General features: G+C 41.7%; 3 protein-coding genes across 4 annotated transcripts in view; 1 reads left to right on the top strand and 2 right to left on the bottom strand.

Moving 5' to 3' along the window:
• Window positions 1–1,797: 1,797 nt before the first annotated feature.
• On the top strand, window positions 1,798–17,169 carry slc25a55a (solute carrier family 25 member 55a). The gene is made up of 10 exons (XM_021609255.2): window positions 1,798–1,921; window positions 5,394–5,538; window positions 5,707–5,832; window positions 7,830–7,885; window positions 9,011–9,101; window positions 9,249–9,367; window positions 9,454–9,643; window positions 15,512–15,666; window positions 15,777–15,852; window positions 16,007–17,169. Exons 2-10 carry the CDS (start codon window positions 5,519–5,521, stop codon window positions 16,152–16,154), a joined length of 981 nt encoding a protein of 326 aa, XP_021464930.1. The 5' UTR covers window positions 1,798–1,921; window positions 5,394–5,518; the 3' UTR covers window positions 16,155–17,169.
• Window positions 17,170–17,476: 307 nt separating this feature from the next.
• tspan2a (tetraspanin 2a) lies at window positions 17,477–35,134 on the bottom strand. The gene is made up of 8 exons (XM_021609256.2): window positions 34,898–35,134; window positions 26,848–26,950; window positions 22,523–22,620; window positions 21,340–21,414; window positions 21,117–21,212; window positions 20,931–20,993; window positions 19,190–19,273; window positions 17,477–19,049 (listed from the first exon to the last, which is right to left on the bottom strand). Exons 1-8 carry the CDS (start codon window positions 34,964–34,966, stop codon window positions 18,984–18,986), a joined length of 654 nt encoding a protein of 217 aa, XP_021464931.2. The 5' UTR covers window positions 34,967–35,134; the 3' UTR covers window positions 17,477–18,983.
• Window positions 35,135–43,211: 8,077 nt separating this feature from the next.
• ngfb (nerve growth factor b (beta polypeptide)) overlaps window positions 43,212–53,515 on the bottom strand; it is a 24,844-nt gene continuing 14,540 nt past the window's right edge. Inside the window, exons 1-3 of one of the 2 annotated variants that reach the window (XM_036983249.1) lie at window positions 50,490–52,022; window positions 50,212–50,355; window positions 43,212–47,014 (exon numbers count right to left, since the gene is read on the bottom strand). In XM_036983249.1, coding sequence (XP_036839144.1) covers window positions 46,388–47,002 — 615 coding nt within the window. In that variant the 5' untranslated portion in view covers window positions 47,003–47,014; window positions 50,212–50,355; window positions 50,490–52,022 and the 3' untranslated portion in view covers window positions 43,212–46,387. Of the gene's footprint in view, window positions 47,015–50,211; window positions 50,356–50,489; window positions 52,023–53,515 lie in introns of those variants that run through there. The other variant, XM_021608267.2, reaches the window with a different exon arrangement.

The following is a 53,515-nucleotide window of genomic DNA, read 5'->3' as shown; positions in this document are numbered from 1 at the left end:
TTTGAAGGTTTTATAGAACTACTTTTTATTTAATCCCACATTGAAATGAAAGCCAGTGAGACAGCTCAAATTGGTCGGTATATTACAACTGTATTTAGTACTAGATAGAAATGTCCTAACAGGGTAATTGTGCTGCCTGACAAGTTGAACAATGCTAGCCTTGATGAGGCCCTTACTTCTCTTGGGGTTGTTGTATGCAGAGTGATTTCCTTAGGGTCAAGCAACCTGGCTTCAAGCGTACCTCAGGTTAATACCCCCTTCTACCATTTACTGCTCTGATGAGAAGAAGTAAAAAAGTGTATGAGGATCAAAGGCTCGTCCTGTTAAGGCATGAGGGATTTGTGATAAAGAAGCACATGTTGTGTTTTCTGAACCGAGGGAGTAGTGTTAAGAACCTAGCCTTGATAAATCGCTCTTGGCATCTCCCTTGGCATTCCTTTAGGGCAGGGTTTCCCAAACCTCTCCTTGGGCCCATCCAGAAGTTTCACATGTTTGATTTAACCCTTAACTGGCACACTTGGTTCAATTAGTCAACTATTCATCAATCCTTTTGATGAATTAAATCCGGTTTGGCCATTTAGGGTTAAAACAAAATGTGAAACTTCTGGGAGGGCAGGTGGAGAAACGCTGTGTTAGGGTCAGATGCCCCAGGGTAAAGCTCTATTTAGGGAAATACTCCCCCACCATTAGCTGCAATATGGTCACCTGTTCCGGTGAGGTCTATGTCTTCTGCTGTGTCTTCTGATGACAATCATATACAATTAACATGAGACAGCCAGGACTGGCATATGCTCTCTATTTAGAAACAAAACGAAATAGGTACATAACATTTACCATGTCTTGAGGCATTCTTAAACCTTTTTTTGTCCAGGTCTTTGGTGAATTATGTTGCTGCGTCTGTCCTACTCCATCCATTGGACAGGGGCAAGGCTAACGGAAGGAGCAAGTCACTCGCTTTGCAGCTCGCTCCTTCTGATCCTAAACTATTTATTAAAATCAAACATAGAATGGGAATCTGTCTGTGGTTCAAATTTCAACAGTGTGGTATGTACCCAGAATTCAACTGCATTAAAAATATAGAGGGGAATTGGGAAGAAATTGCACTTATAGCTAGCTACGTGCATCCCGTTATTTGCTCAAGCTTTTTTTCTCTATAACATTGACATAAGCATTATTGTATGTTGACATAGAAAAGCAAGTACTAAAATGTGTGATCATATACTGTGAGACAGTCAAATATATAGTAGATTCACATGTCAGAAGTAAATTGGTATACATTGTGGATGGTTGATTTTCATTCTCGTGGGAACTGCCTTAAATTGTGCAAAAACGAAAGGCAAAGCCTCCACAGTTAACATGTTTTTGTTATTTATCTCCATTAACTCAACTTTATTAACTAGATTTGCATATTGACATTTACACAATTTGTATACAGACAGCAAAATGAGAATTACAGTTTAGTTTAAAATGTGCAGACACCCGTGTAGATATGTAATCATATTTCTATGGGACACACAGACCATAAATAAACTAGCTACGCCATCAAATATCTAATTAAAAGGCTTTTTATTCAGTTTATTGGTTGCAACCCAGCCTCTCATTAACTATGTACAAATAAGCACAATGTTTTGGGGTACTAATTAATTAGATACTGGGTTGGACTTGACCATATTCTAATGTAGCGCGCATGCTACCGCCCACCACACGCTCTTCTACAACTAAAAGGACCAATGAACCGTCAATATGTAAATCTACAAACCACGATTGGATGGATTGGAACTCCAGGTTTGACGATTTGGCCCCTCCTTCACATGAATGAATGGAATTTTCCATTGTCTCGCGTTCGGTAAATTACAAGACTACGAGGCTGACGATACTTTCAAGTACAAGAACGAAAGATCTCATCTCACATTTATTTTAGGTGAGTATCATTATCGAACGTTGGCAAATATCAATATTAATGTATCACCATTGTATTTACAATTGCTATGTCATCGTGGCTCTTTTTCCTAGCAATGCATTATTGGAAGAGGAAATGCAGCGGCTAGTTAGAAGTTAGCCAACGAGCTTGCCCGTCATCAAATAGCTCACGCTAGTGCTATTAAATGACATGTCAGAGATTTGAGTACGAGTTGTTGCTATAGATACACTTGATCAGTAATGTTTCAGCAACGTTAGCTATAGCTAGCGAAGTTATTGAATTGGCCATTTCCAGATAAATACAAGCTAACTAACGGTTGCTAGCAAGCGATAAGTTAGTCATCATACGTTATCCTGGCCTTGGTAATGTTAACATTGCCTCATTTACTGATTTAGCTAATGTTAATAACGCATATGAATGTTATTGAATAAGGTTGCTTATAGAAAATATAATGGATGAATACACAAGTTAGACAGGAGCTGAATCTTGTTCACATACTGACACGGACTGTGTCTTAGCTAACTAAACAACTGAGCTGGTGCCTCGGGGCCAAGAACACTTTCAATTCATGCAAACGGATGCCTTTGGGGGTAGCTACATCCAAAGGACACTGATTAGCACTAACCTTTTAACGTTACTAGCTACATGCCCATTTTACTCAAGAGTAGCAAGCAGGTTGTAATATTGCGTTCGTAATAAGTGGGAAACTCGGACATTACTACTTGAACTGGGAGCAACGAGGCGTGCTCTTTATTTATTTAATTTTTATTTAACAGGGCAAGTCAGTTAACAAATTCGTATTTACAATGACGGCCTACTGGGGAACAGTGGGTTCACTGCCTTGTTCAGGGGCAGAACGACAGATTTTTACCATGTCAACTCGGGGATTCGATCTAGCAAATTTCAATAACTGGCCTAACGCTCTAACCCAGGGGTGGGGAACCTTCTTGCCATCAAGGGCCATTTGGATATTTAGAAATTCATTTGGGGGCCATATTATTACAATTGGCAATCTTCTGTTTTATTCATGTGTTAATGTGACTTTAATCACGGACATTGGTTACATAGTTTTAAATATGACTTATGTTTCTTGTGTCCTTGAGTATTTAGAAAAGTGATAGTCCTATTTAAATAGATATTAGTATTGTACATAATGTTATTATGATTGCTTGTTCAAACTCGCCTCTAATGCGATGGCTGAAACAGCTTATCTTTGACAAGGCATTTGATGTCAGCTGGCAGTGAAGATGATGCTACTGGCAGCTGGTTTTCCAGGTTTGTGTCAGTCAGTCAGTCTTGAGCAGAATCAAGTCTTTGTCAGATTGGAAAATAACTGCTCACAGCAGTAGGTCGTCCCGAAGACCGATGCGAATTTAAGTGCATGTCTCCTCAGAACAGAAAAATGCTCTGCACTAATGTACATTTTGTAGGAGAGGGAGATTGTACCTGATCCGCTGGTTCGACGTTAAACGGGGTTGGAAATATGTTCAACTCCAGTTGTTTACTTTTTACATCCTTAAACTGCTCACAAAATGCCTTTGCGAGCTTTCCACACTCACCGGCATATTCCCAAGTAATCTCAGGCTCTTGTCCTTGCGGAGTAGGAAAATGCACTGTGTTACCCCTTTCTAGTTGGACTTGCCACAGCTTTAATTTCGTACGATTTCACGTTTGACAGCAGATCGCTGAGAAGCTGGTTCAGCCCTTTTGAGCTTGACGTTCAAGTCAGACAGATACTTGGTTATGTCCACCATGAAGGCCAAATCACACATCCACTTGTTCCGCGACAGGTTTCCCCTTCATCTCTATTAATTGTTTACTTCATCCTTCAGTCTGTAAAACCGCGCGAGCATATTTCCACGGCTCAACCATCACACCGGCAAACCAGATCACCATACTCCGATTCAAGATCACTCAATAGCTCCTTAAATTGGCGGTTATTCAGCCCTTTGCTTTTGATACAATTGATGGTCGACACAACAGATGCCGTTACATTGTTCGGCTTCGGGGACTGTGCGCACAGACTTTCTTGATGTATGATGCTGTTGCATACAATTAAATCACTTAGATTAAGACTGAGACAACTCATACATTTTTTTCACTAATGTGGTTAACCTCTTTTTTGAGCCAACCATGGCTGGCCCTCCATCTATAGTAAGGCCACTTAATTTTTCAAACTGTAGCTCAAATTTGCTCATAGCCAAGACAAGTTTCTCAAACAAGCCCTCAGGTGGTGCCATGCATGGCTTCCAAAGACAGTGATTCCTCCCTTGTGTCAAACTCAGCGGTAATCCCACACACACAAATGGCAAATTGGGCAGTATTTGTTACGCCAGCCGTTTCATCACATGCCAAAGAGAAACTCGACATTTGGATTTAGAAAAAAAAAAACGTTTTTGGGGGGGGGGGGAACGACATCTACCTCCTCCCTGTAGGCTGTCTCGTTGTTGTTGACCATGCACCCTTCTGGCTCCTGTGTTGAGGATCAGTGAAGTGGAGGTGTTGTTTCCTACCTTCACCACCTGGGGATGGCCCGTCAGGATGTCCAGGATCCAGTTGCACAGGGCGGGGTTCAGACCCAGGGCCCCGAGCTGAATGATGAGAATAGAGGGTACTATGGTGTTGAATGCTGAGCTATAGTCAATGAACTGCATTCTTACATAGGTATTCCTCTTGTCCAGATGGGAAAGGGTGATTGCATCCTCTGTGGCTCTATTGGGACATTTTGCCTGTTTGATTGCCTTACGGAGGGAATAACTACACTATTTGTATTCGGCCATATTCTCAATCATGGTTAAATGCAGTTGTTCGCGGTTTCTGTTTTGTGTGAATGCTGCCATCTATCCACGGTTTCTGGTTTGAGTACATTTTAATAGTCACAGTGGGTACAACATCTCCTATACACTTCCTGATGAACTCAGTCACCGTATCTGTGTATTTGTCAATATTATTGAGGCTACCCAGAACATATCCCAGTTCATGTGATCAAAACAATTTTGAAGCATGGATTCCGATTGGTCAGACCAGCATTGAATAGACTTTAGCATGGGTACTTCCTGTTTGATTTTCTGCCTATAGGAAGGGAGGAGCAAAATGGAGTCGTGGTCAGATTTGCCAAATGGAGGGCAGGGGAGGGCCTTGTAGGCATTTCGAAAAGTTGAGTAGCAGTGGTCCAATGTTTTACCAGCACGAGTACAACAGTCAATGTGTTGGTAGAACTTTGGTAGTGTTTTCCTAAAATGTGCTTTAAAACCCCCAGTTACTATAAATGCGGCCTCAGGATATGTGGTTTCCAGTTTGCATCAACTCCAGTGTAGTTCTTTGAGGGCCGTCGTGGTATCATCTTGAGGGGGAATATACACGACTGTGACTATAACCGAAGAGAATTCTCTTGGGAGGTAATGTTGCGTTTGTGTACCTCGTCCTCTAGACTAAAAGTCTAAATATAATCTCCCTGCCTCTTCCCCTCCAGAACTCTACTCAGCTGCTCATCAGCACTTGATCTACTGACCACTACAATCTACTTACAACTAGCTAAGATCTCACAGCTCTGTTCTACATCTGCGTTCTACATCTGCTACCTATCTCAAATATACCATGACCAAGCAGCAGATCAGGTACTGTCACTGTAGGCTTCTCTATCTCATACTGTATGTGCAATAGATGTCTAGATGTTACAGTACAGTTTTCATAAGGGCATGCATCCATTATATTTTATCTATTTCAAGTGCTTTGAAGTTCTGTGATATGCCAATCTGAACATAATCTTAAACTGTTTTTTCCAGCCTTCCCGCTAAACTGATTAATGGTGGTATTGCTGGCATTGTGGGGGTTACCTGTGTGTTTCCCATTGACCTGGTAAAGACCAGGCTACAGAACCAGAGGCAAGGCCAACAGATCTACAAAAACATGTGAGTCCTTCACTCTGTCCTCCCTTCTCATGTCATGCCGTGTGACTGCATAGCTAAATCTAGATTGTTTATTGGATGATGATGATGATGATAATAATACTAATAATAATTTTAAAAAAAATAAACTCAAAGGCGTGGAAGGATGACACTAACAGACCTGCCAACCTGCACAATTACAGTTCAAAGTAGCTGGTACTCAACCGTCTCAAGTTGGAGATGAGCCAATCAAACGACTTGGGCGAGTTGGAAAAATCTGTAGCGCTCGGTCCCGTGGTCGTAGTACTATTGTCCTTCTGCCAACTGGATGGCAGCTCCCCACTTTGTCCATTGATACCACTTATGTGTGAGGGGAAAAATAGAGTGCGATCTGTTAACCAAATATATAACATTTGTTCAGATGGCGGCAGGTAGCTTAGCGTTGGGCCAGTAACCAAAGGGTTGCTGGTTCCAATCCCCAAGCCCACTAGGTGAAAAATCTGTCTGTACTTGAGCAAGACAGTTAACCCTAAATTGCGCCTCCTGTAAGTCGCGCTGGATAAGAGTGTCTGCTAAATGATTCTAATGTAAATGTTGGTGTTAGTCAAACACAACCACTATTTTGTAGTTGGCTCCTTAGTTAACGCGTCATTACGATGAAGGTAGTTAGCTACAGAGTTTAGTTAACTAAGTGAGAATACTTTCTTGCCCGCGCATGCTTTGATCTCCGCAACGGTAGTGGGTGTGAGGGCATTGACGAGCAAGGAAACGTGCAGGGTTGCGGTAGTTTAGTGCGCGTCGCTGCATGGATGGAAACAGACATGGTAGAGAGAGCTGTTTCCGCTAATACTGTCCTTCAAGGAAGTTGTTAGGTCCACTAATCTAAACAGTATGTTCATTAATCAGTACTTGATCTGTCTTCTTGATATGGCTGTATGTCAACAGTAGGCTGCTAATGATGTGACAATAGTCAGTTCACCAATGACAACAGGGCATGCTGAATGAATGGGAGCCTAGTAGTCGGACCTAACTTGATGGATGAGGTCAGGGATAAAGATCTGCAACAAGCTCATATAGGCCTAGTTCAGTTGTTTCATATTCCAAATAGCCTACAGTAAACTAGAGTACGACATTGCATCCAGTAGTTTAATTATTCCGAATTTTTTCTCCGAAATAAAATTAAGAAGCCAGTTTACATTTTCACTAGACTATCCACATCGTCACCTATTATTTAGAATAATCACTACCCCAACATTTTACCTAGAAAAATTGTCATTGGGACTACAATTTTTATTTAGGATCATACACAAGACTTGGATACAATGTTTGATATAGTTTCAGACTCAAGGTTTCAGGAAATGACAGTTGGAGTTTTTCCTTCCTGACCTTGGGCCTACATTTGCACCACTTTGTCAGAAGATCCCAGGGAGAACCCTGATTGGACATTTAAACATATTTCTTGTTCGCTACTGAAGAGCAGGCAATTACCAACTACCCATAAGTCTATAGCCCACCATTCTTATTGAGGCAGTCTTTTTTGCCAACATCATTATTAGGCTTAAAAGGTGCTCAACTGGTAAATTCTTCAAGGTTAGCAGGTCTGCACTAAATATATCGAATGGGATATCTTGGTCAGTACTTCAAAGAATCCGGTTGCCATTGTGAAAGCATAGACTAATGCCAGGTTTTGAATCCGGTGTCTGTAACGACTGACTCCCGCCATTGTCCTATTCTTTCCCGTTGAGTAATCCTGAGGAATGTGCGAGGGGAGATGACATTTCCCTCTGCTCTGTGCACCCATTCAGCTGTCTTCTCCACTCCCAGCCTTAAGCCCCTTGATGTTCCTTAGTTCAGTTTTACCTACATGGGTAGAAATGTCTATACTTTGTATTTCATGTTATTTGTTGGATGATGTCTCCTTTTAAACTTTTTGTCACAAATGCTACTATTTGTGAAATAATTCATAGTAATTAGTTGTTGTGAGAAACTTCCCTCGTTCTGACATGTCTTTTCTCTCTCAGGATGGACTGCCTTGTCAAAACCGTTAGATCAGAAGGATACTTTGGCATGTATAGAGGTAAGAGTAATTTCATTTTTAGTCTTAGTTTTATAGTAGTGGTTCTATACCTAGTCAACAGGGGGGTTATTAGTAAAATTGCAACAAACGGATGAGAATTGAATTATATATTCACTTAAAGTATAAGCTGTCAAGTTGCTGTTCACAATTAATGCAGTAGTTGCTCATTACTGATAGACAAAAAGCAATATTCACATGTGATCTTAAAAATTGATAGATTGTCACCACAATGTAGTGATGTTTATATGCATCCTTCGTTATGCAAATTGTTTGTTACTTCATGCTCATTTGAATTTTAATTGAATGACAAATGGTATTCTCCGTCAATCCTTATAAAAGGAAATTGCCACATTTTCAATTGATCACATGATCAGTGTTCAGTGAAATGCATTACTATAGCCTTACTGAAACTGAATATTGTATGTAACACATTTATGAGTGGCAACAGTGTCTATTGTGGAGAGGAGGCTGGAGCCCGTTTTATGGGGCTCCATTTGTGTGAGGAATGCTTGTTTTTTTTGCATCTGTGTTTTTCATATTACAGACGTGGATCCCCCTGGGATATTGAGAGGCTAGCCGATATGGCGCAGCCACGCTGGAGGCAAATCATTTAATGGTTCTTACTACACTGCTCTATTTCAACTAGGCAAACATTGTTTTTTTAATGTGCTATTTGTGAAATATTTTGCTCCTTCATGTCTTTATACAACTTATTCTCACCTCTCCTGTTGACTCCTTTGACTTTCTCTGTTCATTCACCAACACTTGTGATCATTGACATTCAGTGTTCTTGGGGAAAATGTATATTGTAGTAGTGGCTAAGGCTACCTTCATTCTCGTCTGTCCATCCCCCACTGGCACGTAGACTAGCCTACACCTTAATCTAAAGTCTTCTTCCCACATAGTTTTCTAAAGAAATGTTGGTCTTTCTTACATTAGACGAGCCTAACTTTTCACATTCTCAATTTTCATTTCCCATTCTCTCTCTGCATGCCCTTTTCTGGTCTCTTCTTTTATTCATGTTCTGCTTTCTTCATGTTTCTCATGTTTTAATGTAGCTTATTGTGTTGACTTGCTCTTGATGATTTTTAAGGTTTGACTAATGGTCAATTGTTTTGTCTTCAGGTGCTGCTGTGAATCTGACCCTGGTCACTCCTGAGAAGGCCATCAAACTAGCCGCAAATGACTTCTTCCGGCAGCATCTTAGCAAAAATGAGTAAGTGACCGTTTACATTTCTGCCATTTAAAGACAGTAGATTGAGAGGAAGACTGATGTAGTGTAATAGATGTATACTAATGTGTCCAACTAGTCATTGACGAGACCAATCCCATGCATGCTTTCTAATCTGATTCTTTGTTGCAGGAAGGGTTTGACAGTGTTTAAGGAGATGTTGGCAGGTTGTGGTGCGGGCATGTGCCAGGTTGTCATTACTACTCCTATGGAAATGCTCAAGATTCAACTTCAGGATGCAGGAAGGCTAGGTAAGCGGGGTCACAGTATTTTCCTGATTTGATTGATGTTGGAAGTTTATGCAAATATATTCATGTATTTTTGTTCTTCATCCCAGCGGCTCAGCAGAGAAAGCCAGCCTCGATGTCACCCACTAAGCTGGCTGCCACCAGGGTGCTGAGCAGGTCTTACAACGCGGGGCCCAGCACAGCAACCAGTGCACTGTCTGCTACCCAAATCGCCCGGGAACTTCTCCGCACTCAAGGCATCCCGGGCCTCTACAAAGGCCTCTGGGCCACCCTCATGAGGTAAGGGAACACCCCCCTGAAATGGACAAAAATGAATGGGAAGTCATTGGCACTGGACAAACCATATACACGGTGTCCAATACCACTCAATTCGGCGTCGTTTCGTTCAAAGTTGATTGCAAATGCCATATGGCAAATGCCAGGTGTAACACTTTGAAAATCCAACAGGTGGCGAGCGAGCTCCACCGTGGTTTTTCATATTGCAAATGCAACACAAGTCAACATCCAAAAGCAACATTTTGAAAAAGTGAACATTTTTTCAAAAACCTAGAAATCCTTTAAAAAATTGTTTTCTGTACAGTTTTTTCGAAATTCTTTCGTTTTTTTTTTTTTTCAATTACACGTGTAAGAACTGTACCAACATACTTTAGTCATATTTTATTTATTTTTTTACTTGTGCATAAGGCATTTGTTTTCTTCATTTGCAATAAGATTTCATAGGAAGTCAAAAGTCAAAGTCAAAATTCACTCTTTTTGGGGCCAAATGCACGTGTATTTGAAATATGTTTCAATGGGCATGTACCATCACAAATTTGTCATGCTCAAAAATCCTGCAGAAATGCTAAATTGACTGGCCCGATGAACTCGGGATGGCTGGGCAGTGATTCTGGTTCCTCTCAATCGCTCGTTAGGGTTGATTTCAGAATGTCACTTTGGTGATGGTACCTCACTGTTTAAACATTGCAAATGGACAAGAGTCACCAGCAAGTCACCGTCCATCAGTCAATTAGATATCATTCTGACACCAAACTGATACAAACTGACACCAAACCCACTTTTTCCAACTCGTTTAGTAGCCAACTATCACATACTTCAGAGCTGGCCCAAAATTCACAACACCTTCTGTTCAAACCATAATAAAAACGTAAAACACGTAGTTACGTTCTAGCTGCGGGTCCAGTTCTGATGTTATGTGTAGGCCTAGCTGAGGCGACCCCTAATCCCAAGTTTCGGCTTGATAGGTAATTTGGTGCCCGAGCAAGACCCTAATTGGTGCTGAAAATCCACTTATTTCCATGCCTTGCTACGGGGTCCTTGAATGAGCTATCGGACAGAAATGTTGGGGTCCGTCTATATGGGCCGAGGCGGTCGCAATGCACCTAGTCTTGCGACTCTGGGACATTTCTAAATGTCGTAATTTTCGTGATGCAAAAATGAATTGAAGTTATTGCAAATGTACGAGGCTGTTTCTCGGTCCGAGAACCTTCTAGAGCCACGTAACTCACCACACACTATCGACCTGAGGTCTAGAACAGGTTTCTAAAGTTTCAGAACTCTAGGTCTGACGGTTCTTTTTTAGCTCGAACAAAGATAACTATTGCAGGCACTGTATGTCTCTACGCACCCCAATGGGTCCCTCCTGCCAAGCTGTGTGTGTGTGTGATTTAGTTTTTCTTTGAAATTATATGGGAATCATGACTGATTTACAGTTCATGGGGGTTGCCTAATCACACATATGAAGCTTTGAAAAGGTCTGACCATTTTAACCCTTCAAAACAGCCACTATGACACCATTTAAGGCACTTCCGGTTGGCACAGGAAGCTATAAATAAACTCATCCTGATTGGGGTATGCCTTTACATAATCCTAAGTCTTTATGTTAAGAACTGAGTTATTTACGGAGGGTTTAGTGAGTGTGTGTTATTTCAGAAAATCATAGAAAATCACAGAAATCTCGCAGAGCTCCGCAGCACACTTTAAAAAGATTTGTATGAACACCCTGCAGCTGGATCTGTAACTGTTTAAAAAAAAATATATATTTTTCAACATCACCAATTTGACATTGTACGATTTCTCTTAAATGACGATAGATAAATGGCTGGTTCTTTTTTTATTGACACCGGAGGCTCCTTGACTTTGACGTGAAGTGGAAAAATTATTGCTCTATTTTCATTTTGGACCTTTTTTCCCAGAAAAATGGCCATAACTCAAAAACCGTTGAGGCCTAGAAGCCATCTTGTTCGGGGCCAACTGCCCATTATGCCAAACCTATGCTCACCAAGTTTTGGCTTCAAAATATTTTCCGTTTAGGAGATAAGGCCACGTTGTGATTTGTAATGTTTTGTACATTTGCAATATGATTGCTTATGCCCTCTTGTGGGATTTACCGGGACAGCGGAAAAATGACCAAAATGTGCTTATTTTCTAAAACCGAATTTTACAAACGTATTTGGACGTCTAGTAAGGGACCGTACATTTGCAGTATGGACTTTCTCACTAACCATATGGTGAATGTCAAAATGTTCCCTTAAGGTATGTAAGGGATTGTTACACATGAATGTGACTCATGTGAGTTCTTTTTTTTTATGGGGCGCTGGGCTTGAAAACAAACAGGAATATAACTTTTATATATGTGTGTGTGTTTAAGAACACCTACTCATTTAAGGGTTTTTCTTTATTTTTACTATTTTCTACATTGTAGAATAATAGTGAAGACCTCAACTATGAAATAACACATGGTATCATGTAGTAACCAAAATAGTGTTAAACAAATCAAAATAGATTTGAGATTCTTCAAATAGCCACCCTTTGCCTTGTTGACAGCTTTGCACGTTCTTGGCATTCTCTCAACTAGCTTCATGAGGTAGTCACCTGGAATGTATTTCAATTAGCAGGTGTGCCTTGTTAACTTCTCTAGGGTATGCACCTGGCCAACATCCAGTGAGATTGCAGAGCACCAAATTCAAATACAGAAATACTCATTATAACAATTCAGAAAAGATACAACTATTAGGTTTAAAGATTAACTTCTTGTGAATCCAACCACTGTGTCAGATTTAAAAAATGCTTTACCGCAAAAGCATACCTTACAATTATTTGAGATCATAGCCCAGCAGACAAATCATCACAAACTGTAACCAGCCAAGTAGAAGAGTTACACAAGTCAGAAATAGAGAAAATTAATCCCGTACCTTTGATCTTCATATGTTTGCACTCTGAAGACATTCATTTATTCACTCAATTTTCCTTTTGTTCGATAGTCTCTCTTTATATCCAAAAACCTCCCTCATTTTTCAGAATACAAGCCTGAAAAAGTTTAAAGACTGGTAAACAGAAGATAGCCCTATTTGGTAAAAGACCAAGTCCATGTTATGGCAAGAACCACTCAAATAAGCAAAGAGAAACAACAGTCCATCATTACTTTAAGACATGAAGGTCAGTCAATCCAGAAAATTTCAAGAACTTTGAAAGTTTCTTCAAATGCAATAGCAAAAACCTTTCAAGCGGTATGATGAAACTGGCTCTCATGAGGGCTGCCAAAGGAATGGAAGACCCAGAGTTACCTCTGCTGCAGAGGATAAATTCGTTAGAGTTACCAGCCTCGGAAATTGCAGCCCAAATAAATGCTTTGGGTGTTTAAGTAACAGACACATCTCAACATCAACTGTTCAGAGGAGACTGTGAGTCAGGCCTTCATGGTTGAATTGCTGCAAAGAAACCACTACGAAAGGTCACCAATAAGAAGAGACTTGCTTGGGCCAAGAAACGAGCAATGGACATTAGGCCGTTGGAAATGTCAAATTAGTCCAAATTAGCGGTTTTTGGTTCCAACCGCTGTGTCTTTGTGAGACGCGGTGTGGGTGAAGGGATGATCTCCGCATGTGTATTGGGGGGGATGCTTTGCTGGTGACACTGATTGGGATTTATTTAGAATTCAAGGCACACTTAACCAGCATAGCCTTCACAGCATTCTGCAGTGATACGACATCCCATCTGGTTTGCGCTTTGTGGGACTATCATTTGTTTTTCAACAGGACAATTACCAAGCACACCTCCAGGCAAGTGTAAGGGCTATTTTATTAAGAAGAAGAGTGATGGAGTGCTGCATCAGATGGCCTGGCCTCCACAATCCTCCAACCTCAACCAAATTGAGATGGTTTGGAATGAGTCGGACCGCGGAGTGAAGGAAAGCCAACGAGTGCTCAGCATATGTGGGAACTCCTTCAAGACCTTTGGAAAAGCATTCCAGGTGAAGCTGGTTGAACGAATGCCAAGAGTGTGCAAAAATGTCAGAGCCAAATATTTTTTGATTTGTTTTAACACTTTTTTTTGTTACTATATGATTCCATGTGTTATTTCACAGTTTTGAGGTCTTCACTCTTATTCTACAATGTAGAAAATGGTCAAATAAAGAACCCCTTGAATGAGTTAGTTCTAAAACTTTTGACCGGTATTATGTAATGTGTGTGTGTGTTTGTAAGCAAGCAAGCAAGCACGGGCGTATACGTACGTGTTGGTCTAATCCTGGATGCCATTTGGTTAAAAACGCATTCCGGCAAGTGTCTATTCCAACAAGTTACCACCTGTTAAATCTTTGACTTTGAAATGCCTATTTACTCTTTTCCACCTGACTGCGCAATCCACTGTCTCATCAGCCCAGGCAGACAATTTATAAACTTGATAAACTTCTGGCTGCACTGCTTGCTTGACCTGACCGTAAGTTAGCTGTAGTTGGCTAGCTAGCAAGCAAGGGATAAGAACGTTGTCAGCCAGTCTCGGGGCTTCGCCTCAGGCCTAACAACAACTGTGCCAATTTATACTCCAAACACCGGCTTCTCTGGCATTATCACTTAAATCTATAACTCAACTCAGCAAAATAAGAAACGTCCCTTTTTCAGAACCCTGTCTTTCAAAGATAATTTCTAAAAATCCAAATAACTTCACAGATCTTCATTGTAAAGGATTTAAACACTGGTTTCCATCCTTGTTCAATGAACCATAAACAATTTGCACCTGTGGAATGGTCGTTAAGACACTAACAGCTTACAGACGGTAGGCAATTAAGGTCACAGTTATGAAAACTTAGGACACTAAAGAGGCCTTTCTACTGACTCTGAAAACCACCAAAAGAAAGATGCCCAGGGTCCCTGGTAATCTGCGTGAACGTGCCTTAGGCATGCTCCTTGCATGCGCAAGGAGGCATGAGGACTGCAGATGTGGTTAGGGCAATAAATTGCAATGTCTGTACTGTGAGACACCTAAGACGGGAAGACAGGTGTGGACAGCTGATCGTCCTCACAGTGGCAGACCTCGTGTAATAACTGCATGGGATCGGTACATCCGAACATCACACCTGCGGGACAGGTACAGGATGGCAACTGCCCTAGTTACACCAGGAACGCACAATCCCTCCATCAGTGCTCAGACTGTCCGCAATAGGCTGAGAGAGGCTGGACTGAGAGCTTGCAGGCTTGTTTTAAGGCAGGTCCTTACCAGACATCACCGGCAACAACGTTGCCTATGGGCACAAACCCACCATCACTGGACTGGAAAAAAGTGCTCTTCACTGACGAGTCACGGTTTTCTCTCACCAGGGGTGATGGTCGGATTTGTGTTTATCGTTGAAGGAATGAGCATTACACCGAGGCCTGTACTCTGGAGCAGGATCGATGTGGAGGGTCCGTCATGGTCTGGGGCGGTTTGTCACAGCATCATCGAACTGAGCTTGTTGTCATTGCAGGCGAACTCAACACTGTGTATTACAGTGAAGACATCCCCTCCCTCATGTGGTACCCTTCCTGCAGGCTCATCCCGACATGACCCTCCAGCATTCTGTGTGTGATTTCCTGCAAGACAGGAATGTCAGTGTTCTGCCATGGCCATCGATGAGCCCAGATCTCAATCCCATTGAGCAAGTCTGGGACTTGTTGGATCGGAGGGTGAGGGCAAGGGCCATTCCCCCCAGAAATGTCTGGGAACTTGCAGGTGTCTTGGTGGAAGAGTGGGGTAACATCTCACAGCAAGAACTGGCAAATCTGGTGCAGTCCATGAGGAGGAGATGCACTGCAGTACTTAATGCAGCTGCAGATACCGACTGCTACTTTTGATTTTGACCCCCACCAGTAAAATACTTGTTTTATGTTTCAGAGATGTCCCCTTCTCCATGGTCTACTTCCCACTATTTGCCCACCTCAACCAGCTGGGCCAGCCCTCTCAAGATGAATCAGCACCCTTCTACTGGGCTTTCTTCTCTGGCTGTCTGGCTGGCTCTACCGCAGCTGTGGCAGTCAATCCTTGTGATGGTGAGTTCGTAATCTCTCTGTTTGTGACACACTTTTATTAAGCTAGTGGAATGTGTGTTTGATTTACTGCTGTAGTACCTGCTATAACAAGTTCTCGCACTTTATTCCAGTTGTGAAAACGAGATTGCAATCTCTAAACAAAGGTGCCAGTGAGGAGAGCTACAACGGTGTGGTTGACTGTGTCAGGTACAGTCAGTCTTTTATCACTATTTTAATACTTGTATTTTCCTGCCTTTTAGATCTTTTTGCAACTTCACAACCAGTGAGTTCTATAATAATTGATTTACACACATTCCTGAAGTTCAAGCAATGATGATTTATTTACTCTGTCTCATGGCAGTAAGATCATGCGTAAGGAGGGTCCCTCTGCCTTCCTGAAGGGAGCAGGCTGCAGGGCGCTGGTCATCGCTCCTCTCTTCGGCATCGCACAGGTCATGTACTTTATTGGCATCGGAGAGTTCATCCTGGACCTGTCCCCTTTCAACTAACTACCCGTCTGCATGAGATGAGCAACCCTGGCTGGCTGTGCATGGGACTCTCACACGTCAGATGAAAAGTATCTCAGCAAAAGACTTGCAGCTATACACCATCAGTATATATTACAGAAAATAAACCCACGTAAGGACTGTTGAGGTGTCAGAGCTTTGGAGCCTGGAAAAGACAGGAAAACCTCCTGTATGGTCTAATGGCTGTACTGCACTTCCTCCAAATGTTTTCCTGGCTTATTTAATGGGCTGTGACCAATGTTTTCGCCAGTTTGCTGAACTGGGGACCGAGAACTGCAGCAGGGGCTCTGGCTGGGGAGTCCCTCTGGTTCCTCTTTCTCTGTGAGGGACAGGAGGTGGGGACCACTTCAACACAACCAATGACTGAAGGCCATTTCAAACTTTGATTTTTATTTTTTTTGTCATTCATTGTTTGTCTGCAATTTTTGGGGGGATAATTTAAGATTCCACATCTGTGCTGTTGCTTGAATGCAATACTGTGGAGTAAAGAGATTTTGTGTGGGTATTTCAAAGCAAGTACTGTATTTGCAATCATGTGACTTCAAGCCTTCGATTAATCTGATTTACATGTCTGAATTGTTAAATTCACTGAGGCCAAACATCTCTCGAAATATTCTAGAAGTAGCTTTAACATTTTTTTAAAGAAGCACATTTTTAACTGGCACCATTTCACCAAGGTTTAGTTTGAGATCGATGGACCAAGCACTTAATGGCTATTCCACATCAACACCTCAAGGTTTGTTGCCAGACAGATGACCCCATCATGGTTTAATGAATTGTCAGCACTGTTAATCTTTTTTTGTATTTTTTTTATTCTGAATACTTGTGAGATTAATTCATATAATGTAGTATATACATTAGAGTTGTGGAGTGTTCTGTTATTGTCCATGTTACATCAGGGAGATATCTATATATATATATATATGTCAAGACTTAGATTAGTTAATGGTCATTATTTTTTATTTTTTTTGTATTAATAACATGCCCCTAAATTTCATGCAAATAGTTTTGTATTTTCCTTATGAGTGGATTGTTATTTCTACACACTGTAAGGAAGCAATACTTTATCCAGACTGACTGAGCCTGCCAAATGGCATCACTAATACTATCTGCACCCAGGTAATCTAACACAGGAATTAACTGTTACATTGGTTTGTATGATGTATTTCTAGTTTTGTTTTAGTATATGTTTATCAAATAAACATCTAACAGCCGTCTGCTCTTAACCGGGTTGAATAGTCTCTTATATTTAGTTGCGCTTTCTCTCGGGGTATCCCAAACATTTTAAAAGAATAGAAACTTGCTCCCATTTACTGTTTTATTTTACAGGCAATTAAACGGCTACTAAATGGACATGCATTATTAGCATAAACTGGATTCTACAACACAGCCGGTGTGCGCACACAATCTTAACATCCACAAGAATTCACACACAATGTACACTAACTCACTAACAGTTCACACATTGCATGCTCTAATAGAGATCACTCGGGACAATGCTAAATTACATGTATCATCTAGACTTCAGAAGGTTAGACATTTTACAGAATGACAGTACTTCATAAAATGTAGCTGCTTCCCCGACCCAGAACACTGACAATTGTTATTTCAGAATGTCAGTCAAGTTGAAACAGGCTCTTTTTGGATTGTAGGCCCACACTCCCAGCTCATAAAAATGCAGGGGATACTTCTTAGCAGAGCACCACTTTGCTAATGGAGGTAAGTGAGGGCAAAAACCATACAGGTTGTTCAAGTGAAATATGCAGTTGTGTGAGGATTGGTCACTTGGGCTTGTCTGTACAAAGATGCGAAATGTATGCTGCAAGTCCCAACAACAGTTATGTAAAACTACCAAGACTGGAGTTGTTACTGACCGACATACAAGCAGATGATGGGTGACTACAGTAGCCCTGTACACACAATTAACCCTTAAAATGGGAAACCTGCATTTGCTACATCCATTCTTGGACTTAAGTTAATATGTACGCATTGATACTTGAAGAATATGCCGTATTAACGCCTCATGGGTTTAGTTCAACTCTTGTACCCCGCCAGAACCCCCATAAATGCTTGTTTTACTCCAATGTTTGTAAATGTAAACAAACATATGGCCTCAAGACATGGTTAAAACTCATTTTTATATAATGAATGGTCAGTCCTTGCATCCATAGCTCTGTCTATTCATTTGAGAGTGGTTACAGCCCCATCCCTCAGCTTTTTACCAAAATGGGTTGGTAACACACTTTGTTTCAACTGCTGATTGCCCTTTTAAGCTGAGGTTACCAAAGACATTGGATCAATACGTTTTTTTTTAAAAGCACACACAAAAAAGGGGAGTCTGTATTTACAGCAATGCTCCTCCGCCAATCACATTTCTTTCGTCAAAAAAGGAAGACATTACACGTACATGGAATGCTAGCAGTGTTAGAGGGGAAAAATGGGGAGTGTCTCAGTGTACTGCCAAATCCTGAGCCATGTTGCGCTTGGAGAGAAGCGCAGAGAGGGACCAGATATTTAGTTTACAGAGATGCCAGAGGAAAGAGAGATGGCCTGGTCCCATTGGCTCCACACAGTGCTGGCCACTGTCTAGGGGATGGGGAAATCCTGGTGATATGTCGGGTGTGATATCACACCCACACCACCAAATTGACCCCATGGACTTGTATGGTTTGTGTTAAAAAAAAAAAAGATTCAAAAAAGGCGCCCCTTGTCATCCAGCCCAGATGTGATGTCACCTCCTCATTCAGGCATGGCGATTACAAAAGGGCTGGTGGGTCTGCAGGGTGGGAGGGGTAGAGATACGGGGTCAGTCTATATCACCTCCCTGTTGTTCCGAATTGCACAGCAGAGGACCATACTGAAGATCATACCAATGACCTGAGGAGAGAGCAAAAAAAACATCTATATTAGTAGGCTATAAGCTTGTACAGTTTTTTTGCAGATTAATGTGTAACATATTGTAAATAATCATATGTAACATAATGTAATTTGTGCCCGAGTGTCAGTAAGATCCTTACCATTACTCCTGCTACACCAATCCCCACATATCCGATAATGTAGAGCTTTTCATTGAAAAATACCATTATTGCATTCAGACAGTCCTGGAAACATATAGATATAGGATCATGTCACTTACAATACCTTTATTTACCATTTCTTACAAAACAATAAGATCACATTAAGGGTATATTAACCATATGCTCTAAGCACAGTTAACGGCACCAGTGTACTTTAACTAGCTTATAAAACTAGATTTTTTTAGTTTGTAATGTGAGAAACACAACTGTAGGTCTACAGTAATGGCGCTCAGTAGGGGAAAAGCAGTAGGCCTATGGTAAAACAATTTTTGTTTCAACATAAGAGGATTCATCTTTGCATCTTATAGCGTGAAAGTGTGGGAAGGGTGCCTCTTCTGTCCCCAGGAAATGCGGTGTCTTTACTGTCCCTAGGAAATATCACTTCTTATTTAGTGTGGATGTGGATTCCAAAAGGCTTTAAATATAAAGGTCAGGTGTCCTTTACTTTAAATACACGAAAATATGGATCTTGAAAGGGAATTGAATAACTTTTTAATACTTTTATTCAATGGATGTAGGAGTTTTTGCCATGTCCCCGGTTGTTATTCAGCAACTTCCACGAGAAATATAAGCCATAAATAAATAAATGTAAAATCCTTCTTTATTATTTTATAGTTCTAGTTAAATTCTCTCTTATCAATAACGTTTTTTTTCATGATTGTGTTTATTATTTTATTTAAGATTTTCTTTGTGTTCCTGATATCACTTTCTATCCTGTTAATTTGTTGAAATTCTCAGTTTAAGAAAACAACCTCTTCCTACAATGACACCACATTCAGGAAGTGTCATAATTTCTTTGGTGGTAAAACAATGGTGAAAAGCTCAATTAAATATAAACACTATGTTTCATACATTTTTCCATGTTGTTAGTCTGTATGTCCCACTCATACATTTCCACCCTATTAGGCTATATTTTTGAGAAAATTTACCAAATTTCTATGTTGTTCAAACACTATGTTTGATAGAGAAATTACAATTATTTTCAAGTGCTCAGCAGGTAGCCTAGTGGTTAGAGCGTTGGGCCAGTAACCAAAAGGTTGCTTGACTGAATCCCCGAGCTGGCAAGGTAAAAATCTGTCGTTCTGCCCCTGAGCAAGGCAGTTAACCCACTGTTCCCCAGGCGCCGAAGACGTGGATGTCGATTAAGGCAGGCCCCCCGTAACCTCTCTGATTTAGAGGTTCGGTTAAATGCGGAAGACACATTTCAGTCGAAGGCAGTCAGTTGTACAATTGACTAGGTATTTCCATTATGCTAGCTCAATCTTGCTCACTGACAGAGCTTTGGCTAATTTAGGCTCCAAATGTATGCACCAAAATAAAAATGAAGTGCCTGAGATTGACCAATATGTTTTTCTGAAAGTCAAACATGTCCCTTTTCTGATAGAATAATTTTGAAAAGTCCCCTAAAGTTATGAGGTCCAAAAGTCACTGCATAGTATAAATGACTAGGCAACACCATTGAGGCAACCTCCACTTTGATGTAGTCAGTTTTCTTCACGATTGGCTGATCCCTCCTGATGACCCGGTCGGACACGACTCCAACAGGGTCACCAGGAGGGATTAGCCAATGAAGTTGGAAGTCCAACCCAGTTGACTAAATTAATAATGGTGGAAGCCGTCAATGTCGCTGCCCATATTAATATGGCCTTTTGGCCACTAGAGGCCTCTATCAGAGTTGTACCTTTGTGTCTTCATCAGCATCAGGACACAAAGAAGAAGGCATGGAGACACCGCAGCAATTCAGCTACGGCAACAAAAAAAACATAGGATGTCAAAAATAAATATTGTATATCAAAGCATAGAAATGGACAACACTGACACATGATCATGAACATATGAGAGCAAAAAAAAATGTAGTTTAACTCACAACATTGTGGTACATTTCAGCTACAGCAGTGCCGTTGGAATTTTCAGAATTCTCTGAAATAGATTCACTATAGAATTGTTGAACGTCTTCGATGATCTAAAACATAGATTAAGGATGAATCAGTAATTCAAATATGTAAGAGATCGAGATTGCAGTATAAACAAGTGGTTGTCTTTACTTCACGTTTAATTAAATATCGGAACATTGATTAAAGTGGATATACCTGGTCTTTGCTCATGAATCCAAACACACCTGCGGAAACCTCTGCACCAAAGATTACAAGAAGGCAGGCAAAGAACTGCAAAACAGAGAGGACAGTGGTATGTTAATTCACAGAGTATCCTGTACATTTGGCCAGGAGATTTCCCTGGTCAGGACATATGGTCAGCTAAAGGTCAGGGCCTACAGTATGCTAATACAGTCACTAATGAAAGTCTACACACCCCTAGCATAATCTTCACATTTTGTTGCCTTAAATTTAAATATAAAAAAAATATATATATATATATATTTTTTTTAAACTGATCTCCACAACCGACTCCAAATTTTCAAAGTGAATTCAAAATGAAAGTATTGTGGTGGCAGCATCATGTTATCGGCAGGAACTGGGTAAAAGCCCAGTTAAAAGTTACAAAAAAAACAACCTAACTCTGGATAAAGTTGTATTTTTCACCAGAACAATTACACAAATGTGAAGGCCAAAGAGATACCAGAACCGCTTTCCAATAGGTGTTGATTGTTCTTGAGTGGTCTGGTCTCAGTTCGGACTCAAATTTGCTTAAAAATCAAAGCCAAGTTTTGAATATTGCTGTCCTACAATGATTCCCAATCAAAGTACTGATCTTGAGCAATTTTGACAAAACCAATGGATACTGTTGCTCTAAGAGTTGTGCAACGTTGGTAGAATCTTATTCAAAATAATTCACAGCTGTGATGGCTGCCAAAGGTGCTTTCACCAAGTATTACCTCTGGGGTGTGAAGACATATCAAGACATTTCCATAAAAATAAAAAAAATGTTCTATAGTTGTCATTCACTTTTTTTTTAAAGTAAGTTGGTTGTGTAGATCGGTAGGATAAAAAAAAATTGTAACACCTTTTTAGATTTCATTTTAAGGCAACAAAAAAAATGTGATGACTATGCAAGGCATGTGTAAACTTTCACTCAGCGCTGTATAAGAGAAGTCTTGATGTTTTGGCACAATGTTTTGGCACGCCATTAAGATGTTTTGGCACGCCATTAAAATTCCATTCCACTTAACAGTGAACTTCAAAAAGCATACTACGTAATTACAAATCATGATGATGGCACAACAGGTGGAACAGATTATTATCTAACATGTACAGTACATGAATGACCTTAGGCTAAAGACACAACCTAAGGCTAAATCTCCCACCAATTACCCACCGACGCAAGGAGACACTGTGACTCCTTCACAGCTCCACAGCAACCAAAGAATCCCACCAGCATCATGACCCCGCCTGCACCAATCAGGATGTACACGGCTGAGAGAGAGAGAGACAGAGAGCGAGAGAGAGCAGTGAATCAACAGAGGGTGGAAGCATTAGGCAAGAGTGTTAGACATGGATTCTACCATGCAGCAACACAATCTAACTACAAAGTAAAGTGTTGGGAGTATCCAGTATGTAATACTATCTTCATGCTGACTTTATGAACTGTAAGTTCAAATGAGTCACAGAGGGAAAAGTGGTGAAAAGTCTCATCATTAAAACAAAGTACTTTCCCACTTCAAAGTGCTCATTGCACATTATTCAAAGTTACTCTCGGTTGATTTGAATATATTTTGCACACTCTGGATAGCAACGTGTTGCTAAGGTAACCCAATGTTCCACGTTGATGAATTTGCAGCAGTACGGTATATGTCTCTGTAATCTGTCTCATCAACACAACGCTCATATTTTCAGAGGCCTGTGGATGTCCTCATTAGCTGCTCCACCCCTGCCTGAGCAACAATAACCCTCTCAATACAAGGAGCAGGAAGAGAGACCATCATCGCAGGGCACGCCTAACAAAGACTCTGCTGGGGTAGCATCTGCTCTGAGACTAGTGTCACGGTCACCATAGCACTGCGGCTGGGATGGTGTCATCTCATCTCCCCTGTGATGCTCCCCCATGCCCCCTCAGCCCAGCCTTCACGACCAGCCCTTCCCTGAGACAGTGAAACAGTGCGACACTTAGACGATGATAAGGTAGAGTAATGGTACACCTGGGAAGTCCCCATGCTCAGTGTTTGGCTTAAAATTGACGACACAGGCAGGAACTGCTACGGCTCCCTAATTAAACCACATGGGGGCCCGTGGTGCGCTGAGGTTGTTTTCGTTGTTTAAGAACAATAGATAGGAGGTGAGGCGAAGCGGTCCACTGTGGCTGCACTCTGGCTGGGAGAGGAAACTGGAAAGAAGAGGGCTTGGCTAAGCTCATAACTGATCTCCTGCTTTACACGATGGAAAACATCATGAGACAAGACAGGCGCCTTGCTTTACACAAGCAAAGCCGGCGATGTTGAGAAGAGAGCCCTCCAATCCAAACACATGTACAGCTCCTTTTCAGTGTCTGCGATATCTAAGCATTTGCATTTCTGTGCTGCCCCAACATTGGTGGAGGTTATCAATGGGCAATGCAAATCTTTGATCGTTCAGTGTGCAAATTGACGAGCACTGTAAGTACACTGCTCCCCATAGGCTTGGCTCAGCTTACACAGACACAGAGGCACAGAGGTGACAGAATGGAAAGTGAATCACCCGTAGGGAATGCTGCCTCCTTGTCCCTCTATGATATCCCTGTCTAATTAGTCTTGTCTTCAGTGCAACTGCAAAAAGGTAACCTTTCCCCCCCACACATTGTTCTTATGCTGCCCAATATAATATTTATATTGTATCCAAGGCTCCCTTGGACTATGACAAAACATGATCAATCTTAGTGCTATGTTTTTGCCCAGACATTTGTAACGTCTCCACGTTAAAATGTGAACTCAAAATGGATCCGAATACGAGGCTATGCGTGTATTGTTGGCCACAACAAATACAGAAAGCCTTATTGGATATGATTTTTGAGTTCGGTTTATGATTCCTGTTGCTGCTGTTCTATTGCTACCATTTCATTACTAATCGAAGCTGTCATCTGATGCTTTATGGGGCTTTGCTTTTTTTACTGTGAGCCGGTCGCATACTTACTATCTGCAGACTGCTTGCTTTTCCACAGAAAAGTCTAGGGGTCCAAGTTATATGTAACACGATTCCCAAGCCTTGTTTTATATAGCACATCTGTTCAGGACAGGTGATTGTTATACATTGCCTGGACATGACCAAACTCAGACATCCCTATGTTGGTGGTAGCTCTCTTTGTACCACATGGTTTGGATGCCCAGGCAAAAGCTGGTATGGTATTTGCATTGAAAGCCAAAATGAACTTATGGTGTCATCATAGCCAGCTACATTGCATACATCATCCCATCAGTGATGACACACCAACCCAAAAGGCTTGGGCATGTACCCAGCTCTTCTTTTTTACTCTTCTTTTACTGCATTTAACTAGGATTTAATAGAAAACGCTGGCATCAGATGTCGGTATCACAATGTGCAATGAATTATGCAGTTTTTGATGATATCATGACTCTCTGGCTGATGGGAGTGGCGGTCGCTAGGAGACAGTCGCCTCAGAGGCCACCCAATGAGCTACAGCACCCTGAGGGCAGCAGCCAACTGGGTGAAGGCATGGTGAAGAGTTGGTAAAGTGAGTCACCATTTTAGGTTACACTCTAAATTTGAAGTAACAAGAATAGGCTGCATTCTACTCATGTCCATGTAGGAGACCAATTGAGAGAGAGGATATTATACGGCACACCGATACTTAATACTGAACGTTGAGAGGTCACTTGAAACACAAGACAGAGTCTTTGAATACATACAGTATACAATGGCTAATATAGATTGTGCCACGACATGGGGCAGGCAATGTGTGAATAAAATGTTATTTCAAGTGTAGTTTGCATTTAACCGGACGCTCAGGAAAATGCCCCTTCATGCACTTTCTCTTCAACAAGCTTTTGTGGAGAATATGTGTCTGTTGTTGCAGAAATCAACCTATTATTATGTCCTACAAGGGTATGACCGCAGGCGATTTAGTGAAACTTTAATTTTAGAATAATCCATTAAAAAAAATGCAAGGTTCCTTTAATAGCGTATACGTTCCTATGAGACAGAAACAAGGTTAGATTGAGGGGAAATGCTCCAACAAACACAAAGATACTAGAGGTCGACCAATTATGATTTTTCAACGCCGATGCCGATAGCAATTATTGGAGGACAAAAAAAGCCGATACCGATTAATCGGCCGGTTTTTAAAATGTATTTGTAATAATGACAATTACAACAATACTGAATGAACACTTATTTTAACTTAATATAATACATCAATAAAATCAATTTAGCCTCAAATAAATAATGAAACATGTTCAATTTGGTTTAAATAATGCAAAACCAAAGTGTTGGAGAAGAAAGTAAAAGTGCAATATGTGCCATGTAAGAAAGCTAACGTTTAAGTTCCTTGCTCAGAACATGAGAACATATGAAAGCTGGTGGTTCCTTTTAACATGAGTCCTCAATATTCCCAGGTAAGAAGTTTTAGGTTGTAGTTATTATAGGACTATTTCTCTCTATACCATTTGTATTTCATATACCTTTGACTATAGGATGTTCTTATAGGCACTTTAGTATTGCCAGTGTAACAGTATAGCTTCCGTACCTCTCCTCGCTCCTACCTGGGCTCGAACCAGGAACACAACGACAACAGCCACCCTCGAAGCAGCGTTACCCATGCAGAGCAAGGGGATCAACTACTCCAAGTCTCAGAGCGTGTGACGTTTGAAACGCTATTAGCGCTAACCCCGCTAACTAGCTAGCCATTTTACATCACATCGTTACACCAGCCTAAGCTCGGGAGTTGATAGACTTGAAGTCATAAACAGCAGAGCTGCTGGCGAAATGCACGAAAGTGCTATTTGAATGAATGCTTACGAGCCTGCTAATGGAGCCTGTACACGTTGGAGCAGCGACAGTCCTTTTTCGCGAATGCGCACTGTATCGATTATATGCAACGCAGGACACGCTAGATAAACTAGTAATATCATCAACCATGTGTAGTTATAACTAGTGATTATGATTGATTAAGTTTAATGCTAGCTAGCAACTTACCTTGGCTTCTTACTGCATTCAAGATTGAATCCCTGAGCTGAAAAGGTAAAAATCTGTCGTTCTGCCCCTGAACAAGGCAGTTAACCCACCCTTCCTAGGCCGTCATTGAAAATAAGAATGTGTTCTTAACTGACTTGCCTAGTAAAATAAATATTAAATAAAGGTGTAAAAAAAATAATAATAAAAAAATCCAAAATTACCGATCGTTATGAAACCTTGAAATTGGCCCCAATTAAATTGGCCATTCCGATTAAATCGGTCAACCTCTAAAAGATACCCACCCATTAAATACTGTACATCAAATGTATTCCTACCTAAGTAAACGTTGTAGGTGGCTGGGCCATGTTCAGTACTAGGATATGTGCAAAACATTTTTGAAACAGAGGGAAATGTAACACTTTGCCCTGGCTACGTTGTGCAATACTGACCATGGTAACTAAGTACAGTACAATAATTCCAACAGAACCAATGGGGAAGGTGTTCAGCCGGTCTAGGGTCCTGGTCTAACAGTGGACTCACCTATGAAGAAGGTCTCGGGGGCTCCCTCTTCATTCAGGAGCTGGTCTGTCTTTGGGTCAAACATCAACCATAACCCCACTGCCAACACCAACGAGCCACACAGCTGGGGAGCAGAAAAGTTAAAGCATGCACATACATGAAATAAATAAATCCTCAACATTCAGGGAACATTCATTGAACAACAACGCAACACAGTAATCAATCAACACATCTTGCACACTATTGTTTAGTCTACACAAATGTGTATTTTGTCATCACAAACCTTAACCTTTTTTTAAAGCTTCATGTTGCATACTACAGATGTGAGATACTGTAGAGACCGTCTAGTGTCTATGAACGTTGTCTAGTCTTGACCTGACCTTGAGAACAGATCAGGACACTGCACAGCATTGGTCCCCATGAGAGCTTAAATAGAATAACCCATTGATTGAAACCCAGTAACACAAGGTGGTGTCACCCATGACTCCATGTGACTTTGTCACATGTACCATCTGGCTTTTTGTAGAGGCCTGGGCAGATATTCTTGGGCAGATACTGTTCAGTAAAATGTTTTAGTCTGAAAACCACAATGACTGTCAAAAAGGCTGTTTCAATGAACATTCAGTATCAAATTATTGACTTCACAGCTAACTAGCCCTTGTGTCCGAGGTGTCGATGTTGGCGCCACTGCTGAAATCGAATTAGCATAATAAAAACATCCCCATCAAAATCCGTCAGTTTAAGCTAGAGATATCAGTTTTTTTTGAATGGGCTGCGTCTCAATCCACCGCTTCCGCCAATGGCGGCCTTCCGCATCTGCAGTGGAAGGTGGCCAAGCTACACTGGTGTTTGTCAGACCATGAGACATCCCGAAAATCTGCCTGTAGCAATCCAAACTAACTAATATGACACCTATAGGGAAAGATGAGACTCTCACGAGGGTGTTCTCTGTTATGCTCTATGACCCCCACAAGCGGCACGGGACCGCCGATCTGCCAACTTCTGTCTGTAGCATCCAAACAGTTTGGGCTACACACTAATATGACCCCTCTATGTTTTGCTCTAAGACACCCACAAGCCTCAACAAGATTTGTCTGAAGATAGCTCGGTACCAGCTAAAATAAACGAAATACTTTTTTGCCCCACTGTATATCCACAGTAAAACGAGTCCTATATCGACATAACCTGAAAGGCCGTTCAGCAAGTAAGAAGCCACTGCACCAAAACCATGATAAAAAAAGCCAGACTACAGTTTGCAACTGCACATGGGGACAAAGATCGTACTTTTTGCAGAAATGTCCTCTGGTCTGATGAAACAAAAATAGAACTGTTTGGCCATAATGACCATCTTATGTTTGGAGGAAAAAGGGGGATGCTTGCAAGCTGAAGAACACCATCCCAACCTTGAAGCATGGGTGTGGCAGCATCATGTTGTGGCGGTGCTTTGCTGCAGGAGGAACTGGTGCACTTCACAAAATAGATGGCATCATGAGGGAGTAAATTTACGTGGATATATTGAAGCAACATCTCAAGACATCAGTCAGGAAGTTAAATCTTGGTCGAAAATGGTCTTCCAAATGGACAATGACCCCAAGCATACTTCCAAAGTTGTGGCAAAATGGCTTAGGGACAACAAAGTAAAGGTATTGGAGTGGCCATCACAAAGCCCTGACCTCAATCATATAGACAATTTGTGGGCAGGACTGAAAAAGTGTGTGCGAGCAAACCTGACTCAGTTACACCAGCTGTCAGGAGGAGTGGGACAAAATTCACCCAACTTATTGTGGGAAGCTTGTGGAAGGCTACCCGAAACATTTGCCCCATGTTAAACAATTTAAAGGCAATGCTACCAAATATGAATTGAGTGTATGTAAACTTCTGACCCACTGGGAATTATTCTGACATTTCACATTCTTAAAATAAAGTGGTCATCCTAACTGACCTAATACAGGGAATGTTTACTAGGATTTAATGTCAGGAATTGTGAAAAACTGAGTTTAAATGTATTTGGATAAGGTGTATGTAAACTTCCAACTTCAACTGTATGAACCTGGTTTTCAATGTGTGTTCTATGGACTAATAGAAGTAAGGCCATATTCAATGTTTGTATATACTTTTTTTTATATAATTAAAGGAGTCATACAATTCCAAATAAAATGGCTAAATGATCCTTGATATAACCATCTTCAGGCAATTCCATATGTTAGCTTACTACAACCCCCCCCCCCCCCCCCCCCCCTTTAAGGATTACAAGTAGACAACTAATAGTGTTATGTTGTAATAAAAAAAAGACATATCTCCTCTGTCTTTAACCTCTGGGGATTGCATGGGGATTAGTGTTGCATTTGAACCCCCTAATGATAATGGCAAGTATAGGCAGAGAGTAAGCTGATCCTAGACCTGTGCCTACAGCTAAAACTCAGAGCAGGACAGCCCATAGTGTCTCAGCAACAGGCTGTGCCAGCCTCACAGGCCTACAGCCTACAGATGGGTGATGTAACACACACTGGCATTGGCTGCCCGTTGGCACTGTACCCCAAACTGACGCTGTACGCTTTCTCCTGTCCACTATGACCCGCCCTCTTTGGCTCGTCTCACAACAACACTGTTTTTTGTCTCTTAACTGGTAACAAAGGGCTGCTGTCTGACAACGTGACATCACTCTCCCCAGCAAAAAGAAAGTCACATCACAGTGCTAACTTGTATGAGGGGGATAAGAAATACGGTTGGCCATCGTAGCTACAGTATGTTGGAAATGTACCAACAAACTGCAGTTCTGCAAGAAGTTCAGTAGGCTTATGCTATATGTACACACTGTAAAATATTACCTGTAAAATGTACAGTAACTTCCTCGCAGCGATAGGCCTAAATGTGTACTGTAATATAACTTACAGTACCAAGTCAGTTACAGTAATCTCATTTACAGTATAAATTAGAATGACAACATCTTACTGTTATTACCAAGTGACATATTACCCAGTATTATTTACAAGTTTTAATTAGTACATTTTGGTCATTTAGCGGGCGCTCTTGTCCCTTAGCAACTTGCATTCGGTGCATTCAACCAAGGTTGATAAAAATATTTTTAAAAAACACACAAATCATAGTCATAGCAAGTTAAACGTTTCTGTAACAGTTACTGAAAATGTTGCTGTAGTTGAGGATGCACTGGTCTTCAAAATAATTACAACGAGATATCTTATGATCTCTGGATAGTGCCAATACATTACTGGAGATATTGACGAGAACTTGATGCCAGCTTCCTGTAAGTTACTATAATGTAAAAGTAATGAAACATACTACAATACTCTAAAAGTGACTAATAAACTGTAAGAACGTAATTTTTTCCACAGTATTTTACAAGGGATTGGAGCAAGCAGGTTGGCTGCTAGGCATTTGTAAAGTTCAGCACATTAACGAATACTATGGGTTTCAAATTACTTACCATTTTAGAGGCCTAAACAAAGGCTTCCAAACTGGCTGTGATTACATGGCAAAACAGATCAAATGAACGTGGTTAAATATTCAACCATTAAAAGTTTAAGACCTGCTGCTACTCTGATCTCTCCCCTATATACATACATGTAACTGTTAGGGAACCACTACAACATATCAGTTAAATTCACACAGCTTCTTACTAACGGGTGCAACGAATATAGCCTCTTACAAGACACACCTCAAAATATGTTAAACGAGTCAGAAACATCAATATCATGCACTCACTATTAGTGACGTTACGTGTAATACTGGAGCTCTGAAATATGGGTCGATATAGCTAACGCCTCAAACACACCTACAGTGTTTTTTTTTTGCGTTAAATGGTACACAGCATCATCTGGATATGTGTGCAACAAAAGTTCAATATTCACCTTCTGCAACCATTTCTGTGAAGCTGTCTACACATATAATTTGATGCATGTTTGATAAACCCAACGTGTGCACCACACAGAACGCACTGCAACTGCCTCTGCAACGCAATGCTGCAAGGCACACAAAGCATTGATTTGTAAATGAATGTACTTCCGGTGTACCAAAACGCAAAGGACACTGTTGGTGTGATCGAGGCGTAACTTCAAAGCAGTGTGCGGATGTGTGTATCACTTTATCAGAAGTACGTCATCAGCTTCGTTTGATCACGTGCATTTTCAAACCCTGTGTTGCAAAAACGCAAGATCCCACAGATTTTACTGTGGTTCCAGTGCTTTCTTCGATTAAGCGGCTTTCAAACACCAACCTTTACTGGATAACATACTTAAAAATATATAGTTAGGATTTTGTACATGTCATTTCACCTGAACGGTAGATTAGAATGTTGAGTAGGGAACATTCAGGGACATCAGGGTATGAGGTTGAATCCTGTTTAAAGTGCATTAGTTTGAAAATCATTTTATGTGAAACCAAACATTCTGACCTGTTGTTCAAATCATTCATTTTATTTAGTGTAGTATAAGCTTAGTCAACTTGAAGGCAAAAAAGGGAAGTATGACGTAAGATGCAATTCAACTTACCGCTGTGCCACAGAGTTTTTGTGCATTCTAGTGTCTTAGTGTTGAAATTACAGAAAAGTATTACAGTGTGCTGTAAAACACATTTGCAGTATTTTGCTGTGCATTCTACAGTGTTTACTGTTGAAATTAGAGAAACGTCTTACAGTGTAAATCACAACAGTCTGTAGCAAACTATGCATACTGCTGTAATAGATGTCGTAATAGTGCAATTACATAAACCATTTCATTCATATTTAAATAACATTTTATGTGGAGTTTCATTCACACTTTGAGTTGACACTAAACATGAAGTTCAGTCAGTCTTGTAGAACTGTGACCTCAGAATCTCAGGTACAGATGTAATAATCAAATCAAATCCAAATGTATTAGTCACATGTGCCGAATACAACAGGTGACAATTTTTATTTTTTATTTCACCTTTATTTAACCTGGTAAGCTAGTTGAGAACTAGTCCCCATTTACAACTGCGACCTGGCCAAGATAAAGCAAAGGACAGAAACAACACAGAGTTACACATGGAATAAACAACCGTACAGTCAATAACACAATAGAAAAAAAAGAAAGTCTATATACAGTGTGTGCAAATGGCATGAGGAGGTAAGGCAATAAATAGGTCATAGTAGCAAAGTAATTACAATTTAGCAGATTAACACTGGAGTGATAGATGAGCAGATGATGATGCGCAGATGATGGTGTAGTGGTGTAAGTAGTGATACTGGTGTGCAAAAGAGCAGCAAAGTAAATAAAAACAATATGGGGATGAGGTAGGTAGATTGGGTGGGCTATTTACAGATGGACTATGTACAGCTGCAGCGATCGGTTAGCTGCTCAGATAGCTGATGTTTAACGTTAGTGAGGGAAATGTAAGTCTCCAGCTTCAGCAATTTTTGCAATTCGTTCTAGTCGCTGGCAGCAGAGAACTGGAAGGAAAGGTGGCCAAAGGAGGCGTTGGCTTTGAGGATGACCAGTGAGATATACCTGCTGGAGCGTGTGCTACGGGTTGGTGTTGTTATCGTGACCAGTGAGCTGAGAAAAGGTGGAGCTTAACCTAGCATAGACTTATAGATGACCTGGAGCCAGTGGGTCTGGCGACGAATATCTAGCGAGGGCCAGCCGACTAGAGCATACAGGTCGCAGTGGTGGGTGGTATAAAGCGCTTTGGTAACAAAACAGATGGTACTGTGATAGACTTCATCCAATTTTCTGAGTAGAGTATTGGAAGCTATTTTGTAGATGACATCGCCGAAGTCGAGGATTGGTAGGATGGTCAGTTTTACTAGGGTAAGTTTGGCGGCGTGAGTGAAGGAGGCTTTGTTGTGAAATAGAAAGCCGATTCTAGATTTGATTTTGGATTGGAGATGCTTAATGTGAGTCTGGAAGGAGAGTCTACAGTCTAGCCAGACACCTAGGTATTTGTAGTTGTCCACGTATTCTAGGTCAGAACCGTCCAGAGTAGTGATGCTAGTCGGGCGGGCGGGTGAGGGCAGCGAATGGTTGAAAAGCATGCATTTGGTTTTACTAGCGTTTAAGAGCAGTTTGAGGCCACGGAAGGAGTGTTGTATGGCATTGAAGCTTGTCTGGAGGTTAGTTAACACAGAGTGCAAAGAAGGGCCAGATGTATACAGAATGGTGTCGTAGAGGTGGATCAGGGAATCACCTGCAACAAGAGTGACATTGTTGATATATACAGAGAAAAGAGTCGACCCGAGAATTGAACCCTGTGGTACCGATTTGACACACTGAAGTCTGTCTGAGAAGTAGTTGGTGAACCAGGCGAGGCAGTCATTTGAGAAACCAAGGCTATTGAGTCTGCCGATAAGAATACGGTGATTGACAGAGTCGAAAGCCTTGGCCAGGTCGATGAAGACGGTTGCACAGTACTGTCTTTTATCGATGGCGGTTATGATATCGTTTAGAACCTCGAGCATGGCTGAGGTGCACCCATGACCAGCTCGGAAACCGGATTGCATAGCGGAGAAGGTACGGTGGGATTCGAAATGGTCAGTGATCTGTTTATTAACTTGGCTTTCAAAGACTTTAGAAAGGCAGGGTAGGATGAATATAGGTCTAAAACAGTTCGGGTCTAGAGTGTCACCCCCTTTAAAGAGGGGTATGACCGCGGCAGCTTTCCAATCTTTGCGATCTCAGACGATACAAAAGAGAGGTTGAACAGGCTGGTAATAAGGGTTGCAACAATGGCGGAGAATAATTTTGGAATGAAAGGGTCCAGATTGTCTTGCCCAGCTGATTTGTACAGGTCCAGGTTTTGCAGCTCTTTCAGAACATCTGCGATCTGGATTTGGGTGAAGGAGAAGCTGGGGAGGCTCGGGCAAGTAGCTGCAGGGGATGCGTAGCCAGGAGCTGTTGGCCGGGGTTGGCGTAGCCAGGAGGAAAGCATGGCCAGCCGTAGAGAAATGCTTATTGAAATGTTTGATTATCATGGATTTATCGGTGGTGACCGTGTTACCTAGCCTCAGTGCAGTGGGCAGCTGGGAGGAGGTGCTCTTATTCTCCATGGACTTTACAGTGTCCCAAAACTTTTTGGAGTTAGAGCTACAGGATGCTAATTTCTGTTTGAAAATGCCAGTCTTTGCTTTCCTGACTGACTGTGTGTATTGGTTCCTGACTTCCCTGAACAGTTGCATATCGCAGGGACTATTCGATGCTATTGCTGTCTGCCACAGGATGCTTACTTACAAGCCCATAACCATTAATGCAGTTCAAGAAATTGTATTTAGTTTATTTGGTCAATATTTACTTAAAGTAAAGAATAATTTTTATTGTAACACAATGAAATAATAATAACGAGGCTATATAAAGGGGGCAGAGGTTAGTCGATGTGTGGCACCACCTAGTATATCGGTCCTGGATAGCAGGAAACTTGGCTCCATTGATGTACTGGGACATACGCACTACCTATCGTCTGTAGCGCATTACAGTCGGATGCCGAGCAGTTGCAACAGGATTTGAACATTTAGTCCATTAGTGCAGTTGCTTGGTCAGACTATAAAATGGACAAAAGTAGGCTAAATGAGAAGTGCAATACTGTTAATATTACCAAGTGTTAGTGCGGGTTTTCAGTAAATGTATGTAAATCATGAAGCTCATGCGCAAATTCTCAACAACAAAAGAGTGATCAAACTAAGATCCTTCAACTATATCTGGAGGGAGGTGAGTCGTGGTTAAAGGAGTTACCATGAGAACATGTCTTTGAAGAAATACGGCTGTAAACATTTAATATAACGTGTACGTGCGAGAGAGCGCGCACACTCGCGCTTTCTATCTCAACCATCAAATAAGAGAATATGAGTATATTTGGTAACAGCATGCGTCCATGAAAATGAGTTACGTTGATAAAAATCCGACAACAACAGAGGAAATGTACTTTCCCTCCGGACCGGCAGAAGAATATAAATGAATCAGCTACAGCAGCGTGAGAGATGGATTTGCTGCAAAAAGCATCTGCAATTTATGAGGAATCACTATACATCACAATCAACTCTGCACACATGCAACCATGTTAATGATCGAATAAATGTATCGGTGGTAGGATCAACACTTACCCAGAATATGAAGTTGAAAACAAAAAGAAGATATTTCACGCATTTCATCCCACCTTGCACTTTACTCATGATTCCAAAGATTCTGTAAATCCGTCTCTAATACGACCAATAAAATAATGAAAAGACAGCGATACTTTGTTCTACATGCGTCTTTGACATCAACAATAGTCTACAACCGCGCTGCAATCTCAAAATGACAACATTGGAGAAGCTTTACGCGCGTTGTTGAACCGCCCATTTCCGTCATTGGTTTATGAGTGGTACAAATTAATCAGATGGCAAAACTACTGTGCCCTCATTAAATAAACCAATATCAATATTTTGGGATTTTAAACGTCCACTTAATTTGATTGTATTTGTTTCTTGTAACAAGCCTATTTTATCCTAGGCTGAAACACTTTATCGAAGGACTGCATTTATAAGTGTATGTTTTAAACACGTGCAATATTAACTATTAACGGTTTATTATAATCTATATTATTTAAATACAGTAATGTTTCACTAAAGACATTCAAGCATGTAGAAAAATATGTCTACGCTAAATATAAATGTGTGGGTTGATTTCATGCTCAATCAGATGGCATTCTATTTACAGATTATAGTTTAAGATTTTATTTCCAAAAACTGAAACTTGTTTGGGTGCCAATGTCTACATTCAATAACTTTCTACCCAACCCGTTGAAGTGCATTGTGCCAAAAGAAAGCATAAGACATTTTACACCAATAAGATAAATTGCCATGGCTGTAATGATACACTCTTAGAAAAACGGGTTCCAAAAGGGTTCTTTATGGGGGGGATAGGGTTATCCAGAACGGCAAGCAGATTAACAGAAAACGTAGGTATAAATACACTGGGGATAATGTAGAAAAATAGGAGACACCTTGTGGGGGGGTTGAAACAAGCACAAAACAGGTGAAACAGATCAGGGAGTGACATTTATGTGGAATGCAAAAGGTTCTAGAAATATTGTTTTTATGATTCTTTGGAAGGCAAGAAGGGTTCTACATTGAACATTATCATATTTCCCAGCATGCGCTATGGCAGGGTGATTTTCAGAATTGTTTGTTTTGATGTGTTTTTTTTGCATGTATATTGATTGGTTGATTCATGTTATGCTAGACAAAGATATATAGCATAAATGTTTCTAAACTAATCCAATCTGTTAGTAGGTGGATTTCTTGCACCCCTTACTGAGATGGTTGTTCGAGTTTATATGATTGAGGCAGTCTCAAGAAAAAGTTTCAATCCTGGCAGTCATTCGGAATTCAGGTTGTGGGTAATAAAAAAAAAATCACGCTTGTTTGGACATCCTATCTCTATTGATGGGAAACGACATTTCCTGAAGCATTGAAGCTTTCCAGGCAATTGTGTAGAAAAGAGGTTCATTATCAGTTCACAATGCACATTAATGACGTCTACTGATCAGCAATTAAAAACAAAGTGTGAGTATCAGTTTCTTTTTTTCTCCACTGATTTATCAAAACGTCATGGCGCGGCTGTAAGGTGGTTTGCTTTAATAGCCTACAATCAGTTGGATTCCATCTTACATCATGCTTCCCTGTTTTGCCTTCACATGGACTATTTTTCAAAATGGAATCTATAGCAGTGCAGAAAGTGTGGTTCCACATAAAACTATTTTCAAAATAGTGTGCCTTCAACATGATTCGACTTAATGCCCTCACATCCCTGAATTGTCCAAGGTTCCCTACTCTACCTGCTAAGCTACCAGTCAGGTGAAATGACATGTAGAAAATCCTAACTATATTTATAGGTACGATATCCAGTAGAGGTTGGTGTTTGAAAGCAGCTTAATTGAAGAAAGCACCGGAACCACTGCGAGATCAGTGGGATCTCGCATTTTGCAACACACGGTTTCAAAAAGCATGTGATCAAACGAACCTTCCGAAGTCATTGATGACGGACTTCTGATAAATTGATACTCATTGGCACACTGTTTCGAAGTTAGCTGCTTAGCCATTTCGATGCATGCCATGGAGCTCCAGTGTCAAACGTAACATCACTACCTAACTCTCTGGATTCCAATAGGAATTAAACATCACATTGCAAGCCAGCACAATGTGACTTACAGGCCTGATGTGGCCTGTAAACCAGGAGTTTCCCATCACCACTGAGTTAGGGTATAACTCGGCCTTCAAAGAAAGGCCTTATGATATATGTAATGTTTTGTCATAAATAATTGAATTTTAAAGGATAATAAGGCTGGTGGAACCTTGAGGGTTCTAGGAAGAACCCTCCAAAGATAAAAGGGTTCTCGGTATATGGGGCGGCAGGGTAGCCTAATGGTTAGAGCGTTGGACTTGCAAGGTTGCAAGTTCAAACCCCCGAGCTGACAAGGTACAAATCTGTCGTTTTGCCCCTGAACTGCCCCCTAGGCCGTCATTGAAAATAAGAATTTGTTCTTAACTGACTTGCCTAGTTAAATAAAGGTAAAATAAATAAATAAATAAATAAATATCCCTTCATAGAGGGTTCTAGGAAGAGCCTTTAGATAATAAAGTGGTTATCTGTAGAACCCTGTAGATGTCCTGGAACCATTTACAGGGGGTTCTATGAAGAACCCTACATACGGTTCTAGGTAGAACTCTGCAAAGGTTTCTACCTAGCACCAAAAAGGGATCTCATGAGCACAAACCTAAGAACCCTACATGGTTCTACTTAGCAACTTTTTTTCTAAGAGTGTAAGTAGGCCTTTATAGGCGTTCCTAAATTAGAAATAAATAAATGAGCAGTGTCCAATGGTCTTTAATCTGGAATCAATATGTTTATTATGGAAATAGTCCTGTGGAATCTTCGTTATACCCAAAACACCATCATGACTTTTGTAGGTCCTATTGCCTCTGATCTGGTGGATTCACTAAACACATGCTTACTTTGTAAATGATGTCTGGGTGTTGGAGTGCCAATGGCTATCCATAAATTTAAAAAACTAGCAATGTAAGGAATTTGAAATGATTCCTATTTTTACTTTTGATACGTAAGCATATTTTAGCAATTATGTTTACTTTTACTTTCAATACTTAAGAATATTTAAAACGAAATACTTTTAGACTTTTACTCAAGTAGTATTTTACTGGGTGACCTTTAATTTGACTTGAGTCTTTTTCCATTAAGCTACAGTGAGGGAAAAAGTATTTGATCCCCTGCTGATTTTGTACGTTTGCCCACTGACAAAGAAATGATCTGTCTATAATTTTAATGATAGGTTTATTTGAACAGTGAGAGACAGAATAGCAAAAAAATCCAGAAAAACGCATGTCAAAAATGTTGTAAATTGATTTGCATTTTAATGAGGGAAATAAGTATTTGACCCCCTCTCAATCAGAAAGATTTCTGGCTCCCAGATGTCTTTTATACAGGTAATGAGCTGAGATTAGGAACATGCTCCTAATCTCAGCTCGTTACCTGTATAAAAGTCACCTGTCCACCTGTCCTGTCAATCAAGATTCCAATCTCTCCACCATGGCCAAGACCAAAGAGCTCTCCAAGGATGTCAGGGACAAGATTGTAGACCTACACAAGGCTGGAATGGGCTACAAGACCATCGCCAAGCAGCTTGGTGAGAAGGTGACAACAGTTGGTGCGATTATTCGCAAATGGAAGAAACACAAAAGAACTGTCAACCTCCCTCTGCCTGGGGCTCCATGCAAGAATTCACCTTGTGGAGTTGCAAAGATCATGAGAACGGTGAGGAATCAGCCCAGAACTACACGGAAGGATCTTGTCAATGATCTCAAGGCAGCTGGGACCATAGTCACCAAGAAAACAATTGGTGACGCACTACGCCGTGAAGGACTGAAATCCTGCAGCGCCCGCAAGGTCCCCCTGCTCAAGAAAGCACATATACATGCCCGTCTGAAGTTTGCCAATGAACATCTGAATGATTCAGAGGACAACTGGGTGAAAGTGTTGTGGTCAGATGAGGACAAAATGGAGCTCTTTGGCATCAACTCAACTCGCCGTCTTTGGAGGAGGAGGAATGCTGCCTATGACCCCAAGAACATCATCCCCACCGTCAAACATGGAGGTGGAAACATTATGCTTTGGAGGTGTTTTTCTGCTAAGGGGACAGGACAACTTCACCGCATCAAAGGGACGATGGACGGGGCCATGTACCATCAAATCTTGGGTGAGAACCTCTTTCCCTCAGCCAGGGCATTGAAAATGGGTCATGGATGGGTATTCCAGCATGACAATGACCCAAAACACACGGCCAAGTCAACAAAGGAGTGGCTCAAGAAGAAGCACATTAAGGTCCTGGAGTGGCCTAGCCAGTCTCCAGACCTTAATCCCATGGAAAATCTGTGGAGGGAGCTGAAGGTTTGAGTTGCCAAACGTCAGCCTCAAAACCTTAACGACTTGGAGAAGATCTGCAAAGAGGACTGGGACAATATCACTCCTGAGATGTGTGCAAACTTGGTGGCCAACTACAAGAAACGTCTGACCTCTGATTGCCAACAAGGGTTTTGCCACCAAGTACTAAGTCATGTTTTGCAGTGGGGTCAAATACTTTTTTGTCAGTGGGCAAACGTACAGAATCAGCAGGGGATCAAATACTTTTTCCCCCTCACTGCATCTTTACCTTAACTCAAGTATGACAATTGGATACTTTTCCCCCCCACTGTTTTCACCTTCTCCACTGAGGCTCCGTCGATGTGGATGGGGGCGTGCTCCCTCCGTCTCCTGAAGTCCATGATCAGCTCCATTGTTTTGTTGATGTTGAGGGAGAGGTTATTTACCTGGCAACACTACTCCAGGGCTCTCACCTCCTCCCTGTACGCTGTCTAGTCGTTGTTGGTAATCAGGCCTACCACTGTCGTGTCTTCTGCAAACTTGACGATTGAGTTGGAGATGTGCATGGCCACGCAGTCATTGTTGAACAGGGTGTACAGGAAGGGGCTGAGCACACACCCTTGTGGGACCTCTCTGTTGAGGATCAGCGTAACAGGTGTTGTTGCCTACCTTCACCACCTGGGGGCGTCCCGTCAGGAAGTCCAGGACCCTGTTGCTCAGGGCGGTGTTCAGACCCAGGGCCATGAGCTTGTTAATGAGCTTGGAGGGTACTTTGATGTTGAAGGCTGAGTTGAAGTCAATGAACAGCATTCTTACATAAGTATTCCTGATGTCCAGATGGGATAGGGCAGTGTGATGGCGATTGCGTCGTCGTGGATCTATTGGGGAGGTATGCAAATTGCAGTTGGTCTAGGGTGTTGGGTAAGGTGGAGGTGATATGATCCTTAACTAGCCTCAAAGCCCTTCATGATGACAGAAGTGAGTGCCATGGGGTGATAGTAATTTAGTTCAGTTACCGTCCTCATGAGCAGTGGTGATCTGCTGCTTCGACAACACTGTTTTCCTCTAAGCAGGCAAAGAGGGTGGTTTTTCCTTTATAACTGTTACTAATCCCTTTGGCCCGGCAGTCTAGGGGGTATGGTATCGAGACCCGTAACATACATCATGCAAAGTGTAATAGTGACAAAGTAACGGTGAGAACGAAATAACCACAGACAACTAATGTCTACCGTCAAACACTCAGGGTTTATTTGCAAACACACGGTAAAGGGGGGGCAGGAAAAAGGGGCTGAGCTGGACCCAAGGAAAGAAACAAATATCAAAAAATACCCCTAAGCTAGACTAGCCTACTTCCATACAGCTAACTAACTAACCAAAAATACAGTGGGTGGTCCACCCAGTTCTAACTAGTGTTCTTAGACAAAGTAGTACGGGTAGTGGGTAGTGTATGCCCATGGGCAACTTGTCTTGATTCCCCCTTTTCGCACCATCAAACACCATTACAAAAACAATACTCACAGGTGGGGACAAAGTGACATGTAGTTGCGAAAACAAAACCAGAGCCCTACCGAGAGATTGACAGAGAGATGGAACTACAAAGAGATCGAGCTTCTGAGAAAACAACTGATTGGGTTTTTAAACCAAGGGAAAGGAAATGTGATAGGATAAGGGAAAATTAGGAGGTGTGTATTCTGATCGATGAATCTATGTTGACTGATTGGGGAATGATGATTGCCACCTGTGAGGGGAGAAGGAGAGAAAAGAAATACACACACACACAGGATACACACACAGAATATCTGTATCCGTAACAATAACCCATTATTGTTTGGAGTCCCTGTCACATACAGTACCTGTCAAAAGTTTAGACACACCTACTCATTCAAGGGTTTTTGTTTATTTTTACTATTTTCTACATTGTAGAATAGTAGTGAAGACATCAACACTATGAAATAACACATATGGAATTATGTATAAACCAAAGAAAGTGTTAAAAAAATCAAAATATATTTAAAATTTTAGATACTTCAAAGTAGCCACTCTTTGCATTGATGAAAGCTTTGCACATTCTTGGCATTCTCTCAACCAGCTTCGCCTGGAATGCTTTTCCAACAGTCTTGAAGGAGTTCCCACATATACTGAGCACTTGTTGGCTGCTTTTTCTTCACTCTGCGGCCCAACTCATCCCAAACCATCTCAATTGGGTTGAGGTCGGGTGATTGTGGAGACCACATCATCTGATGCAGCACTCCATCACTCTCCTTCTTGGTCAAATAGCACTTACACATCCTGGAGGCGTGTTTTGTTATGTTGAAAAATAAATGATAGTCCCACTAAGCGTGAACAAGATGGGATGGCGTATCGCTGCAGAATGCTGTTGTAGCCATGCTGGTTAAGTGTACCTTGCATTCCAAATAAATACTGACAGTGTCACCAGCAAAGCACCCCCACACATCACACCTCCTCCTCCATGCATCACGGTGGGAACCACACATGCGGAGATCATCCGTTCACCTACTCTGCATCTCACAAAGACACAGCGGTTGGAACCAAAAATCTCCCATTTGGACTCATCAGACCAAAGGACATATTTCCACTGGTCTAATGTCCATTGCTCATGTTTCTTGGCCTAATCAAGTCTCTTCTTAATATTGGTGTCCTTTAGTAGTGGTTTCTTTGCAGCAATTCGACCATGAAGGCCTGATTCACTCAGTCGCCTCTGAACAGTTGATGTTGAGATGTGTCTGCTACTTGAACTCTGTGAAGCACTTATTTGGGCTGCAATTTCTGAGGCTGGTAAATCTAATGAACTTATCCTCTGCAGGAGAGGTAACTCTGGGGTCTTCCTTTCTGTGGCAGTCCTCATGAGAGCCAGTTTCATCATAGAGCTTAATGGTTTTTGTGACTGCACTTGATGAAACTTTCAAAGTTCTTGACATTTTCTATATTGACTGACCTTCATGTCATTTCTCTTTGCTTATTTGAGTTGTTCTTGCCATAATATGGACTTGGTCCTTTACCAAATAGGGCTATCTTATGTTTACCACCCCTACCTTGTCACAACACAAATTATTGACTCAAACGCATTAAGAAGGAAATAAATTCCACAAATTAACTTGTAACAAGGCACACCTGTTAATTGAAATGCCTTCCAGGTGACTACCTCATGAAGCTGGTTGAGAGAATGCCAAGAGTGTGCAAAGCTTTCATCAAGGCAAATGGTGGCTACTTTGAAGAATCTCAAATGTAATATATATTTTGATTTGTTTAACACTTTTTTGGTTACTACATGATTCCATATGTGTTATTTCATAGTTTTGATGTCTTCACTATTATTCTACAATGTATAAAATATTAGAAATAAAGAAAAACCCTTGCATGAGTAGGACAGTCCAAACCTTTGACTGGTACTGTATGTCTCATGTCTGAGCCGTTGAATTGCGATTCGACTTTGTGTCTGTACTGACATTTTGCCTGCTTGATTGCCTTTCAGAGGGCATAACTGGGCTGTTTGTGCACGTCCATGTTCACAGTCATCTTGCCGTGTTTAAATGGGGTGGTTTGTGCTTTTAGTTTTGTGCTAATGCTGCCAACTTTCCAGTGGCGACCCGTCATTCAGAGCCCCACCTGTTCAGCAATAATAAAAAAAATACATGTTTTTTTTTGTTGTTGCCTGTTTTGCATTAAAACATGTCACATAATGTATCAGTTTGCATACAATGTAAAAAAAAATATTTAAAAAATTGCCAGTGGAAAATATTCAATGTTCTCTAGTTGCGCAATGATTGGCTCTGTGTTCTGTCACTCATGGGGACACTACTTCACCGCAAAATCTACAGGGAGAGCTTGAAAATTCAATTAAATTCATTAGAAGTGCCCATCCAAGAAGGCTCAAGGTCATTGGCCACATATAAATTTATGTCAAATTACTTTATATCTACCGTAGCTTGGATTAGACTGATCATGTCAACGTCATACTTTCAAAATCTTAGCTAGCAAGCTAGACAAGGAGTCATCATAAAAAAAAGGTATCCCGAGTGGCGTAGCAGTCTAAGGTACTGCATCTCAGTGCAAGAGGCGTCACTACAGTCCCTGGTTTGATTCCATCCTGTATCACATCCGGTCGTGATTGTGAGTCCCATAGGGCGGCACACAATTGGCCCAGTGTTGTCTGGGTTTGGACCATCATTGTAAATAAGAATTTGTTCTTACCTAACTTGCCTAATTACATAAAGGTTTAATGTAACATTTTTATAAATCATCATGAATCAATTTGGCAATCTAAAAAAGAATTGAGGGAGTTTGCATGGTTTACATGCAGGTTTACATGCACCAAGATTCCACAGTAGGAACAACATCCTCTATGCATGTCCTGATGAACTCAGTCAATGTTATTCTCAGAGGCAACCTGGAGCATATCTTAGTCTGCGTGATCCTAACTAACATATCATTGTTCCATTCAACCAAATTAAAGGATGTTTTATTAGATTTTTTTTACAGTTAAGTTATCTTCTGTTTTCTTTTCATTGTAAGACTAGCAGAGGACCTCTAATCGTGTATTCTTTGGGCCTCTTGTCCATGGGCAGGAAGGAGGTCAAGCAATTGTGGCAGTGATGGTCAAAGCTACAGTATCTCTGATCACTTTGTTTTGACTCTGTATTGGCTGAAGGGATGTAAACAGTGACCCCTTCTGGATCTGTGTCAGAATGGCTGCTTTCTCCAACTAGCCTGTGAAAATCCCTGTTTGACAAATGTTTTTGAAGCAAAATGTTTGTTTTCAACTAGGAATAGTTCATGGTTATTAAATGTAACTAGTTGGTAAAGAAATCACTCATAGAGATTGTTGGTTTAACATTACTCTCTGAGAGGAGTTGTGTAGTTGTCTTTACCTGTCCTTTTTCCATGACCAGAATTGGACCAGCTGTCTATGACAGTATGAATGGGATGGGCGATGGTCAGTGTTGTGCAGTCTTTGAACTGTAGGGAGGTTGTAGATCATCTAAAAGAACACCAGAGGGGAGTGTGGACATGTGGTTTACTCTCCACTATTCAATGTTGGCAAAAGTTCAGTGTTTGGCTCAGCTTTAAAACATCCCTTAAAAGGTCCGCCTTTCAAATATCACAGTGGAATAAAAATGCATTTTAGTGTGAATTTGAAAATAAGCACTGTAGGCCTACTATTCATCCAAATACAGTTTTAATAGTAGAAGTGGGAGACTGGGAGTTGCAATCGAGACAGCATTGGTTATAGAACCATGGGTCCAAAATAGTAGTTTCAGATACATATTACTAGCCAATACGTCCTTGGTTGATAGTTTGTCTGCATTCTTCACCGCAATGTCACTTAGGTTATGTAAACAAAAACATCACCTCTACTTCGTCTGGAATTAACAGAACAAGGGCTCTGAAAACGACTAATGCTGGTCTGCTCTTATATTTCTGGCTTTGGGATCAAAGTATACTGTCTAACTATGACTTCTGTAAACTCTCAGACTTTAGATCCGTGTTCTTCAGTCCTAGTCCCAGGAAATCCACAGGTATGCATGTGTTTGATCCAGCCAATGAGTACACTTGATTCAACTACACTGTTAGAAAAAAGGGTTTCAAAAGAACCATTGTTTTTGTTTCAATGTAGAACCATTTTGGGATCCTTGTAGAACCTTCTGTGGGAAGGGTTCTATGTGGAACCATAATGGTTCTACTTGGAACCAAAAGTGTTCTACCTGGAACCAACAAGGGTTCTTCAACGGGTTCTTTTATGGGGACAACTGAAGAACCCTTTTAGGTTCTAGATAGCACCTTTTTTTCTAAGAGCGTAATCATGGGCTTCCTGATTAGTTGAATACATTGAACCAGCTGTGTTAGCACTGGGCTGAATATTTTTTTTCCATGAGTAAGTTCTGAATAAATGCATATGCCACACATAATAAATGATAAATGAAATACATATGCAACATACATTAAATACATCATTATCTGTGCAAACTTTCATAATATACAATGCATACATTACAACAAGTCAGACCATGTGGGTCTTTTCAGGCTTGGGGTTGAAGACCAGTGCCGTAGCTCACTTCACAGATGTGACCTCATTGCCCTGTGGTTAACCTGACCTTTATTAGTGTTTACACCCGACCTGCCCAGGTCCTGGGGTCACAGCCAGGAGGTGGATGGATGGCTATCCAGCTGAGTGTTTGGGCTATGGAAATGCTCTACGCAGCCAGGAGAAGATTCCAATCCCTTGATTTCGACCACCTAGCTAGGACTGCTGGACCACATTAAAAGTGTGTGAGGGACGCTGTGTGCGGGGAGTTTCCTGAAAGCAGTGGTCTGTGTCAGTATTGTATTTGCGTTTAGTCATGGGTGAAAAAGCTAAATATGGGAGAAATTAAAGTGCTACTTCAGCTACGGAGCTAACGCGAAACCTTTCAAGGGTGATGAACATGACACACACCTTCTAAAAATAAAAAGTCAAATAAAAAGTGGCAAAAATACGTTTCCTGGGGTGAGTTTCCTAAAGGCTTCGTAGCTAACAAGGACCTTAGCTATTCTCTACATGTTATTTCTTTCCATGATGCAAACAGATTGAGACATTTAGGAAAGTCAGCCCGTGGAGAGAAATGTTATCCACAGGGACTTTTTATTTTAGGTATGGCTTGTTCATCCGCCTTGAAATTGACAATTGGAAAAACAGAACTGAATTTGTTCTGGAGTAAAAGAGATACATCTCAGAGAAGCCGTGAGCCAAATGCTGACCAAAGGACCTCAGTGAGGTGTGTTTCTATTCATCCACTTTCTCATGGAGCAGACATTTCTACAGTTTAAAAAAAGTGTAGCCACTTCTTTTGACATTGGTCCCTGTGACAGCCACCACCCAGACAATAATGCCAAACAACATGCAGTGCATGTACTGAGGTGTTTAATAAATAACAATATCAACAACAAAACAACAACAACAAGTGATAAAGAAATGGTTGGTTTATATACTTGCAGTCCTCATAATCAATAATTTACTTTGTGCAGACGGCTAGGTGAGGGCTGTAGTGGGGCAGAGTCTCAGAGCACTCCAGTGGGTAGGTGGTGGGGGGTTGGGACTGCAGTACTGCAGTGACCACATGATAGTACCAAGTGGTCCTGTCGTCAGTACTGAAGTGACCACATGACCCGTGAGAGTACGGTCACTGTCGCCAGGATTTTCGGCTAAGCACACAGACACAGGCCACGTTGATGCGGATCAGTCTCCAGGCCACCAGGTTTTTGAAGGAAGTCAGCGCCCGCACAAAAGTGTGCGAGTTGGTGCAGTAGGAGTTCCAGTGTCGCCCATCGATGCCCAGGCAGCCAGTGCTGCCTCCCCGTGCGCCACGGCACGTGGTCTCAAAAAAGTACTGCTTCTTCTTCACGCTGTTAATGTTCACGTCCGGGAGCACCTCCACCTCGTTGCCAGATATATCCGTGGCCTTGGTCTTGTTGCCTACCCAGACGCTGATGCTCTCACACACAGAATACACCCCCCGGTGCTTCGGCTGACCAACCCTGCGCCTTGCCCTGCTGGCCCCGGACCCCTGGCGTCCCATGGGCTCAGTGTCGGGCGGCTGGGCACTGAAGAGAACGCGGGGCGAGCGGTAGCGTCGCTTGGTGAACAGTTTGGGATCCACGGTGGGGGCAGAGTTAGGGATCCTTTTGGGGGCAGGGCCTTGCTGCTGAGCGGAGACTGGGGGGCAGAAGTCCTCTCCCATGGTGGCCACTGCCTGGGCACTGACCATGAGGAGCAGGACCAGCATGGACGACCTCATGGACTCACACACCTGGCGGAATCAAACACACACACACAGACATCAACATCAGGGATCAAATACACGCACAGACATCAACATTAGGGATCAAATCCTGTTCAAGAATTGTAGAAACTGACTTTGGATTCCCGCTTCATCCATCATAGAGCATACAGACAGGTGGTTTCAAAATAGGTGAGGGACTTTGTCCTATTCGTCCATAGAGAAAGGTAGTTTGAGGATTATAATGTGTGACACTTGTTAGAGTGTTGGCTCAGTGTGATGGCAGTACTGTGCAGGGATGGAGAGATACAACAACAGCTGTGTCGTTGTCAGGTTACTGGTAATGGCAGCTCGCACAATATGCTTTACACAATACACACTGTGCAGCAAGAAAAACATGTTTACTCTTGTGGTGGGTGTGGAAAAAAATCGAATCACCTTTTATTTGTCCCATGCGCCGAATACAATACAACATTTCACCTTACAGTGAAATGCTTACGTATGAGCCCCAAAGCAACAATGCAGTTAAAAAAAATATGGATAAGAATAAGAAATAAAAGTATAAAGTAATTAAAGAGCAGCAGTAAAATAGCAATAGTGAGAATATATACAGGGGGATACCAGTACAGTCTAACCAGTGCAGGGGCACTGATTGCAGTGATGCAATCAGTCAGGATGCTCTCGATGGTGCAGCTGTAGAACCTTTTGAGGATCTGAGGACCCATGCCAAATCTTTTCAGTCTCCTGAGGGGAATAGGTTTTATCGTGCCCTCTTGGTGTGCTTGGACCATGTTAGTTTGTTGGTGATGTGGACACCAAGGAACTTGAAGCTATCAACCTGCTCCACTGCAGCCCCTTTGATGAGAATGGGGGTGTGCACAGTCTCTTTTTCCCTGTAGTCCACAATCCTCTCCTTTGTTTTGATCACGTTGAGGGAGAGGTTGTTGTCCTGGCACCACACGGCCAGGTCTCTGACCTCCTCCCTATAGGCTGTCTCAGTGCTGTCGGTGATCAGGCCTACCACTGTTGTGTCATCTGCAAACTTAATGATGTGTTGGAGTCATGCCTGGCCGTGTAGTCATGAATGAACAGGGAGTACAGGAGGGGATTGAGCACGCACCCCTGAGGGGTCCCTGTGTTGAGGATCAGCATGGCGGATGTGTTGTTACCTACCCTACCCTACCCGTCAGGAAGTCCAGTATCCAGTTGCAGAGGGAGGTGTTTAGTCCCAGGTTCCTTAGCGTATTGATGAGCTTTGAGGGCACTATGGTGTTGAACGCTGAGCTGTAGTCAATGAATAGCATTCTCACTTAGGTGTTCCTTTTGTCTAGGTGGGAAAGTGCAGTGTGGAGTGCAATAAAGATTGCATCTTCTGTGGATCTGTTGGGGCGGTATGCAAAATGGAGTGGGTCTAGGGTTTCTGGGATAAAGGTGTTGATGTGAGCCATGACCAGCCTTTCAAAGCACTTCATGGCTACAGAAATGAGTGCTATGGGTCAGTAGTCATTTAGGCATGGTACCTTAGTGTTCTTGGGCACAGGCACTATGGTGGTCTGCTTAAAACCTGTTGGTATTACAGACTCGGAGAAGGAGAGGTTTGAAATGTCAGTGAAGACACCAGTTGGTCAGCACATGCTCGCAGTACACATCCTGGTAATCTGTCTGGCCCTGCGGCCTTGTGAATGTTGACATGTTTAAAGGTCTTACATCGGCTGCGGAGAGCTTGATCACAAAGTCTTCCGGAACAGCTGGTGCTCTCATGCATGTTTCAGTGTTATTTGCCTCGAAGCGAGCATAGAAGTAGTTTAGCATGTCTGGTAGGCTTGTGTCACTGGGCAGCTCTCGGCTGTTCTTCCCTTTGTTGTCTGTAATGGTTTGCAAGCCCTGCCACATCCGACGAGCGTCAGAGCCCGTGTTGTACGATTCGATCTTAGTCCTGTATTGATGCTTTGCTTGTTTGATGGTTCGTCGGAGGGCATAGCGGGATTTCTTATTAGCTTCTGGGTTAGAGTCCCGCTCCTTGAAAGTGGCAGCTCTAGCCTTTAGTTCAGTGCGGATGTTGCCTGTAATCCATGGCTTCTGGTTGGGGTATGTATGTACGATCACTGTGGGGATGACATCATCGATGCACTTATTGATGAAGCCAATGACTGATGTGGTGTACTCCTCAATGCCATCAGAGGAATCCCGGAACATATTCTAGCCTGTGCTAATAAAACAGTTATGTAGCTTAGTATCTGCTTCATCTAACCACTTTTTTATTGATCTAGTCACTGGTGCTTCTTGCTTTAATTTTTGCTTGTAAGCAGGAATCGGGAGGATAGAATTATGGTCAGATTTGCCAAATGGAGGGAGAGCTATGTGTGGAGTAGAGGTAGTCTAGAGTTTTTTTCCCTCTGGTTGGACATTTAACATGCTGATAGACATTTGGTAAAACAGATTTAAGTTTCCCTGCACTAAAGTCCCCGGCTACTAGGAGCGTTGCCTCTGAGTGAACGATTTCTTGTTTGCTTATGGCGGAATATAGCTCATTCAATGCTGTCTTAGTGCCAGCCTCAGTCTGTGGTGGTATGTAAACAGCTACTAAAATACAGATGAAAACTCTCTAGGTAGATAGTGTGGTCTATAGCTTATTATGAGATACTCTACTTCAGGCGAGCAATAGCTCGAAATTTCCTTAGATATCGTGCACCAGCAGTTATTTACAAAAATATATAGTCCGCCGCCCCTTGTCTTACCAGACGCCACTGTTCTATCCTGCCAGAACAGCGTATAACTAGCCAGCTGTATGTTGACAGTGTCGTTGTTCAGCCACGACTCCGTGAAGCATAAGATATAACAGTTTTGAATGTCCCGTTGGTAGTTTAATCTTCTGCGTATGTCATCGATTTTACACTCCAAAGATTGGATGTTTGCTAGCAAAATGGATGGAAGTGGGGGTTTATTCGACCGCCTATGAACACGCCTTCTCCGGCATCATTTTACACCAAAACAAATGAAAGCAGCATTACAGTGTGTTGTATTCTAACTCTACACCAGGAGTTCTTATAGTGACCTGACCAGGAAAAACTCTGTAAACAGGTGACCCTTTTTGAGATTGTGACCCGCGCAGAAATCTTCACTAATTTTTGCATGTCACTACTCTTACGTAAAGCTTTATGAAAATAAAATTATTTAAATTTGAATTGGATTCAATATATATATAAAAAAAATCTTGTTCAGCTCACCTGTGCAGTGTTTCCGCGTGAAGTGTGGCCCCTGACGGGGCGGGCTCCTAGAGCACGTGTTCAGAGCAGACTGCCTTCCAGGTTTCTGCCATCAGGACTGTCTGTCTGGCTCTCTATGGCCCCCAGCTTGGCTCTGGCACCTGCCTATGGCGAGAGAGAAAGACACAAATAACCTGAGGAAGGCATGCAACCAAAGCACATGGTTTTAACAACAACAAATTATTTCTCAAGCCAACGTCAACGGTCCTGCCAAAAGTTGCGGAATATCTTCAGCTTACTCTTTCAGTGTTCATGCACCTTGGTTGGAAAGTGGGGTAGCCACAGTATTATTTCCCCTCTGCGCTGTGGTGAGTCATGCACAGGGTTTGTAAAGCAGCCCATCAAGCCACTCTAAACACGCTGACATGGGAGAGGGATGGCCAAAGAGCGCCAGTGTAATATACTCGTTACATACCAGTACACACACGTGATACACAGGACCTGTGAGATTCATTGTACAGTATGGAACCCACAGGTTTGAACAAAACAGTGCTCAAGAAATATATTTAATCAATCCACAGTGAGACATAATAACACATATTCCTCACATGCAGCTGAGGTGATATACTGTCTGTATTAGTGTTTCCATGTGTGGTTTCCCATATGAAAACTATAAACTAGATTTGGGTCTTAGTGCATTAAACTCAATGACTTTGCCACAGCCATTTTTCTCATAGATCTGTGAACAGAACACTAAACCCTCTCTCGGTATTGCTCTCCCAGGAATCTCCAAAACATTCCAGTGTAATCCCTCTACCCCCTCTCGTAGAGGCAGCATTGTAAGGACAGTGGATAACCATTTGGGCAGAGAGAAAGACTTAGCTCCTCACCAAATAGCTCTTCTCCAACAACACCTTGTTACTGTCACACAGTCTGACTGCTACTATAAATCAACCACATAGAACACACAGTATCATCCACAGAATCATCCCAACATAATAATTGAGAACACACCACACCAGACAGTCTTTCTCCTGAAGTTAGACAAATGGATGGATGGATGAAGAGGCAAAGAACTTAGCAGAGCTGCTCGTAGTATACACTCAGAGAATATCTACAGAATACAGTTTTGAGCTGTAAGTTCCTCATCATAGTCACAGCCAACAGGCCTAGAAGAAGGGAGAACGAAATCATATAGTTTGTCAGCCCAATTGCCTTGAACCTTGCCAGATGTCTATCAACACTCTTAGAAAAAAAGGTGCTATCTCAAGCCTAAAATGCTGTCCACATAAGAGAACCCATTGAAGAACCCTTTTTGGTTCCAGGTAGAACCCTTTCTACAGAGGGTTCTCCATGGAAGCCAAAAAGGTGTCTCCTATGGGGACAGCTGAAGAAACCCTTTTGGAACTCTTTTTTTTAAGTGTAGTGTACTGTATATAAAAGCCGTGTTTGTCTTTCTCTCAGGGAAAGACACATTTTCCAAACCAATATGGGACTCTAAATGAAAGAATCCGAAACATCCTTGTTTGTTTTCAGTTACATAACCTTCCAATAATCTTTGAGACCAGTTACTTTGTACCATGACCACTATATTATTTAGGACTCTGTGAAATGCACTGTGTGGTTTTTAACGAGTTTACATTGAATATACATGTATGCAATGACAAAAAAAATTGCAGCGTCACTGTCAAGTGCAATTACACCCAGTAACCCAGTATGGTCTGTTAGTTCAGAATAGCGCGGCCCACCCACAACTACTGACCTACAACTCATTAGCTCTAATGGAGTCAGTCCATTTAATGAATTCCGTCTGGCATGACTGACAACCAGACCCCGGCGACACAGACAATCCACCGTCTGCCACATGGGAACAACCCCCCCCCCCCCAGAAAACGTTGGCTTCATTTATATGGTAAAAGTCACACAGTGCCTCTGGTAACCTGAGCCTGTCTGCCCGGCCCCCATTCAAAGCCGTCCGGCGTAGAGGGAGCTGTGGCCCCGGTGACTTTATCTGAGGGCCACCTCTGGGCTTTGAATGACATGCTGCTCAGTGCGTTGCCGTGGGCATTCTTGCGAAACTGCTCACAGCAGGAATGAAGCATAGCATTGTGCTGGCCTAGAGCCTGATATAGCAGGGCTCGGGGGGGGGGGGGGGGGGGGGGGGGGGGGGCAAGCACAAAGAACAGGAGAGAGATATGGATACTGGGAATAGTTTGGTCTTTACGTTGTAGAATAACTGTAGTTACCGTAGATAGTTTTATGCTGTGTGAGACTCTTTTTTTTATCTGCCTTTATTCAAAGTGACTCATAGAGAGATGCTGCAATGCTTCATGAAGGTTTAGCAGATGCTAGACCAAATGTGTTATCCTAATCAATGAATCAATCTACGCTACCATTCAAAAGTTTGGGGTCACTAAGAAATGTCCTTGTTTTTGAAAGAAAAGCACATTTGTTGTCCATTAAAATAACATCAAACTGATCAGAAATACAGTGCAGACATTGTTAATGTTGTAAATTACTATTGTAGCTGGAAACGGCTGATTTTTAATGGAATATCTACATAGGGGTACAGAGGCCCATTACCAGCAACCATCACTCCTGCCTTCCAATGGCACACTGTGTAAGCTAAGTTCATTAAGTTTATAATTTTAAAAGGATAACTGATTATTAGAAAACCCTTTTGCAATTATGTTAGCAGAACTGAAAACGGTTGTGCTAATTAAAGAAGCAATAAAACTGGCCTTTAGACAAGTTGAGTATCTGGAGCAAAACACCGGTCTCAACGTCAACAGTGAAGAGGCGACTCCGGGATGCTGGCCTTCTAGGCAGAGTTCCTCTGTCCAGTGTCTGTGTTATTTTGCCCATCTTAATCTTTTCTTTTTATTGGCCAGTCTGAGATATGGCTTTTTCTTTGCAACTCTGCCTAGAAGGCCAGCATCCAGGAGTTGCTTCTTCACTGTTGACGTTGAGACTGGTGTTTTGCAGGTACTATTTAATGAAGCTGCCAGTTGGTTACTACATGATTCCTTATGTGTTATTTCATAGTTTTGATGTCTTCACTATTATTCTACAATGAAAATAGTGAAACAATCCAAAGGGGTGAGTAGTTATTATACTCACTGTAGGTATTAGATCATCATATGACTGTTTTGGTCCTGGGTCGTCTCAGAAAATGCAATTAGCGGGAGATGATAAGGATGAATTTCAAGCAAAAATGGTATGTTGTCATACAGTAGAAGGTTTCACCTTTAAGGAGTTGATGCAAAACACATTAGCTCAACTGAAGCCCTGATTTGGAAGGCTGCATTTATCCCCACTCCAGCGT

Source organism: Oncorhynchus mykiss, chromosome 7 (assembly GCF_013265735.2).
Source record: "Oncorhynchus mykiss isolate Arlee chromosome 7, USDA_OmykA_1.1, whole genome shotgun sequence".
NCBI lineage: Eukaryota > Metazoa > Chordata > Actinopteri > Salmoniformes > Salmonidae > Oncorhynchus > Oncorhynchus mykiss.
The sequence above is the reverse complement of the archived record's forward strand: the minus strand, read 5'-3'. Positions and strand labels throughout refer to the sequence as shown.

Excerpts from the sequence above, each read along its gene's own strand:
- slc25a55a (XM_021609255.2), top strand. The coding sequence starts at position 5,519 with ATGACCAAGCAGCAGATCAG. Across the intron at positions 5,833-7,829 it reads CAACAGATCTACAAAAACAT|GATGGACTGCCTTGTCAAAA; the intron begins GTGAGTCCTTCA and ends TTTCTCTCTCAG. Across the intron at positions 15,853-16,006 it reads GGTGTGGTTGACTGTGTCAG|TAAGATCATGCGTAAGGAGG; the intron begins GTACAGTCAGTC and ends GTCTCATGGCAG.
- tspan2a (XM_021609256.2), bottom strand. The coding sequence starts at position 34,966 with ATGAGTAAAGTGCAAGGTGGGATGAAATGCGTGAAATATCTTCTTTTT. Across the intron at positions 20,994-21,116 it reads CTGAAATGTACCACAATGTT|CTGAATTGCTGCGGTGTCTC; the intron begins GTGAGTTAAACT and ends TTGTTGCCGTAG. Across the intron at positions 19,274-20,930 it reads ATGCTGATGAAGACACAAAG|GACTGTCTGAATGCAATAAT; the intron begins GTACAACTCTGA and ends ATATGTTTCCAG.